The sequence below is a fragment of the Nicotiana sylvestris genome, chromosome 2 (genome assembly GCF_000393655.2).
Source record: "Nicotiana sylvestris chromosome 2, ASM39365v2, whole genome shotgun sequence".
NCBI lineage: Eukaryota > Viridiplantae > Streptophyta > Magnoliopsida > Solanales > Solanaceae > Nicotiana > Nicotiana sylvestris.
The window spans coordinates 56,426,313-56,498,401 of record NC_091058.1 but is presented as its reverse complement, the minus strand read 5'-3'; the positions used below and the strand labels follow the sequence as shown (position 1 = coordinate 56,498,401).

General features: G+C 39.3%; 1 protein-coding gene and 1 long non-coding RNA gene across 2 annotated transcripts in view; one reads left to right on the top strand and one right to left on the bottom strand.

Annotated features, from left to right (window-relative positions):
* Positions 1-4,455, top strand: part of LOC138886328 (uncharacterized) — an 8,412-nt gene extending 3,957 nt beyond the window's left edge. Inside the window, exon 2 of the long non-coding RNA XR_011404998.1 lies at positions 4,164-4,455. This is a non-coding gene — a long non-coding RNA (uncharacterized lncRNA). The remainder of the gene's footprint in view (positions 1-4,163) is intronic.
* A 7,473-nt stretch (positions 4,456-11,928) lies between these two features.
* LOC104244639 (carboxylesterase 15-like) lies at positions 11,929-28,668 on the bottom strand. Its single transcript, XM_070165813.1, has 4 exons — positions 27,414-28,668; positions 18,243-18,478; positions 13,070-13,141; positions 11,929-12,042 (listed from the first exon to the last, which is right to left on the bottom strand). The coding sequence occupies exons 1-4, from the start codon at positions 28,465-28,467 to the stop codon at positions 11,929-11,931; spliced, it is 1,476 nt and encodes a 491-aa protein (XP_070021914.1). The 5' UTR covers positions 28,468-28,668.
* Between the last annotated feature and the right edge of the window lie 43,421 nt (positions 28,669-72,089).

The window sequence follows — 72,089 nt, the reverse complement described above, 5'->3', positions numbered from 1 at the left end:
TGAAAAATGCTAAGTTTTGATGTTAAAAAGAATAAATTTGACTACGGTCAATATTTTGGGTAAACGGACCCGGACCTGGATCCGTAATTTGACGGTACCGGAGGATCCATAGGAAAATATGGGACTCGGGCGTATGCCCAGAATTGGAATCCGAGGTCTCTAGCCCGAGAAGTGATTTTCTTTAAGGAAATTGGTTTTCTGAAAATGTCTAAGGAAATTGAAATGAAATTTGATTAGAATGAGTTGGTATCAGGCCCGTATTTTGGTTCCGTCGCCCGGTATAGGTCTTATATATACTTGAGTCATTCCTGTGAAATTTGCTTAAAGACGGACATCGTTTGACGCGATCCGTACCTTAATTGAGAAATGTGATGTTTAAAAGAGTTTTGAGAAATTTCATTGATCTCGAGGTTTAATTCGATGCTCGTGATGTTATTTTGGTAATTTGATTACACGAATATGTCTGTAGGACGTTTTTGAGGTTGTGTGTATACTTGGGTTAGAGTTTCGAGGGCTTGGGTGAGTTCGAGTATGTTCCGGGATGCCTTAGGCTTAGAAAGTCAGATGTTGCAGGTTCAGGAAGTTGCAGGCCTCTGAACCCTTTAGTGCGGTTCGCGAGAAATCGCGTGCGTCCGAGGAGGGGCTAGCGCGGCCGCGGTCGCCTTTGTGCGGGGCGCGGTGGAGGCTGTGCGGCCGCAGTCGCCTTTGTGCGGTCCGCACAGGGTGCTGAACTGTAGGTCTTCAGGGAGGCCTGTGCGGCCGCAGTCCGTTTAATGCGGTCCGCGGTGGAGCTCCGCGGCCGCGGTCCTTTTTATGCGGTCCGCGGTGAGGGTCTGAGAGGGGTATAAATAGACAGGATTTTCAGCTATTTTTCACTTTTTAAAACCCTAAAAACATAAGAGGTGATTTTTCAAACAATCTTTCTTCTCCAAATCAATTGTAAGCCATTTTTAACTAGTTTTCTTCAATCATTAACATCTTTTAACATGGTTTCAACTTAAAATCAAAGATTTTCATGGGGTAAATTGGGTGTTTTGGGTAGAACCTAGATTTTTCCAAAAATTAGGGATTTGGACCTCAATTTGAGGTCCGATTTCAAAATAAATTATAGATTCGTGGGGGAATGGGTAATCGGGTTTTGGTCCGAACCTCAGGTTTCAACCACGTGGGCCGAGGGTGATTTTGACTTTTTGGGTAAAACTTTGGGAAAACTCATTTTCATGCATTGGGGTTGATTCATTTAGCACTTATTGATGTAATTAAGTAACTTGTGACTAGATTCGAATGGATTGGTGGTGAAATCAAGGGGGTTAAGCTATAATTGAGGCTTGAGTGGTATTCAAAGCTTCGAGGTAAGTGTTTGGCCTAACCTTAGCTTGAGGGATTAGGAGTTGAGTCTTATTTACTACGTGCTTATTATCAAGTACGATGTATAGGCATGGTGACGAGTGTGAGCACGTGATTTTTGTTTACACGACAATTACTCCAAAAGAAATCGAAAAAAATAATAAATTGTCTTTGTGTATAATTTTGTGAATTTGCGTGGCATTTTGATAGTTATTTGTAGCTTTTATCTGTGATTGTTTAGTTTTATCAATTAAAAAATACAAAAATATATGTCGCGTGTAAATTTAGGATTTTGTTCTATTATTAGGAATTAATTAAATCGTATTTGGTTTTGAATGAATAAAAAATCACAAAAATATTATCTTTGGTAATTTTGTCATTCATCGTTTAAAGTTTGATTTTTGTTTAATTAATATATGATATTGTGTGTTAATTATTACTAAAGAATCAATTAATGTCTTGTGATATAATTTTAATTTTATATTTTTATATTTTTATTTTTAGGATTTTTTGTAAATTCGGATTTTAATTAGAAATAAAAAAAGAAGAAAAGAAATGAGTTTGAAATTGGAATTGGGCCGTTCAAATTGGACCCAAATCGAGCCCAAAGCATTTGTATTGCCCGGTCCAGATCAGCTGACCTCAGGGACGTCCAGACGATGTCGTTTTGATCATGCTTGATCTGGGCCATTGATCTCAGATTGATCAACGACCAAGATCACGTCTCCATACCCACGTTTTAACCCGACCCGTCTCACCCAGAGACCCATTGGTCTCATTTAACCCATACGGCGTCGTTTCCACTGAGCTGATCAATCCAGGCCATTTATTTTTGATGATCTAACGGCCTAGATCAAGTTTCCCCTTAACTATATAAACCCAATCCCTTACCCCCACGCCCCTAAGCCAGACCCCCTCCCCCACCATCGTCTCTTTCCCCAAACACCCTCAAGAACCCTAACGCCGCCCTTCCGTTCCCTCACCATAAACCCGACGGCAACAATGCCGGTGACCACCAGATTAACACCTCTAGTGCACCTCGACCCCCTGGACACGGATCTACAAACCTTGGTCTCGGATCTTCCCCCATCGTCTCGAATCTTTATTTGAAGATTCGAGTCGAACCCCAACCTATGCCAAACCACCCCAAATCCATACCAGTTACTCCCCTGACCTCCTCGTGACCAAACCAAGCTTGGTTTGGTTCGAATCTAACCAGAAAACTCCAAGTCCCAAATCAAACCCAAGAACCCTAGAAATCCAGAATCTGAGGGTTTTGTCCAATTAAACGAAAGGGTTGGGGTCTAATAGACCTTAATCGAGGTGTTCTCAGTTGAGAACACTTCGATTAAAGTCCGTTCAACCCCAAAAGAAGTCCGAGTCAGAATCCAAGACGGGTTCGTCTGATCTTCAAACTCTTAAGGTATTTTTTCTTTTCCTTGTCAGTTCCGTGTTGTTTTCTATTGATGTTGTTTATGTGTTTAAATGTCAGTTGAGTTGTTTTCATTTTGTGTCGACTATTCTGTCCACCTTGCCCGAACCTTTTATTTGGTCGATTTTTTTTCTCTATTCATTGATGAGTGTATGTGTTTAACTATATAATCGATTGAAATGAGTTTTGATCGATTAATTAGTTTCCAGGGCAACTCTTTGTTTTGGGAAGTACATTTTGAACCACATGTTAATACTGTTCGATTTTGATCATTTGCTACTGATTGTATATGTTGTAATTCGCGTAGTCAATTCGATATATGTCGTTGATTAGTTTCAGTTTGGAATGGTATTAATCTGACTCAAACTGTTTAATTTTTACTAAGACATTGTTTGAATCAGCTGAGAATTGATTTTAACTGCTTGTAGTCTATTAGTTAAATCAGAAATTATTTAAGGATTGGTTTATAGCTGCAGTTTAATATAGATTTCAGAGTTTAGTTTGAATTGATGACATGTTTACTCATTTTTTGGACAGCATGTGCATTGTAGTTCTTTAATGAATTAAAGCAAACTTTACAGCATGTGCTGTCAGGACATACTCATGCTGTCCATACTCGTTTAGTTTAATAAAAGGATAAACCATTACAATAATGGAAGGAGGGTTGTCAAGAGGAATCTCATGAGGAATACTTTGCTTTTGAGTTTTTGAGTGGAAAAACAGAAGGTTCACATGGGAGGGGATCAGTATTTTATTGGACTAGTTGCTCTAAAAGCTGGGGGAAGGTCTGTGTGCAGATATAAAGGGGGAAGGGTTTTCAGAACTAAAAAAAATAGGGAAGGAGAGAGTTTTGAGATAATTTTTTCGGGGCAGACAGAGAGAGTTTAAGAACCAGAAAAGAGGTGAGACACCAAGAGGTTAAAGGACAGAACCAAAGAACTAAGGAAAGGGAACCAAAAACTAGAAAGAGAGACCAAGAGTTTAGAACCAGAAGAGAGGGAAAGGGGTTTGGAACTAAAAGAAACTTGAGAGCAAAGAAGAAGCTGAAAATTCTGCTTTTCTTCACCTTCCTTTTGTTTTGAAATCAGCATTAACTGTCTTGTTCTATTCGAAACTTGGGCTTCTTTCTCTGAGTGTCCAAAAACCAGAAAACTGTTGTTCCACTGTCATTGCGGATCAACCTATTTCTGCTTGGCCTCAACTGAGTCTCCGGAGTTTGTTTTGGTTTGGATTTTGAGCACTGTTTCTATCAGTTGTAGCTGAATTCTTTCACTGGGATTTATTCTGCTTATTTTACTGCTTGAAACTGCTGCTGTTGCTGTCTGCTTTTTATCACTGCTGCTGCATTGATCACTCCTCTTTTCCTCTTGTGTCCAACATCCAGGTACACACTAGAATTTCACACTGATGTAACAGTAAAGTTGAGCATGAAATGAAAGATGCGAAGGAGTTTAATTATTTGGTGTTGTATTTGTAGTTTTATAAAATGTTAGTGGATTTGTATAGTTTTTTTTTGGTTTATAACTCAATGAAAAATGCATTAGGTAGTTTGTACTTAATTGAAACTTAGTTCGTTTAATAGTGTGATCTATAGTTGTTTAGTTGTATACATGATATAGTTATGTAATTTGTGGAATGCACAAGTAGTTAGTATATCGATAACTAGACTTCATCTCTAGTCATATTCTGTACACATAGGGCAGACTGCTTCTAACCTTGCCAAATGCAACATAGCTTTAATCATTTGAGTTTAAACTCTATCAAAATCGGATTCCATTAGGTAGTCTATAGGATAATGTTTGAACCCCATTAATAACATCCTCTAGTAGTTAATTCCATTAATCTCATTAAAAACGAGTTAGTTTAAGTCCAACTTGGAGAACGTTTAGCGTGAGTTTAGCATGTTATCAATCTTGTATGCATATTTTTGAAAGGCATGTTCGCTCATGGAATAAGGTACGAAATAATTCTCCGCCTTACAAATTCGAGTGTAATTTTCCAAATTAACATCTTTTGTAATCTAATAATTAATAAGAGGCCGGAACTGGCCAAGCATGTAATTTAATTAGCATATATTTTCTTCTTTCATTTTTAGAAACAAACATAATAGGAAAAAAAATGTAGTCACTGTAGGTTTACCCTTTCAAAAAAAAAATAAGACGAGCCTCGCCAAATACAAATGCAAATTGCGGGGCCCTCAATAATTGGTCGTAATAAATATTTAGATTTCTCGGGATGGACTGTTTAGTGAACTTCATTGCCTTCCCCAAAGATAATAATGCGTTAGACTCTTTAGGCGCGATTTAATTAAATTACCTTCTTAAATCCGGGTGCACATTTATGTGACCCAAATCCAAATCTCAACGGAGTTGGAATGTATTAACAACTACGGGCGTATTGATTGTGACGTGGTTCGAAATGCATTTTCACGACGTTGCAATTCCATAAAAAATAAATAATAATAAAAGCGGTTTAAACCTAATAAAAGCACACAAGTCATAACATGTATTAAAATCAGATATTTAGCCATTGTAACAATTTAAGCGACCGTGCTAGAACCACGGGATTCGGGGGTGCCTAACACCTTCCCTCGGGTCAACAGAATTCCTTACTTAGAATTTCTGGTTCGCAGACTTCATTTGGAAAGTCGAATATTTTCCTCGAATTGGGATTCAAGATAAACCGGTGACTTGGGACACCAAAAGCCAAACCTTTCCCAAGTGGCGACTCTGAATTAAATAAATAATCCCATTTCGAATATTGTCATTTAAATTGGAAAAACTCCCTCGCGCTTTCACCCTTCGGGACGGGCGCACAAAAAGGAGGTGTGACAGCTCTGGCGACTCTGCTGGGGAACAAGAACCCAGAACGTTTGTTCAGGGTTCAGAATTCGAGCTTAGAATAATTGTTATATTTGGCTTTATTATCTGATCTTTACTACATGTTTGGGCATAACGTGCTAAATGTTGTCTTTTACCGCTTTGATATTATCTGAACTGTATATAAACTGTACCGAAACCCTTCTCTTCTTACCTCCGGGGAAGAGCTTGCTGGTCAAGACTCCCTATTCTGTTAGTGTCATACCCTGAAATAAGAAAGAGGCCGGACAAGTTACAAAGTCGGACGATCTCGCGGGTCCCCGGTACGTAGCCCCCTCCTCGACTCGAGTTGTCCGCTCGGGTACACAGTCTAAAACATATACCCAGGATGAACCTAGTATAACAAAACCTCATGCCGGATCCCTAGTAGGAACGCTTATTTGCATCATGTTGCATTTGACATAGGGGACTCAACACAGGGGTTAGGTCCGTCTAGGACAAGCAACCCGAAATGAAAAGACCATCCTGCTGCATCCCGTTTGTTTTGCGCATTTATTTGCTTCAGATCTGCATTGTGACCAGTTTCTGAAATCAAAAAAAAAAAAATTAAAGAAGAAAAGAAAAATAGCAGTGTAGGGAGATAACTACTTGTTTTTAGAAAATATAACCAATGTCAAAATAGTGTCGAAACCTCGCCGAAATTTTCTTTAAAAAAAATGAAAACAAAATTTGTCTTTTAGTTTGATTTATTAAAAATAAACATATATAATAAAAAAAATATTTCCTTTATATCACTCTCAAAATCCAAAAATATTTGTTTAAAAATAAAAAAAAGGAAAATTCAAAATTCAAAAAAAAATATTTTTTCTTTTGTAGTATCTCTTTCATAAATTCAGACTAATAGTCCAAATACTTCCTTAGAAAATTTTTCGAAATTTCAAAAAAAAAAGCGTGAAAAGAAGTTAAAATTCAAAGAAAAAATATTTCTTTAGTCGTCGTCTCTTTTCAAAAATAATAATAAAAAAAACAAATAAATCGAAATTCAAAAATATTTCCTCCTTTTCTTTGTAAATATTTTAGTCACAAAAGGGGGTTAGTTTATTTTCTCTACGCCTGATCGCCCTGAACTACGCCGATTTGATTCTCACAGGGTATGAGATACGTAGGCAATCCTCATCGGGTCCAACCTCCCCTTTTTCAGAAATAGCCAAAATGTTAGAATTTTAATTTCATCATAAATGAGTTGGGTGATGCCGTTTTGTCAAGAATAGCTGAATGTTCCCGAAAGGAACGCCGGAAGGCTGACTTTGCATAAACAGCCATTGTTGGTCATTTTTTTAAAATTTTGGTCAAATTGCCCAATGGCCTTAGGATCCTCGTCCCCGAGGCTCTGTGAGGCTGTGTTCCCCATGTCGGGCCACTCCTCTAAAAAAAGAGAGTCATAAATAAATCAAGTGACTATTTTTGTTAAAAACAGCCAAATGTTCCCGAAAGGGACGGCGGAAAGCTTACTTTGCATAAACGGTCACTTTCGATCATCCTTTAGAGTTTGGGTCGATTAGCCCGCATAGCCTTAAAATCCTCATCCCCGAAGTACTGAAAGGCCGTGTTCGAAGATCGGATCTCTCTTTCCCAAAAAAATAGTCAAATCATTTTTCGAGTCAAATCATTTTTTGTTTAAATCACCTTAATAAATGTGCAGGATGAGCACAATGCAAAATGAACGCTTTTCGATAATGACTAAAATCCCTGTCAAGTTGCGCCTATGGTGGAATGATCTAGGTGGTGAAGGGCAAGATGAGGTCAAGAAATATCTGAAAGGTCTCACGGGTTTATTGGAAATCCAGCCTCCGGGAGATATCATAAGAGCCTTGGTCACCTACTGGGACCCAACACACAATGTCTTCCACTTCTCCGATTTTGAACTCACCCCGACTCTGGAGGAAATAGCCGGGTACATCGGAAATGTTGAAGTTCCATTAAGGCAAAAATATTTGGTTGCCCCAAGAGCTGTCACTGTGCATCGGTTTCTAGATTCATTGAAGATACCCAGGACAGTCCATAACCCAGATTTGGTCGCAGGTTTCTATAATCCGCGCTTCATATACGACAGATATGGTCATATAGGAGGATTCAACAATCCGGTTAACAACCTATACAGCAAAGGTAACCGTCAAAAGTGGGATGAGCACAGACGAGTGGCTTTCATGATAACATTTTTGGGCCTTTTGGTATTTCCGAGGAAAGACGGAAACATTGATCTGAAAATATCCGGGGTCATCAGTACTTTGCTCACTCAGAATGAAAGTACTCTCGCGCATATGGTGGTATCTGATATCTTTCGAGCTCTCACAACCTGCAAAGCCAGGGGGAATTTCTTCGAAGGGTGTAATTTACTGCTACAAATATGGATGACTGAACATCTCTGCCATCGTTCCGAGCTTTTGAGTCATGGTTCCTCGAAGAAAACTTACATAGAAGAGTTTTACACGAGAACCAAGGAGGTCAGTCTGCCCGAAGGAGTTACGTAATGGACGTTATTCTTTCAGACTCTCACTGCCAGCCAAATACAGTGGACATTGGGATGGTTGCCTGTTGATGAGATTATGTATATGCCGGCGGCTAGAACCCACTTTCTATTGATGGGACTTAAGAGCATTCAGCCTTACGCGCCCTATAGAGTTTTGAGACAACTCGGGAGATGCCAGATAGTGCCACACGAGGAAGATCTTAGTGCTCAAGCAATTGAGATTAGCCCTGACAGACAATTTCCTAAAACAAAAGTCCGCCAGATCTGGAATGAATGTCAATATTTGAAAGTAGATACTTGTGTGTAGGATCGGGCCAAAAGTGAAATGGTGCCAGGTTACCTTGCGTGGTACAGAAGAGAACTTGAACACGAAAGGCCGGCTAAAAGACCCCACATCCTGAATTTTGCCGAGTCATCACAAAAGCAATGGGATTGGTTTGCAAAAGAAAGAGGCTATCGTGTCGAAATCAGCAAGTTAAAGCGGCAAGTCGAAGGTCTAGAATATGAGCTCAACGAGCAAGTTGCTACTGATATGGGAGAAAAGAACAGGTTGACCCAGGAAAACGAGATGCTCAGGGCCCAGATCCAGCAAATAAGGATAGCCGCGGATAACCAACAAAAGAGCCGGTCGGATGAACGATTGATAAAAGGTTTAAAAATGTAAATTGGTGAGTGCCGGAGTGAGTCGGTAAATCTTGAGAATACCATAGCAGGACTCGAAGCACACTGGGCAAAAAGAACAGAAAAGCGTAACCGGTACTTGCAGCAGTTGAAAAGGGATCACCAAGCAGACCATCTATCATCAGAAGGTGTCTACGATGCGAAGATATGACCAGCATTACCTTTTTCTCGGCAGTGATGATTTATGTCAAGCAGACCATGTATGAGCTGGAACAACTTGAAAGGGACCTCACACCTAAGACCGCGGCAAGGCCGAACGATGCCCCGCAGGCGCCAATTTTTGAAACTTTAATGTACTTATAGGTCGAGTCTGTATTTTCAGTCTTAGCATCTTCTGTCTGTCTTTTCGTATCAGGGTGTATCAGTAGTTGTTTGAGTTTGTATTTATTTCTAGTCTGTTATTTTCCCTTTTTCAAAAATGTTAGTTTGTAATAGATTGTTTCAGTAATAAAAAAATGCTTCTTTTTGCATTCGTTTGTTTTGAACTACATAATGATCTGATTCACGCGGCATCGTGATACGTAGGCAATCCTCATCGGATCCGGTCACATTTTAACTGCAAATAATGAAAATAATAATAAATAAAATAATAAATAAAAGGGGAGCATAAAGAGAAGCCGGAATGACTCATGTCATCGATGCAAACATGTAGAAATTCACTTAACTGTATAGGTGCATCACACCCCAACATGAGATTACCTATCTTTTATTTGTTTCAAACTAACCGTTTGCTTGCTGCTAAGATCCAGGTTTTTAGAAAAGGTGGTTTGGTTTGGTGAGAGGTCTGGCCTCACATTCATACTTTACGAGGTCGAAAGGAAGTGTTCAGTTGCCTGTGACTAAGTCAAGAGGAAGTGTTCACACTTACTTCACGAGATCGAAGGGAAGTGTAGAGATGTCTTCAGAAATTCCTTTCCCGACAATTCCTGTCTCCGAGGAGAGTTCAATCTCGGCCATCCCAACTTACGAGTCAGCAACTGCTGAAGAAAATAGAATCTTGCGGCTTCACATGTTAGAAATGTTGGATGACTGGAACAACGGAAAAGAGCCGCCGAGTGTAATCCCTGGATTCCCCGAGTTGTTCTCTAGGACAAGTGGGACTTCCAATGTCCCCATAAGTTATCCAACTACCCCATTCGGGTACCCGAACATTTCAAACAACTCCGCTGGGTCACCTTCTAATTCTTATCCTCGGATGTCAATGACAGATGTGGCTACAAACACATTCACCGCACCGCCCTGTCCAATCACGGCACAACCCACTACACACAGGCCTAATTTTGACTCTTCCTCATTCACATTTCAAGCACCATCCTTCTCACTGGAACCAACTCGGTTTGCCACCAGCACTCACCCTCAACAATCTCAATACGAGTTTACGCCTAGGCAAGACCAAAATCCCAAAGCTTTTGAACAAGATGAAATGGCAAAAAGAATGAGCAGCCTCGAGCAGAGTTTGAAAAATATGCAAGGTTTAAGCGGGCAGAAAAGTGTTTCCTATACTGATCTATGCATGTTCCCTCGCGTGCACCTGCCCGTGGGGTTCAAAACACCGAAGTTTAAGAAATATGATGGGCATGGAGATCCCATTGCTCACCTCAAGAAGTATTGCAACCAATTGCATGGAGCTGGCGGCAAAGAAGAATTGTTGATGGCATACTTCGGAGAAAGCTTGGTAGGAATAGCCTCAGAATGGTATATGGACCAAGACATATCTCGATGGTATATTTGGGATGATCTCGCCAGAGACTTTGTAAGACAGTTTTAGTATAATATTGACATCGCATCAGACAGGAATTCTTTTTCAAACTTGAAGAAGAAACCCTCGGAAAGCTTCAGAGAATATGCTATTAATGACACGAGCAAGCATCGAGGGTAAAACCTCCCATGGATGAAATAGAAATGGTCACTACTTTCCTCCAGGCTCAAGAATCAGATTACTTCCAAAACATGATGTCAGCCATGGGAAAGCCTTTCGCAGAAGCAATTAAGATCGGGGAAATGGTCGAGAATGGTTTGGAAACGGGTAGAATCTTGAGTCAGGCAGCCATAAGGGCAACCTCCCAAGCCGTCCAAAGCGGGTCTGGAGGAATGGCAAGAGGGAAGAAAAAGGAAGAAACGTCCATGGCGGCATTAGAAGCAAGAGAATACCGTAATCTCAGCCCCGTTTTCCAGAAAAAACCCACAACATTACTACCCCCACCAAAACGTGACCTATGCTCCTCAACCCTACATGGTCATGAATACTCAGCCTTATGTCCAGCCACCGCAACAAGCCAATCGGAGCCAAGCTCCACCTCCCAGAAATCAGCCTCCTCGCCAAAACTACTATAATCCTCGACCTTCCCAGAATAACTTCCGTCCTCGGGAACCACCCAGGAGACCCAACTATACCCAATCGGTGAACCCTACTCCACCCTGTTCCCTAAGCTTGTCCAGATGAATTTGTTGCAGCCCATACCCCCAAACGGGCAAAACCCGGAATCACCATCATATCAGTGGGGTGTCAGGTGTGCATACCATTCAGGGGTAAAAGGGCACGATACAAACAACTATTGGACATTGAAACAAGCGGTAGAGAACTTGTTAGAGCAAGGGAAAATTGTGTTGAAAGATGAGGACGTCCCAAATGTGACCAATAATCCGCTGCTCGCTCACAACAACGGGCCGATAATCGGTATGATTTGTGAAGACAAAGAATTTGATCCGGCGCTTAAGGCCATAATTGCTATTGCTAATGCAGAAAGGAAGCCCATGGCAACCCCGAAGCAAGAGAAAGGGGAAAAGAAGAGTAAAATTACCGAGACTGAACCGGAAAAGAAAATTGATGTATCCAAGCAGGCCTATGTGGTATGGGGGACGATCAAACCACCTCGGCTGAATGAGCCAGTGGTTATTGGACGCATACCACAGAAGCCAAAGTAAAATAAAGAGGAAGATGATGAGGTTTTCACGGCTGAAGAGAGTGAGGGAATACATGAGGCAATGAGGAAAATGCTATGCGAAACACACATGGTCCAGCCAGGAGAGGGTACTAGCACCGCTGAGGTATCATACATGGGACCAAGTGCCAAGCTTCAAAACTGGAAGGCTACGCCATTCCTGATCGGGCGGGAGTCCTAGTAGACCTGTCCTGCCACTTTTTCTGCATCGCGAGCTATCCCAGGGTGTAACTCAGATGTTTTCTTTAGTTTCCTGTTTTTAATTTCCTGAATGTCAACCCTGTTATCTTCCTAATTCCAAGAAATGAAATCATATTTCATCATTCACTTTCTTTATTTTTCAGAATTTTGCTATGTTTTCTTTTTAGTTCTCTTCAATTCTAATAATGCAGCTTTAAATAACATGACATGCTTGCGGACTTCATGCCCAGATCCCAAGAACTCTGTCAGACTTCGAAATAATGAATCAAAATTGAAATATAGAGAAGTTAAGAAAATTAAAAGAAAAGAATAGGAACAACTGAAGAAAATTGGTTCATGGTTTGGGAAATGTCTGTCACTAAAGCAGAGTTTGAGGACAGTGAGTGGGTCTAGACTCGTATGGAACGTTGACCTTAATTGAAACGGATGACTGCAGTTTGTCACGGGAAATTGTACCAACAAAGAATGGCTCGCGCCTATAAATTTTGAAGTAGGGCAACTGGTGTTAAGGCATATTCTTCCTCATCACCAGGAAGCAAAAGGAAAGTTTGCTCCTAATCGGAAGGGTCCATACATCATTGGAAAATATTGCCAAGAGGAGCATTGTATCTGGGTGACATCGAAAGAAATGACCCCGACACAGCTATGAATGCAGATGCAGTACTATGTCTAAATCGCTCCGGCGATGTCTTTGCACAGTTGAGATGACGAAGGCTTTCATTCCCGCTATCCAAACACCATCAATCCTTCGCAAACCCTTTGAGCCGATTACCTTTCTTTAATTACCCTCTTTGGAACCCGGAAGCACAAAAAGAAAAAGAAAAAAAAGAAAAGAAAAAGAAAAAGAAATAAAAAAGAAAGGAGAAGAAAAGAAAAAGAAAAGAAAAAAGAAAAGAAAAACAAAACGGAAACAAAAACAAAACAAAAATTATTGCCTGAACTACGTTTGACTTGATTCCGAAAGGATACCTAGGCAGCCTCTCTCTGAGGTTCAGTCACACCAAAAGAAAAATCCCAATTCCTCCAAAGATTGAAACTGGACCAGATGATATAATGGTTCGGCCATGAGACCGCCGAAAAGGTTCCAAAGTTGTAGTTCCGCCCAAAATCATTTTACCCCAAAGACCTTGTCCAAGTCCTTCTGATCAATTGGCAAAGACAGGAAAGTGGAAAATGTCATTGTTGGAATCTGATACAAGTCAAATTGAGAGAAATAAAATGAGAAAGTCTTATCGGTGAAAACCTTCGGGCACCATGAGGCGACAGGAGTAGAGAAATCAAAAATGAGAGAGTCTGCTTGGTGAAAACTCGTAAAGAGCACTATCGGGCGACGGTAAGAAGAGAAATGAGAGAGGTCGATTAGCGAAAACCCGCAAAGGGAGTTGTCGCCCGAAAAAAGGATACTTCATCACTAAAAGTCCTGGCAAGGTTCTCTAGTTTGGAAACATGGATCAATAGGTTCATGAGAAGCTGGAGTTTGGTGCGGGTCGGACATCCAATCCAAGAAGCATGTCATGTCAGTTTGAAGCCAGCATACACCCTAGATAAGTCCTTCTTTTCCCCCGAAAGGGACGCTTCTCTTTAAACTCATATGCTTGCCTTTTGCATAGTTTTCTTTGAATCCCTTTCGGTTTAACTCTGATTCTGTAACAATTACAAAGAAAAGGTGGCAGGACCGGTTTCACAGGGCCCCGCCTGGCAAGAGTCAAAGAAAATACCCAGCCTCAGTGGTGCGTCAGTCCAATCCTGACTGACCATGGTGGTTGATTGCTTCCAAAGTAAAGACGTTTGAAAGGAAAGAAAGTCAAAGGCAAAGTTCCTAAGGGAAGAATAAAGCAAAAGGACAGAGCCCACACGGGCGAGTCATCATGTAATCCTAAGGCTGAACTCGGTCAGTGTGAAAGAGATTCACCCTCAAGGCCAACAAGCAGCACAATTCTCAATGGAAATGGGGACGAGATCAAGCGATGGAGATGATCAAGGCCACAAAACCAACCACCGTTTCAACTAATAAATTGTTCTTTGTTGAAAACAGGTCTTACTCAAAGCAACCGTGCAAGAAGCAGGTGTAGCCCAAAAAGAAATGAAATGTGCGAGCGTTGAAACAGCTTTGCAGCAGGAAAACGACCAAAAAGGAAATTTCCCCAGAATTCTTTCATGCATTTTGATAAATAAAGGAAATATAAAAGGAAAACCAAAGAAAAAAAGGAAGACAAGAAATAAAAATAAAAATCCCAAAAGAAAAACAAATCATGGTAGCATAGGACCTTATTCCTCAACTATCCCGGTATAAACCGTGGATCTCCCTTTCATAACCCAAGGAGCTTTTCTATCCAAATCCCGGCCAAAAAACTACAGAGCTTTTTTCTATCAAAATCCCGGCCAAAACCGTGGACTTTCCCCGGCATAACCCGTGGACCTTTTCCGGCATAACCCGATGATATTTTCCGGCATAACCCGTGGACCTTTTCCGGCATAACCCGATGATCTCCCCAGCATAACCTGATGATCTCCCCGTCATAACCCGTGGACCTTTTTCGGCATAACCCGATGATATTTCCCGGCATAATCCGTGGACCTTTTCCGGCATAACCCGTTGACCTTTTCCGGCATAACCCGATGATCTCCCCGGCATAACCCATGGACGTTTTCCGGCATAACCCAATGACTTTACCGGCATAACCCAATGACTTTCCCGGCATAACCCGAGGACTCTTTCCCTTTTTTCGGCATAACCCGTGAACCTCCCTGGCATAACCCATGAGCCCTTTTTCCTTTTCTCCCGGCATAACCCGGTCAGTTTTCCGGCATAACCTGGCAATCCTCCCAATTTAGGGCTCCAATCCCTAAGTTGAGCGAGTTTCCTTTAGCCGACATTAAGGCTCCAATCCCTGAGTTGAGCAATTTTCTTTTAGCCGACATTAGGGCTCCAATCCCTGAGTTGAGCAATTTTCTTTTAGCCAACATTAGGGCTCCAATCACTGAGTTGAGCAATTTTCTTTTAGCCGACATTAGGGCTCCAATTCCTGAGTTGAGCGGTTTTTCTTTTAGCCAACATTAGGGCTCCAATCCCTGAGTTGAGCGAATTTTCTTTTAGCCGACATTAGGGCTCCAATCCCTGAGTTGAGCAATTTTCTTTTAGCCGACATTAGGGCTCCAATCCCTGAGTTGAGCGATTTTCCTTTAGCCGACATTAGGGCTCCAATCCCCGAGTCAAGCTGTTTTCCCTTTTAGCCAATATTAGGGCTCCAACCCCTGAATTGAGCATTTTTTACCTTTTGCAAACATTAGGGCTCCAATCCCTGAGTTGCGCCTTTTAGACCTGAGGTTTCTAATCCCCTCATCAATTCTGTAGATTTTATGGCAATTAACTCACGAAATTTTCCTAGTGAAACTGGGGCAAAAAATTTCGTTCGTTTGTTTTGTTTATCTCAGCAGGTCTGACCTCGAGGCGCATGGATCAAGTTGACCTACGGAGTGAGTCTCAATCCAGAATAAAGAAAAGAAGAAAAGAACAAAAAGAAGATTGTTCCCAAATATGAGAACAAACAAAGTGCAGGTTGCTCAAAATTTGATTAAATTCCCGAGCTCCACCAATCCCGTTTCACTCAATGCTGCGGAAATAAACAAGCGCCTACAACTTGCGAGCATCAAGATTCGGATCGAAGTCTACAAGCAGAATCAGCTAAGACCCAAGATCAAGTTACGAAGGAATTATAGATAGGAATCTTGTAACTAGTGGTTGACGGGCATAAGTAGTTAGTTCAGTTTCAATTTTCTTTGGTTGTAATAAGGAGGTCGGTAAAGCAGTTAGCGGCAACAGCAACAGCAGTAACAGCAAGCATTACAATCCCATGGTAGTCCCAGCTACCAAAACTTTCCGAACTACATTGACCTGATTCCTGTTTAGCCCATGATATGTAGGAAATCTTTGAAGCAAAGATTCGGTCAAATCTTTCAAAATGTGCTTCACACGGAGTATTCCAACGGGCAAAAATCGCTCATATCCGCTCACTTTATCTTTGCACAAAAACACTTCGTGTTTTCGAATAAAGAGGGGCAGCTGTGAGCACGTGATTTTTGTTTACACGACAATTACTCCAAAAGAAATCGAAAAAAATAATAAATTGTATTTGTGTATAATTTTGTGAATTTGTGTGGCATTTTGATAGTTATTTGTAGTTTTTATCTGTGATTGTTTAGTTTTATCAATTAAAAAATACAAAAATATATGTCGCGTGTAAATTTAGGATATTGTTCTACTATTAGGAATTAATTAAATCGTATTTGGTTTTGAATGAATAAAAAATCACAAAAATATTATCTTTGGTAATTTTGTCATTCTATCGTTTAAAGGTTGATTTTTGTTTAATTAATATATGATATTGTGTGTTAATTATTACTAAAGAATCAATTAATGTCTTGTGATATAATTTTAATTTTATATTTTTATATTTTTATTTTTATGATTTTTTGTAAATTCGGATTTTAATTAGAAATAAAAAAAAGAAGAAAAGAAATGAGTTTGAAATTGGAATTGGGCCGTTCAAATTGGACCCAAATCGGGCCCAAAGCATTTGTATTGCCCGGTCCAGATCAGCTGACCTCAGGGACGTCCAGACACGTCGTTTTGATCATGCTTGATCTGGGCCATTGATCTCAGATTGATCAACGGCCAAGATCACATCTCCATACCCACGTTTTAACCCAACCCGTCTCACCCAGAGACCCATCGGTTTCATTTAACCCATACGGCGTCATTTCCACTGAGCTGATCAATCCAGGCCATTGATTTTTGATGATCTAACGGCCTAGATCAAGTTTCCCCTAATTAGTAAACCCAATCCCTTACCCCCATGCCCCCTAAGCCAGACCCCCTCCCCCACCATCGTCTCTTTCCCCAAACACCCTTAAGAACCCTAACGCCGCCCTTCCGTTCCCTCACCATAAACCCGGCGGCAACAATGCCGGTGACCACCAGATTAACACCTCTAGTGCACCTCGACCCCCTGGACACGGATCTGCAAATCGTTGGTCTCGAATCTTCCCCCATTGTCTCGAATCTTCATTTGAAGATTCGAGCCGAACCCCAACCTATGCCAAACCACCCCAAATCCATACCAGTTACTCCCCTGACCTCCCTCGTGACCAAACCAAGCTTGTTTTGGTTCGAATCTAACCAGAAAACTCCAAGTCCCAAATCAAACCCAAGAACCCTAGAAATCCAGAATCTGAGGGTTTTGTCCAATTAAACGAACGGGTTGGGGTCTAATAGACCTTAATCAAGGTGTTCTCAGTTGAGAATACTTCGATTAAAGTCCGTTCAACCCCAAAAAAAGTCCGAGTCGGAATCCAAGACGGGTTCGTCTGATCTTCAAACTCTTAAGGTATTTTTTCTTTTCCTTGTCAGTTCTGTGTTGTTTTCTGTTGATGTTGTTTATGTGTTTAAATGTCAGTTGAGTTGTTTTCATTTTGTGTCGACTATTCTGTCCACCTTGCTCGGACCTTTTATTTGGTCAAATTTTTTTTTTCTCTATTCATTGATGAGTGTATGTGTTTAACTATATAATCGATTGAAATGAGTTTTGATCGATTAATTAGTTTCCAGGGCAACTCTTTGTTTTGGGCAGTACATTTTGAACCACCTGTTAATACTCTTCGATTTTGATCATTTGCTACTGATTGTATGTGTTGTAATTCGCTTAGTCGATTCGATATATGTCGTCGATTAGTTTCAATTTGGAATGGTATTAATCTGACTCATGCTGTTTAATTTTTACTAAGGCATTGTTTGAATCAGCTGAGAATTGATTTTAACTGCTTGTAGTCTGTTAGTTAAATCAGAAATCATTTAAGGATTGGTTTATAGCTGCAGTTTAATATAGATTTCAGAGTTTAGTTTGAATTGATGGCATGTTTATTCATTTTTTGGACAGCATGTGCATTGTAGTTCTTTAATGAATTAAAGCAAACTTGACAGCATGTGCTGTCAGGACATACTCATGCTGCCCATACTCATTTAGTTTAATAAAAGGATAAACCATTACAATAATGGAAGGAGGGCTGTCAGGAGGAATCTCATGGGGAATACTTTTCTTTTGAGTTTTGAGTGGAAAAACAGAAGATTCACATGGGAAGGATCAGTATTTTATTGGACTAGTTGTTCTAACAGCTGGGGGGAAGGTCTGTGTGTAGCTATAAAGGGGGAAGGGTTTTGAGAACTAAAAAAAACAGGGAAGGAGAGAGTTATGAGATAATTGTTTCGGGGCAGAGAGAGAGAGTTTAAGAACCAGAAAAGAGGTGAGACACCAAGAGGTTAAAGACAGAACCAAAGAACAGAGGAAAGGGAACCAAAAACCAGAAAGAGAGACCAAGAGTTTAGAACCAGAAGAGAGGGAAAGGGGTTTGGAACTAAAAGAAACTTGAGAGCAAAGAAGAAGCTGAAAATTCTGCTTTTCTTCACCTTCCTTTTGTTTTGAAATCAGCATTAACTGTCTTGTTCTATTCGAAACTTGGGCTTCTTTCTCTGAGTGTCCAAAAACCAGAAAACTGTTGTTCCACTGTCATTGTGGATCCACATATTTCTGCTTGGCCTCAACTAAGTCTCCGGAGTTTGTTTTGGTTTTGATTTTGAGCACTGTTTCTATCGGTTGTAGCTGAATTCTTTCACTGGGATTTATTCTGCTTATTTTACTGCTTGAAACTGCTGCTGTTGTTGTCTGCTTTTTATCACTGCTGTTGCATTGATCACTCCTCTTTTCCTCTTATGTCCAACATCCAGGTAGACACTAGAATTTCACACTGATGTAACAGTAAAGTTGAGCATGAAATGAAAGATGCGAAGGAGTTTAATCATTTGGTGTTGTATTTGTAGTTTTATAAAATGTTAGTGGATTTGTATAGTTTTTTTTGGTTTATAACTCAATGAAAAATGCATTAGGTAGTTTGTACTTAATTGAAACTTAGTTCGTTTAATACTGTGATCTATAGTTGTTTAGTTGTATACATGATATAGTTATGTAATTTGTGGAATGCATAAGTAGTTAGTATATCGATAACTAGACTTCATCTCTAGTCATATTCTGTACACATAGGGCAGACTGCTTCTAACCTTGCCAAATGCAACATAGCTTTAATCATTTGAGTTTAAACTCTATCAAAATCGGATTCCATTAGGCAGTCTATAGGATAATGTTTGAACCCCATTAATAACATCCTCTAGTAGTTAATTCCATTAATCTCATTAAAAACGAGTTAGTTTAAGTCCAACTTGGAGAATGTTTAGCGTGAGTTTAGCATTTTATCAATCTTGTATGCATATATTTAAAAGGCAGTTCGCTCATGGAATAAGGTACGAAATAATTCCCCACCTTACAAATTCGAGTGCAATTTTCCATTAACATCTTTTGTAATCTAATAATTAATAAGAGGTCGGAACTGGCCAAGCATGTAATTTAATTAGCGTATATTTTCTTCTTTCATTTTTAGAGACAAGCATAATAGGAAAAAAAATGTAGTCACTGTAGGTTTACCCTTTCAGAAAAAATGAGACGAGCCTCGCCAAATACAAATGAAAATTACGGGGCCCTCAATAATTGGTCGTAATAAATATTTAGATTTCTCGGGATGGACTGTTTAGTGAACTTCATTGCCTTCCCCAAAGATAATAACGCGTTAGACTCTTTAGGCGCGATTTAATTAAATTACCTTCTTAAATTCGGGTGCGCATTTATGTGACCCAAATCCAAATCTCAACGGAGTTGGAATGTATTAACAACCACAGGCGCATTGATTGTGACGTGGTTCGAAATGCATTTTCACGACGTTGCAATTCCATAAAAAATAAATAATAATAAAAGCGGTTTAAACCTAATAAAAGCACACAAGTCATAACATGTATTAAAATCAGATATTTAGCCATTGTAACCATTTAAGCGACCATGCTAGAACCACGGGATTCGGGGGTGCCTAACACCTTCCCTCGGGTCAATAGAATTCCTTACTTAGAATTTTTGGTTCGCAAACTTCATTTGGAAAGTCGAATATTTTCCTCGAATTGGGATTCAAGATAAACCGGTGACTTCGGACACCAAAAACCTTTCCCAAGTGGCGACTCTAAATTAAATAAATAATCCCATTTCGAATATTGTCATTTAAATTGGAAAACTCCCTCGCGCATTCACCCTTCGGGGCGGGCGCGCAAAAATGAGGTGTGACAACGAGTATCTATACGTTGGTATCTAGCATGACCGTGAGTCTTTATATTGCGGATATTCTGATCTTGTTGTATCTTTCATGCCTTAATGATGATTTCTATATGTTGTAAAAAGCATGTGAAAGAAATTGTGATATTTGAACTTCGAGAAGCATTGGCTCGAGTGGTAATACTAATTGTAAAAGTATATGAGATAAATGGAACCCTTTGGAGCATTGGCTCAAGTGGTAAAGTGAGTTATAAAGTAAGAAGTGAAAGAAGAGAAAGAGTCATTGAATTATTCCCTTGCCGGGATGCTTGTTGCTTTGTTGATTATCTCCCTTGTCGGGATATTGAGATTTATTGATATTGTTCCCTTGCCGGGACTTAGCTGTTTAATTGTATTCCCTTGCTGGGATTTCTATTATTATTATTTGTTTAATTCCTTGCCCCTTGTTTGTGATTGTTGTTTGGGTGAGGAAGAGCGATAAAGCACGAAGGGCGATGTCGTGCATTGTTTGCTATTGTGAGGAAAGAGTGTAAAGCACGAAGGGTGATGTTGTGCCATACGATGTACCATTCTGTACCGATATTCATTGACTATATTGTAAGGAAAGAGAGTAAAAGCACGAAAGGTGATGCCGTGCACATTATTAAGATACAATTGATTTGGTGAGGATGAGAGTAAAAGCACGAAGGGTGATGCCGTGCATTTGTTGATTTCTGATTTCCTTGTTGATATCCGAGTTATGTTGTTTCTTTCATTACTTATTGTTATTTGATTTACTTTGAGGTATTAGATTTCCTTACCCTATTTTCCTTGTGATTATTGTTTGGGTAAGGAAGAGCGTAAAGCACGAAGGGTGATGTCGTGTATTATTTTGGTGAGGATGAGAGTAAAAGCACGAAGGGTGATGCCATGCAAATTGTTGATTTCTGCTTCCTTGTTGATATTCTAGTGATGTTGTTTCCTTCCCTACTTGATGCCTTTCTATTCGGAACTATATTCACCCCCACAACATGTTTCCCCTTCCTACATTGACTAGTTATTTCTGTATCTCTTTTCCGCTGTATATATATACGAATTGCACAGGTTTATTTGGAGTCTGGTCCTAGCCTCGTCACTACTTCGCCGAGGTTAGGCTAGGCACTTACCAGCACATAGGGTCGGTTGTGCTGATACTACACTCTGTGCTCTTTTGCACAGATCCAGGTCTTGGACAGCAATAGTAGCGCGAGAGCCAGCCTTCATTCCAGTGAGACACCGAGGTAGCCTTGCAGGCGTACGCAGGCCCGACGTCTCCTCTATCTTTCAGTCTGTTATCTCATGTTTTCGAGACAAACAATTTATATTTTTCTTTCAAACAGTTGTATTTAGTACTCTTAGAAGTTAGTGAGTGATGTGACACCAGTTCTTGGGTAGAGGCATATGTTGACTTTCGCATTATTGTTCAGCTTATTTAATTTAGGTCTTCCGCTTATTTATTTAATTCCGTTGTTTTCATGCTATCACTAATAATTGTTAAAAGAAGTAATTTGTTAATGAAGTAAGCAGTTAAGGATTGGCTTGCCTAGCTCACATTAGTAGGCACCATCACGACTCCTGAGGGTGGGAAATCCGGGTCGTGACAAGTTGGTATTAGAGCTCTAGGTTACATAGGTCTCACAACTCACGGACAAGCTCAGTAGAGTCTGAGGGATCGGTACAGAGACGTCTGTATTTATCCCCCAGAGGCTACAGAGTTAGGAAAATTTCCCATTTGTTCTTTCTTTTCGTGCGAATTTGTTCCTCAAATGCTAATTGGATTTCTACTCTACTCTTTCATAGATGGCGAGAACACTCGCTTCCTCATCTACAGCTCAACAACCCGAGCCCTAGCAGTAGCTCCCACTAGGGGCAGAGGGCGAGTCCGAGGCCATGCTAAAGGCCGAGGTAGGGTCAGAGCTCATCCCCGAGCAGCAGCACCAGTGGCGGAACCTCAGGTTGATTTTGAGGAGGAGGTTTCGGTGAGCCCAGCTCAGGTCCCAGAGGGGTTCATTTCCACCCCAGTTCTTCAGGACGCTCTAGTCCAGTTAGTGGGCCTCATGGAGAGTGTCACCCGAGCGAGTTTGCTTCCCGTAGCACCAGCCACTTCTCAGGCTGGAGGAGGGGCTTAGACTCCTGCTATGCGCACTCCAGAGTAGGTAGCTCCCCAGGTTCGGGTTCCTGCAGTTCAACCAGCTGTGGCAGTTCAGACGAGTGTAGTGGCTCAGACCGGCGATGGAGCGGCTATGTCCGCCGATGCTTTGTGGAGGCTGGATAGGTTCACCAAGCTCTTCACTTCTACATTCAGCGGTGCATCTACTAAGGATCCCCAGGATTATCTAGATGGTTGTCACGAGGTTCTTCGGAACATGGGGATCGTTGAGACCAATGGAGTTGATTTTTCTACCTTTCGTCTGTCTTGACCCGCCAAGACTTGGTGGAGGGATTATTGCTTAGCTAGACCAGACGGTTCGCCACCTTTGACTTGGGAGTAGTTCACAGCATTGTTTTTGGAGAAGTTTCTCCCAGTGACTCAGAGAAAGGCCTTTCGGAGGCAGTTTGAGCGCCTCTAGCAGGGTTCCATGATGGTCACCCAATATGAGACCAGGTTTATCGATCTAGCTCGCCATGCTCTTGTCATACTTCCCACCTAGAGAGAGAGAGGGTGAGAAGGTTTATTGATAGTCTTATTCAGCCGATTTATCTTCAGATGGCCAAGGAGGCCGGGAGTGAGATCACTTTCCAGGAGGCGGCCAATGCGGCCCGTAGAGTTGAAATGGTTCTGTCATAGGGAGGTGGTCATGGGACGGATAAGAGGCCCTGTCATTCAGAAAGATTCAGTGGTGCCTCGTCTGAAGGTAGAGATTCATGTGGTAGAGGCCATCCTCCTACGCCCTTTCAGTCAGCTCTCCAGGTCTCTCATGGTACTTAAGGTGGTCGTGGTTCTCAGACGCACTATTTTAATCAGCAGTCTTACCGTGCACCACCAGCTCCCATCAGTGCACCGCCGCTTCAGAGTTTTCGAGGTGGTCATTTAGGTCGATAAGGGCAGCAGTTTCAGCAGCCGAGGGCTTGTTACACTTGTGGTGATCTCGGTCACATTGCCAGGTTTTGCCCTCGAGCACCAGGTAGCTGTCAGCATCAGGGTTCTCGTGCTATGGTATAAGCACCAGGCATTCCACAGCCCGCCCAGCCAGTTAGAGGTGGGGGTAGAGGTGCTATAGGTGGAGGTAGAGGTCCTAGAGGTGGAGCTCAGGCCGCCAGAGGTGGAGGCCAACCAACAGTAGGCCGTCCCAAAGAGGTAGTTCAGGGTGGTGGGGCCCAGCCCCGATGTTACGCCCTTCCAGCTAGGCCCAAGGCTGAGGCTTCAGATGCAGTCATTACAGGTACCATTCTGGTTTGTGATAAAGATGCTTCAGTGCTATTTGATTTAGGGTCTACGTATTCGTATGTGTCATCTTATTTTGCATCGTACCTGGTCATGCCTAGTGATTCATTGATTATTTCTGTTTATGTGTCTACACCGATGGGTGATTATATTGTGGTCGATCGAGTTCATCGTTCTTGTATTGTGGTGATTGGGGGTCTTGAGACCCGTGTTGATTTATTGCTGTTAGACATGGTCAACTTCGATGTTATATTGGAGATGGACTGGTTGTCCCCGTACCACGCCATCTTGGACTGTCATGCCAAGACTGTGACCTTAGCCTTACCGGACTTTCCCCGTTTAGAGTAGAGAGGGACTCCTGGTCATTCTACTCGCACTGTTATCTCGTACGTGAAGGCTCGGCGTATGGTCGAGAAGGGGTGTTTGGCCTATTTGGCTTATGTTCGCGATTCCAGTGCTGAGGTTCCCTCTATTGATTTGGTGCCCGTGGTTCGTGAGTTTCCTAATGTTTTCCCTTAAGACCTGCCGGGTATGCCACCCGATAGGGATATTGATTTCTGCATCGATTTGGTTCCTAGCACTTAGCCCATTTCTATTCCACCATATCGCATGGCCTCGCCAGAGTTGAAAGAGTTGAAGGAGTAGTTGCAATACTTGCTTGAGAAGGATTTCATTAGACCTAGCGTTTCGCCTTGGGGTGCGCCGGTGTTATTTGTCAAGAAAAAGGATGGTTCAATGAGAATGTGCATTGATTACCGGCAGTTGAACAAGGTCACCATCAAGAATACATATCCACTACCGAGGATTGATGATTTGTTCGATCAGCTTCAAGGTGCCAAGGTATTTTCAAAGATTGACTTGAGATCTGTCTACCATCAGTTGAGGATTAGGGCATCCGATGTCCCTAAGACAGCTTTCCGCACTCGGTACGAGCATTATGAGTTCTTGGTTATGTCATTCGGGTTGAAAAATGCCCCAACAGCTTTTATGGATTTGATGAACCGAGTGTTCAGGACTTATTTGGACTCATTCGTGATAGTCTTCATTGATGATATTCTGATATATTCCCGCAGCCGGGAGGAGCACGAGCAGCATCTTAGAGTGGTTCTTTAGACCTTGAGGGATAGTCAGTTATATGCTAAATTCTTGAAGTGTGAGTTCTGTTTGAGTACAGTTGCATTCCTGGGTCATATTGTGTCAGCAGAGGGTATTCAGGTTGATCCGAAGAAGATTGAAGCAGTCAAGAACTGGCCTAGACCAGCATCAGCTATAGAGATTCGGAGTTTCTTGGGATTGGCAGGCTACTATCTTCGATTCGTGGAGGGGTTCCCATTTATCGCAGCCCCGATGACCAGGTTGACCCAGAAGGGTGCCCAGTTTAGATGGTCGGATGAATGTGAGGCGAGCTTTCAGAGGCTCAAGACGACTCTGACTACGGCACCGATATTAGTATTGCCCACGGGTTCAGGGCCTTACATAGTCTATTGTGATGCTTCCCGTATTAGGCTTGGTGCAATATTGATGCAGGATGGCAAGGTCATTGCCTATGCTTCGAGGCAGTTAAAGGTTCATGAGAAGAACTATCCGGTTCATGATTTGGAGTTGGCAGCCATTGTTCACGTATTGAAGATCTGGAGGAATTATCTGTATGGCATGGTATGTGAGGTGTTCACTGATCACAAGAGTCTTCAGTATTTGTTCAAGTAAAAGGAGTTGAATTTGAGGCAGAGGAGGTGGTTGGAGTTGTTGAAGGATTATGACATCACTATCTTATATTACCCAGGAAAGGCCAATGTGGTGACCGATGCTTTGAGTAGAAAGTCAGCCAGTATGGGCAGTCTTGCTTATATTCCAGTCAGTGAGAGGCCGCTTGCTTTGGATGTTCAGGACTTAGCCAATCGATTCGTGAGGTTGGATATTTCTGAGCCTAGTCGGGTATTAGCTTGCACGGTCGCTCGTTCTTCGTTATTAGAGCGTATCCGTGATCGACAGTTTGATGATCCCCATTTGTGTGTTCTTAGAGACACAGTGCAGTGTGAAGGTGCCAAGCATGTAACCTTAGATGCTGATGGAGTTTTGAGATTGCAGGGTCGAGTTTGTGTGCCTAATGTGGATGGGCTTCGAGAGTTGATTTTAGAGGAGGCCCATAGTTCCTGGTACTCTTTTCATCCGGGAACCACAAAGATTTATCAGGATTTGTGGCAGTATTATTGGTGGCATAGAATGAAGAAGGATATTGTGGCATATGTGGCACGGTGTTTGAATTGTCAGCAGGTTAAGTACGAGCATCAGAGGCCTGATGGATTGTTTCTAAGGACTGAGCTTCTCGAGTGAAAGTGGGAGCGGATCACTATGGACTTCGTTACTGGACTTCCGCTGACTCAGAAGAAGTTTGACACAGTTTGGGTCATTGTTGATATGCTGACCAAGTCAGCGCATTTCATTCTTGTAGGAGTCTCCTATTCATCCGAGAGGTTAGCTGAGATCTATATCCGGGAGATTGTTCGCCTTCATGGTATGCCAGTATCTATCATTTCGAACCGAGGTATGCAGTTTACTTCGCATTTCCGGAGAGCAGTTCAGCGAGAGTTGGCCACCCATGTTGAGTTGAGTATAGCATTCCATCCTCAGAAGGACGGGCAGTCCTAACGGACTATTCAGATATTGGAGGATATGCTCCGAGCTTGTGTTATTGACTTTGGAGGTTCGTGGGATCAGGTTTTTCCTTTAGCAGAGTTAGCCTACAACAACAGTTACCAGTCGAGTATCCAGATGGCTACTTATGAGGCCTTATATGGTAGGAGGTGTCGATATCCGGTTGGATGGTTTGAACCGGGAGAAGCTCGTTTGTTGGGTACGAATCTGGTTCAAGAGGCCTTGGACAAGGTCAGGATCATTCAGGATAGACTGCATACAGCCCAGTCCAGGCAAAAGAGTTATGCTGATTGCAAGGTTCGAGATGTGGCTTTTATGGTTGGTGGCTTTTATCCGGAATCCACAAAAAATCTCTAAGAGTTTCATCATCTTCGATGTTAAACTCAGAATAATAAGCAAACTCCTACGGAGTCACTGAATACGGAAATCTACCGGTTACTTTATGGTTAACCGAACACTTCCTCCCACTCATTTTTTTACGTACCAACGATACCAATTTATCGTACTCCATTGTAAGCGGCAATTTAACATGACATTGTGGAGGTGAGCTATACCTCACAGAGTTATTCTCCAGCACAACCTCACCCCCCCCCCCAATATAATGAAACCCTTATTTTTGGCTCTTCAGACATTATAAAAAAATGATTGATAAGAAGAAAAAAGAAGTATGAACGGAAGTTTGAAGAAAGTATTGAATGAATTTTCATAAAATTGAAACGCCTTTAAATAAGGCAGGTCCGAACTTGGGATGCAGAATTTTTTTATGTAAAATGCAGTACAATACCACATTTTATGCATTTGAATTATTGTTATGTCAGTTATTCGCAGAACATTTATTGGTGAGCCCAAAAATTAGAGTAAAATGCAGTATAATAATACGTTTCAGTGTAAAACGCAGTATAATACTGCGTTTTACACTAAAAAATAAATATTCTCTGCAGTCCTATAGAAGTGGGCACAAATATTATAGGGAAACGCAGTACAATACTGTGTTTAAGTTAAACACAATATTATAATGCGTTTTCCTAAAAAAATTAATTTTTTAATAAAATACAGTATAGTACTACGTTTTATGTATTTATGTAATTTTTTTTTTAACAATAGAAACATATTTTGTGCCATTTTTGGCACTATTTCATTTTCGGACTCAAACAAATATTCATGCAATATATATTCTCTAAATTCCATGCTTATTTGACCCAAACAAATCGACAAAGTTGACCAAAAAGAAAAAAAAAAACAATTCGACAAATATTCTCCTTTAATGCTTCCTGATTCTAAAAGCTTTTCAGTTTCAGAACCAGTTACAGGGTCCATTTTAACAGCAATTTTGTTCAGATAAAAGCTATGTCCCACTCCATTGTTTATAAACAGCTCTACGTCCTTTTCTCCCTTTTTCATAGCTTCGTAAAACTCCATTTCAGTGTCCTTTATCAGATCTTTCTCCGCTACACAGTACAAATAAGGCGGCAAATTAAGCTCCTTCACCGCCGGCGCCGCATCTCCCATCGGACATGTTATTGGATGATCCTTATTGCTCCCTACAGGTAAAGCTAACCCTAGAAATTCATCCACCATATCTAAATTTAAAAACGGCGTTTGCTCTTGTTCTAGCTCCGATTTGCTCCGATAGGACCGCACGAAACCTGGATGGATCGGAAGTGCGCCGGCCAGTCGCATTGGAGATAAGTTTACCTCGCCGGATTTGACGGCGACTTGGTGGACTATGTTCCCGCCGGAGCTGTCTCCGATGAGGAATACTCGGTTGAAATCTGCGTGATCGTTGAGCCAGGGCTCGTGTCCTTGCTTCCGGGAAAGGTCCCTGAGCCAGAGGAGGGCATCGAAACCGGCATCACAGGCCGCGGGGAGGCGGTGCTCCGGCGCGAGGGGGATGAAGACGGAGACAATGATTGCGTTGGCCACGCGCACTAGGCGCGTGTAGACAGTGTAGTACATGAACCAATCGGCTTGGCTGATACAAAAGCCGCCGCCGTGGAAGTGAAAAATGACGGGAAGCTTGTTGACGGAATTGTCGTTTCGTTCAGGTAAGTAGATGCGGAGACGGCTGCCGGATTTTTCGTCGGCGACTACATCTTTGACGGCAACGCCGTCGATGAAGTCGTCATGTGGCGGGACTGGCTCGGCCATGAATTTGACTTCGAGTGGACCGGTCCAAGTCCGGTCTACTGAACCGTCTTCGAAAACTCTAAGCCAGCCGGATACTTCCTCTATCACTTGCTTTTCATGAACCATTTTGGCAAAGTTTGAAGTGTTATCAAAAGTTTGAAGAATGAAGTGTTGGTTGCTATTTCTTACTTGTTGTATTTATAAATAATAATTTTTGAGAAAAAATGTTAGCGTATAAAGGTAAATATAAATGAAACAGTAATTAATTCGAGTTCACTGAATTCATAGTGTTTCCTTAAATAATTTAATCCTTTCCTAATACCTAAAGTTATGAATTGTTTCCTCTCAGGATAGAACGAATTACACACTGGTGTAGCGGTACTTTAAACCCAAGTGTTTCAGCGAACACAAAGTTCGACAGCAAATCACACTTACAGTTGCTTTGTTTGTAGTTTAAAACAATGCAGAACAAAGGAGGAGAACTCAGAAGTCGAATGGAAATTCTGAGAGGAAGGATTGTAATGTATAGCCAAACTTTGAGTGTAAATTGGAGAGGAAATCAGTAGCTGTATAAATTGAAGAGGAAATCAGTAGTTTCACTTTCGATTTTTGTCTGTGTGTCTTCAACAAGCTGCTTGCACCATCTATTTATAGTGCAGTCAGCTGCTAAACACGGACCCGCTGCCACTCATTTAGTGGAGCACTTGGTCATGGTGGGCAGAGCACCAGGCTGCTAATTAATGGACAATCACTTGCTATTATGGAGCAAACATTTGGCCATGGTGGGAGACGCCCTAGGCTGCTGGAACAAATCCACGGGTTGGAACATATCTGTTACAAACACGGATAATATTACGTTAATATTTACTATTAACAAATAAATTTGGTCCAAAATTAATTAATTAATCGATCATTTGACCAAATCCAAATCCAAATTCAAATTCGAATCCGAATTCGAAATCGAAGTCGTAGCCGAGTGAGCGAGCGACGACGACGGCGCGAGGCTTGCCTTCTTCTTAACTCTATAAGAACTACAAGAAGAGCAATTGTGTATATACCCACTAAAATCATTTTCCTCTTCCAATATGAGACAATGTTTCAAGAGAGGGAAACTTAAAATTTTACTCAAAAATTTCATTTTTCCTCCATTTCCTATTCACCCTCTTTTTAAGACTTTTCCATCTTAAAATCCTCAACAATCCCCCGCATGAATGAGGAATGACTATATCACAGAAGTATGCATGAAAAACTTGTGCGATTTGCATGCAAGGATTAATTGCATCTGGATAAGTAGGTTTCCCTTTGAACGTTCCGTAGTGAACTTATGTCGGATATACTCGGTCAATCGGTAGATTTGATATCTTTGAACTGTCGAACTTTAGTGTATACCTAGACAACCATAAGTCACACAATCAACCCTTAACCGTTTTTGGTTCTCATTGTTGTGTTCGTTTCAGCCATGAACAACGCCTGGTTTTATAAGTGCGTAGAGAATTGGCCTTGCAAAATTCTCCTTGAAGCGGCTAACACTTCACACTTACATAGGTGATTCCTAATCGTGTCATCCCGTAGATACACTATTTGATATACCCCGTATCAAATTAGAAATCATTAAAAAGCCTTAATGCTTTATCCTTGTACTGAACATTGTCTCATCACGAGAATGAACCAAAATTTTTGTTGACAATGTTGAACCGTCATTAATGACTTTGTTTGATCTCCTTGAACCTAGATCTTGGGATCTCCAGTCTTCTAGGTAGAGTTACCGCCACAATGACTTGTTCTCGGTTATAGTCCCATTCCCCTCGATGACTTCTCAACTACCTCTCTAGTTAGGCTTTTTGTAAGTGGATCCGACACATTATCACTTGACTTTACATAGTCAATCGTGATAATTTCTCTAGAGAGTAGTTGCCTAACGGTTTTATGTCTTCGTCGTATATGACGAGATTTACCGTTATACAAAACGCTCCCAGCCCTTCCAATTGTCGCTTGGCTATCACAATGTATGCATATTAGTGCCAACGGTTTGGGCCAAAATGGAATATCTTCCAAGAAATTCCGGAGCCATTCAACTTCTTCACCGGCTTTATCTAAGGCTATAAACTCAGCCTCCATTGTAGAGCGGTCAATACAAGTTTGTTTGGACGACTTCCAAGATACCGCTCCTCCACCAATAGCGAATACATAACCACTTGTGGACTTTGAATTAGTTGAACCGGTGATCCAATTTGCATCACAATATCCTTCAATCACTGCAGGATATTTACTGTAGTGCAAATCAAAATTTTGGGTATGTTCTAAATATCCCAAAACTCCTTTCATTGTCATTCAATGAGATTGACCTGGATTGCTCGTGTAGCGACTCAGTTTACTTATAGCACAAGCTATATCTGGTCGTGTACAATTCATGATGTACATTAAGCATCCCAACACACGAGCATAATCCAATTGTGATATGCTTTGGTCTTTGTTCTTTGCTAATGCAAGATTCATGTCAATTGGTGTGACGACTCGGCCAGTCGTCTCATGAGTTACTGCTCCATTGCCCCCATTTCAGCTTATTTACGCTTCGTTATCCGTATTTTATGTGATCGAGTTGATTAGTTCGAGTTCGGAGAGGATTTGGTAAGAAATGAGACATTTAGTCTCTTTTAAGAAGGCTTAAGTTGGAAAAGTCAACCGGGTGTTGACATATGTGTTAGAGGGCTCGGAAGTGAGTTCCGATGATTCGGTTAGCTTCGGGAGGTGATTTGTGACTTAGGAGCGCGATCAGAATGAGTTTTGGAGTTGTAGAGAAAATTTAGGCTTGAATTGGCGAAATTGATATTTCGGCAAACTCCGGTTGATAGGCGAGATTTTGATATATGGGTCGGAATGGAATTCCGAGAGTTGCAGTAGCTTCATTGTGTCATTTGGGATGTGTGTGCAAAATTTCAGGTCATTCGGACAAGATTTGATAGACCTTTTGATCGAAATCATAATTTAAGAGTTCTTGGAGTTCTTAGGCTTGAATCCTATGTTAAATTGGTGATTTGAAGTTGTTGTGAGCGTTCCGAAGTTTTGAGCAAGCTTGAACGATGTCATGGGATGTGTTGGTACAATTAGTTTGAAGTTCCGGGAGTTCCGGGTAGGTTCCGGGATGTTTTAGGGCAAAAATCATAGTTGTAGCAGGTCTACAGGGGTTGCAGGCCCCGGAACTCACTCACGCGGTCCGCACAAAAATAAGTGCGCCCGCATTGAGTGTTGTGCGGACCATACAAAAATGGGCGCGGCCGCGGTAGGTGTCGCGCGGACCGCACGAAAGTGGCCGCGGCCGCGGTAAAGAACCCTCCCGCTGGTCCAACTTCGGAAGCTCATATCTTTTGATTTACAAGGAATGTTGAGGTGAGTTAAAAACGGAAGTTGTAGCCCTTCGTGTCTAGTTTCCGGAAAGGTAAAGATATCGCAATTTGGACATCTGTAGCAAAGGTTATGAGCAAAATACTAAAACTTGTCACTGTAGAGGAAGGCCTATGCAGCTGCGGTTGCGTTTGCGCGGACAGCACTGGCTTGCGCGGACCGCAGTCGTTTTGGTGCGGCCCGCGGTAGCTAAAATCTGAGGGGTACCTATAAATACGAGATTTTGGGTTTTATTTAATATTTTGACCTAGAGAGCTCGGATTTTGGCGATTTTTCAAAGATTTTTCAAGAAATTTATCGGGGTGAGTGATTTTAACTCAGATTTGGCTAGAATACATGAATCTATCACTGAATTCATCATTTAATTTATGATTTGGGGTGGAATTTGGGAAGAAAATTGTGAAACCTTTCAAGAATATAAAATGATGATTTGAAGGACCAAATGGTATCGGAATTGGATAATTTTGGTATGGTTAGACTCGTGAGGGTATGAGGACTCGGAAAATGCAAATTTTACCCGATTCCGAGACGTGGTCCCGGGGCTCAGGTTTTGCTAATTTCAGGATTTTTGATATTTTTCGAATATTTTCGCTTGGGCTTTGTTCCCTTAGCATATTGTGACGTATTCGTTCTGATTTTGGATTGATTCGACGCGCGTGGAGGCCAATTCGAGGGGCAAAGGTGTCGCGAGCTAGAGAATTAGCCAGTTCGAGGTGAGCAATGGCTGTAAATGATGTCCCGAGGCTTTGAAACCCCGGATTGCACATCGTAGTGCTATATTGAGACAAGATACGCACTGGATGATAAGCGTGGGGTCTTTCACTACTGGGGTTTGTGACTTGGTCCATCCCGATTGATGATTTTACCGAATATTTGACTGAAATTCAATTGTTATCATCATGATTTGGGCTGATTGCCATATTTGGGCTTCGTGCCAACTATTTGAACCCTTCGGGGATTTTTATCACTGTTTTCTCACTGCTTGACTTATTATTTGAACTCAGTCCTGTTGATATCTACTATTTTACAAACTCATCCACTTTTACTCAGATTTGAAACTTAAATGATATTTCTGCATCATGTTTTGGGCTAAGAACTAGTGTTTTACTAATGCCCAAGGGGCTTATGATGATTTCCGGACTGAGTGAGGCCGAGGGCCATATGTGAGAATATGTTGAGTGATATGAGGCCGATGGCCTGAGTTACTATTTATGCCACGCGGTGGCTTGAGTGATGTGAGGCCGAGGGCTTGAGATACTTTATATGCCACGCGGTGGCTTGAGTGATGTGAGGATATGTTGAGTGATGATGCCACGGGGTGGCTTTATATAGCGCTTGGGCCGTAAGGGGCCCCTCCGGAGTCTGCACACCAACAGTGAGCGCGGGTACCCATTGTTCTAAGTGATTGATGCTATGCCTGAGGGGCTGATATGAGTGATTGTGAGGTAGCCCGAGGGGCTGATACTATTCTGAGTGATTGATACTGAGCCCGAGGGGCTTATACTATGCTGAGCGATTGATACTTTGCCCGAGGGGCAAATTTCTACTTGTTATTTACCTGTTAAATTACCACTTTTACTTGTTTTAAAAGGAATATCATTTGATTTCTTCACTGATTTACTGCTTTAAGTGATTTTTACTGCTTGATATGGAATTGCTTTGTGTCTTTACATGTTTTCATACTTTCATCCATTGTTTATAGTTATTACTCACTGAGTCGGATTACTCACATTACTCTCTGCACCGTGTGTGCAGATTCAGGCATAGCAGAGTTCGCACCTAAGCGCTGATTCTGTCCAGGCTAGGCGGTGATTTGGAGTTCCGAGGTAGCTGTTGACGTCCGCAGCCCCTTGTCTCCCTTATCCTCTATCATTTATGTTTTCTTCAGACTGTTGTATCAGATTCCGTACTTTGTAGACCTATAGCAGATTTTATAGTAGCTCATGACTTGTGACACCCCGGTTTGGGCTGTGTCGGGATGGTTCCTACTGTTGTTAACGTTAAAATTCCGCAATTTATGAGTATTATATCATATGTTATTACTATATATGATGATTAACTGTTTAAAAGAGGTGTTCCGTTTTGGTCTGGCTAGCCTTGTCTTCACGAGAGGCACCATCACGACCGGGTTCGGGGATTGGGTCATGACAATTGGAGTCTTTGTAGCTTTAAAACCTAAGTGCTTGAAATTTTTGAAGTACTGTCTTAATATAATGAAATTGTGACAATGTCAGACCTTGAGGAGTCTTTTGGATCTTAATCCCCAGAATTAAATCCGCAACTCCCAAGTCCTTCATATCAAACTTGCTAGTTAGCATACGCTTAGTCGCATTTATGTTGGCAATGTCATTACTCATTATCAGCATATCATCCACATATAGGCAAATAATGACTATGTGATTTGGAACATTTTTAATGTACACACATTTATCACATTCATTTATCTTAAAACCATTTGATAACATTGTTTGGTCAAATTTCGCATGCTATTGTTTGGGGTGCTTGTTTTAGTCCATAGAGGGACTTAACAAGTCTACATACCTTCTATTCTTTACCTGGAACCACAAACCCTTCAAGTTGTTCCATGTAGATTTTTTCCTCCAATTATCCATTTAAGAAGGTTGTCTTTACGTCCATTTGATGAATTTCAAGATAATAAACTGCAGGTATAGCTACTAGCATCCGTATGGACGTAATTCTCGTAACTGGGGAGTATGTATCAAAGTAGTCAAGACCTTCTCGTTGTCTATACCCTTTGACAACAAGTCTTGCCTTAAATTTATCAATAGTGCCATCATCTTTCATTTTTCTCTTAAAAATCCATTTAGAACCCAAAGGTTTATTTCCAGGAGGAAGATCAACCAATTCCCATGTATGGTTGTTCAATATGGATTCTATTTCACTATTGACTGCCTCTTTCCAGAACAATGATTCCGAAGAAGACATAGCTTCTTTAAATGTTCGAGGCTCATTTTCCAATAAGAAAGTCACAAAATCTGGTCCAAACGAAGTAGACGTTCTTTGACGTTTACTACGTCTTGGATCCCCCTGATTAAATGTACTTTCTTTTGTTTCTTCCCGAGGTCATTTAGATCCTTTACCAATCGACTCGCATTCCTTTTTATACGGATATATATTTTCAAAGAACTCAACATTATCTGATTCTATAACCGTATTATTATGAATGTCGAGATTTTCTGATTTATGAACCAGAAATCGATATGCTTTACTATTGGTCGCACATCCTGTAAAAACACAATCAACTATTTTTGGTCCTATTTTTACCCTTTTGGGTTTAGGAACTTGCACTTTTGCCAAACACCCCCACACTTTCAAATAATTCAAGTTGGGCTTCCTTCCTTTCCATTTTTCATATGGAATGGATTGTGTTTTGCTATGGGGTACTCGATTTAGTATCCGGTTAGTCGTAAGAACGGATTCCCCCCACAAGTTCGGTGGCAAACCAGAACTTATCAACAATGCGTTCATCATCTCCTTTAATGAACGATTCATTCTTTTCACAATCCTATTAGATTGGGGCGTGTAAGGGGCTGTTGTTTGATGAATAATTTCATATTCTAGACATATTTCTCCAAAATTTGATTCATATTTACCACCCCTATCACTTCTTATCATTTTGACTTTCTTGTTAAGTTGTGTTTCAACTTCATTTTTTTATTGTCTGAATGCGTCTATTGCTTCATCTTTACTATTAAGTAAGTAAACATAGCAATATCGAGTACTGTCGTCAATAAAAGTTATGAAATACTTCTTTCCACCACGAGATGGTATTGACTTCATGTCACAAATATCTGTGTCAATTAAGTCTAAAGGATTTGAATTCCTTTCAACCGACTTATAAGGATGTTTAACATACTTATATTCCACACATATTTGACATTTTGATTTTTCGTATTCAAATTTAGGCAATACTTCCAAGTTGATCATTTTTCGCATGGTTTTATAATTGACATGACCCAAACGTACATGCCATAAATTATTTGACTCAAGTAAGTAAGAAGAAGCTGAAGTTTTATTATTAGTTTCGACAACTATTACATTCATCTTGAAAAGGCCCTCAGTAAGGTAACCTTTTCCTACAAACATTTCATTCTTACTTATCACCACCTTGTCGGATACAAAAATGCACTTGAAACCGTGTTTTACAAGAAGTCCAGTAGAGACTAAGTTCTTCCTAATTTCGGGAACATGAAGGACGTTGTTCAAAGTCATGACCTTGCCAGAAGTCATCTTGAGAAATATCTTCCCATATCCTTCAATTTTTGTTGTAGTAGCATTTCCCATAGAAAACGTCTCTTTGGGTCCAGCAGAAGCATATGTAGAAAATGCTTCCCTCACAGCACAAACATAGCGAGTGGCTCCAGAATCAATTCACCACTCCTTAGGATTTCCTACCAGGTTGCATTCAGAGAGCATAGCACACAAGTCATCAATATCTTCGTGCTTTTCAACCATGTTTGCTTGATGCTTCTTCTTGTCTTTCTTTGGAGCACAACACTCTACAGATATGTGTCCAACTTTTCCATAGTTGTAGCAATTTCCATTGAACTGCTTCTTGCTTGGGTTATTTCTTGGCCCAGAAGCTTGCTTCCTTTTTCTCTTAATTTGAGAAGTTGCCTCAAAAATATTTGCTCCCATTATTGTTGAGTTTCCACGGCCTTTTTTCAGCTGTTTTGTTGTCCTCTTTGATTCTCAACCGAACAATGAGATCTTCAAGGGACATCTCCTTTCGTTTGTGTTTCAAGTAGTTCTTGAAATCCTTCCACAAAGGAGGCAGCTTCTCAATAATTGCTGCAACTTGGAATGCTTCATTGATGACAAGACCTTCAATGAAAATTCTGTTAGTAAAAATACTAAAATTTTTACTTTCAACATCAGTATTCATTTTATATATACCTTCAGTAAGTAGATCATGAATAATCACGTACAATGCTTGGACTTGGGTAATAAAAGACCTGCTATCTACCATTTTGTAGGCCAAAAAATTTGCGGCAACGAATTTCTTCATCCCGGCATCTTCAGTTTTGTATTTTCTTTCAAGCGCAGTCCACAGTTCTTTTGACGTCTCCACATTACTGTAGACGTTATACAGATTATCCTCCAGTCCGCTAAGAATATAATTCTTGCACAAAAAGTCAGAATGCTTCCACGCCTCAATCATGAGAAAGCGTTCATTCTCTGGAGTTTCATCGGGCAGATCAGGAACATCTTCTTTTATGAACTTCTGTAGACATAACGTAGTCAAGTAGAAGAACATCTTCTGCTGCCAGCACTTGAAATCAATCCCGGAAAATTTTTTCGGTTTTTCTGCCGGTGCCAACGTCGGTGTTCGGCTTGTCATTGCGTTGGCAGTCATCATCGGAACAGCTCGGTTTTCATTGTCATTTGCCATTTTTTCTGTGAAAGAATGACACAAACAAAACATTTAATAAACGTTTAAACTTGGAATAAAAAAATCACGTAGATTTTTAATCTCCAACAAACCGCCACGAAGGCTTTAATCTCCAAAACGGGAGTAGACGAAACCACAAAGGTTTAGTCTTCAGAACTGTAAGTTCTCCAATAAAACGCCACGAAGGCTTCACTCTCCAAAAACGGGAGTAGACAAAACCACAAAGGTTTTAGTCTCCAGAGCAGTAAGTATACCACAAATACAGAAAAAAAATTAAATTCCTTAAGCTTGTTGGTTGCTATCTTCTTACTTGCTGTATTTGTAAATAATAATTCTGGAGAAAAGAACGTTAGCGTATAAATATAAATATAAATAAAATAGTAATTAATTAGAGCCCACTGAATTCACAGTTTTTCCTTAAGGAATTTAATCCCCTCCTAGTACCCAAGGTTATGGATTATTTCCTCCCAGGATAGAACGAATTATACACTGGTGTAGCGATACTTCAAACCCCAGTGTTTCAGCGAACACAAAGTTCGCCAGCAAATCGCACTTACGGTTACTTTGTTTGTAGTTTAAAACGATGTAGAACAAAGGAGGAGAACTCAGAAGTCGAATGAAAATTCTGAGAGGAAGGACTGTAATGTATAGTCAAACTTTGAGTGTAAACTAAAGAGGAAATCAGTAGCTTCACTTTCGATTTCTGTCTGTGTGTCTTCAACAAGCTGCTTGCACCATCTATTTATAGTGCAGTCAGCTGCTAAACACAGACCCACTGCCACTTATTTAGTGGAGCACTTGGCCATGGTGGGCAGAGCACCAGGCTGCTAATTAATGGAGCAATCACTTGCTATTATGGAGCAAACATTTGGCCATGGTGGGAGACGCACTAGGCTACTGGAACAAATCCACGGATTGGAACATATCTGTTACAAACATGGATAATATTACGTTAATATTTACTATTAACAAATAAATTTGGTCCAAAAAATTAATCAATCAATCATTTGACCGAATCCGAAGCCGAAGCCGAGCGAGCGACGACGACGACGGTGCGAGGCTTGCCTTCTTCTTAACTCTTTAAGAGCTACAAGAAGAGAAATTATATATATACCCACCAAAATCATTTTCCTCTTCCAATATGGGGAAATGTTTCAAGAGAGGAAAACTTAAAATTTTACTCAAAAATTTTATTTTCACTCCATTTCCCATTCACCCTCTTTTAAAGATTTTTCCATCTTAAAATCCTCAACATAAAGTTTGTTTATTGTGTACCTTTAGTTTGCATGTGCATGGCTATTTATAATGGTGAGATAGGAAATTAAAGGATAAGAAAATTTGTGATAGTTTAAAGGAACTATGTTGTAAGTGTAAGCAATGTCTGGGCGATAATTGGTCAGGTAGAAAAGAGTCCCAACAAGTCTCCTTGCAAGTAGATGGGTCATCCAATAGCTCTCCTGCATCTGAGGCTAATTTTAGATCTTATTCCGGTTTGCATGCAGAAAGACCAGCTTTTGACAATAAATCCAATGAATACTTGCACTGGGTTCCAAAACTCTTTGCGACCTCATCACTTTAATCTCCAGAAGAGACTTTGAGTCTCCTAAATCTTTCATATCAAACTGGGTTCTTAATCTTCTCTTAAGCTCATTTATCGAAGCTAAGTCATTACTAGAGAAAGCAATGTCATCCACATAAAGCAGAAGAAGGACAATACCTGTTTAAAAAAAAAATTGGAGTTTAGATAGTGGGAAAAGCAGTAGCATTTGGCAAGTATTTTCCCGACAAATTCATAATGAGTGAATCCACATTTAGAAAGTAGATTTGGTGGAAGTCAATCTCAGTACCAATGGTCGTTACTTTAGGGTCAGTAATTTATATAATTAACTATGGTGGTTACAGCATCGTTTAGTCTACAAGAGAGGAATTAGAATATTGTTCTACGAACAAACATTAGAAATTATATACTACTACTAACTTATTTCAAATTACGCAGTCAAACATTATTCTTTAAAATATTTCTGTGGGTAAAGGTTATAATCCAGTGAAAGCATATTGAGGCAGGAAAAAGTTATTTGGAGACAGCTTGTTCCAACATGTGAAGAAAATCAATTGAATAATCTGGATTTGTGAGTGTTTTTAGGTCCCTTGTTAGTTTAATAAATACGGGGCAAGAACAACATTAGCATATATGTCAATAACGTAGCGAAAGAATTGTTGAATTCACTATCGAAATAATTGCTCCAAATCGAATTTTGAATCACTAAAGTTAATCTTCCACCAATTAGATGCCCTAATTTATATGTGCTTTTCGTGTAGAAGGATTAATCAGAGAAAATTCTTATACTTGAAAGTTCTGTGTTTTCTCCTTAACATAAATAGGCAGAGTAATAGCGGTTAAGGAAGATAACCCACCACTCCCCCCCTTTTTGCACGTCCAGTTTAGTGGAGTTTGTGGTCTAGTGGTAACTTTCCTTAAACTCTCTCACTTATCTCTCCTAACCGGGTCGGGTCAGCCCACATGGAGCGACCCACAACCCATAATCCAACATCTCCCACTTCGCTCATAGTGGGTTAGATCGATATCTTTGACACACAGTTCATACTGGCAAATAGTTGGTGCAACCTGCGAGCACAAAGAGCTGTAACATTCCAAAACCAATTAAAGGTTGTACTAAAGCTCTATGTAGAAATCATATATGGAAAGGATGCATAGCATGAGCTGTAACATACCCTTAATAGGATGTTGGAAAATTGAAATTAACTTAGAATCACCATTAGAACTTACCTTGGGTGGTGAAGGGACCCTTGAGGAGTTAGGTTTTTGAGAGCTCCCCTCTCTAGATCAAGTTTTTATGTTTTGGGGCTATGGGGGACGAAGTAGGGCTTTATAAAGACCCGCATGAGTGCGCCCGTGCACCTGAAGGCCTGGCCGTGCTACTGACCGCGCAAAATGGCAGTAACACTGCCTCAAAAGAAGCGCAGCCGCGCTCGGGGCGCGCATATCGCATATTGTTCTGTAAAACACGCATAACGTTTTGCACAAAGATCCGTTCGGGATCCATAATATATCGTTGGAAAGCTATTTCAAAGGTCTACAATTTAATGCTTTGAGTTTTCCCAAATTCCTTACATGTTTACTAAACCTTGCTGGAAGACAGACCTTTTGCAAACTTAGTCGATTGTCGAATCTTATGCACCTCACTTTCCATCTTGATCCTCACTATTTTCACCAATAATCATCCCTCAAGGACTTCATATGTCTAAAATATCAAATTAATACCCATTTAACATATCCACGCCTAGTCCGAATGTACGAGGTGTTACATTATCTCCCCCTTGGGATCATTCGTCCTCGAATGATTGTCCTGACTGTAACTTCCGCTAACTCCGAACCTTAAACGGGTCTGGTGGAAACATGAACTTTCATCAACACTTGCATACTAACTGAATGAATACATGATTACTGAAATGTTGAGATACTGAACTGAATGACTACTGCATTGAGTGAATATTGGTCTTCCATGGATACGTGAATACTGAACTAACATGGATATCTGAATATTGAACTGGCACGAATAATTGAGTATTTAACTAACATCAATATCTGAGTACTAAGTTGGCATGGATATCTAAGTATTGGACTAACATGAGTAGCTGAGTATTGAACTGACATGAGTATCTGAGTACTGAACTGACATGAGTATCTGAGTACTGAACTGACATGAGTATCTAAGTACTGAAAACTTGAATATTATAACATGACACGTGAAATACTGGCTGTACCACCACTAATTCTGGTGGAAACTACCACTCATAAACTAATTGACCTATCCTTCACAAGATTCTATATGGCCCAATATAGTAGGGACTATGCTTCCCCTTCTTCCCAAATCTCATAACGCCTTGCATAAGCGAAACTTTCAGAAACACCCAATCATCAACTTGAAACTCTAGGTCTCTATGCCGCACGCTCGAATGGGACTTTTGGCGGCTCTGAGTTTTCTTCAAACGCTCTTGAATTAACTTAACTTTCTCTATAGTCTGATAGACCAAATCGGGTCCTAACAACGCCACTTCTCCAACTTCGAACCAACCAATTGGTGATCTACACATTCGCCCATACAGAGCTTCATACGGTGCCATCTTGATACTAGAATGGTAGGTTATTATTATCAAGGTCAATAAGAGGTATGTGATCATCCCAATTACTTTTAACATCAAGGACATATCCTCAACTATTTGAACAATGCGCTCTGCCTGGTCATCTTTTTGAGGATGAAAAATGTGTGCCTAATCATTTATGAAAGAACTTCTAAAAGTTCATTTTAAACTGAGCACCACAATTCGAAATGACGGACAATGGAGTCCCATACATCAGACGATTTCCTGAATGTACAACTTGGTATAATCTTCTACTAAATCTGTAGTTTTTACTAGCAAGAAGCGTGCTGACTTGGTAAGCCGATTTACAATCATCCAATCAAATCATGCTTTCAAGATGAGCAAGATAATCCTGTTATAAACTCCATATTTACCATCTCCACTCAAAATATTTGTATTCTGTGATAAAACACTAGGCTTTTTACTGCTCGATTTTCACTTGCTGACAATTCAAATAATTGGCCGCAAAGTCTACGACGTTATTTTTCATATCGTTCAACTCCTTGGTCATGATGCATATTTGGGGAACCTGGATGGAAAGAATACCTGAAATTATGGGCTTATAACATAATATTCCCTCTTTAAGTCTATCTATGTCTGGAACACACAATCTGTCTTGGTACCTCAAAGTACCATCATCTCCCCTTATTCAAAAGCCATCATCTTATACTTGTGAATCTCCTCTTTCAACTGTAACACATAGGGATCATCAAATTGTTTCTCCTTCTCTTCGGCTACTAAGGGGAACAAGTCCTATTATAGACAACAACTCCGTCATCTTCGGAGTCCGAAGTCGAACTCCTATCTTGGCTGGTGAACTTCTTTTACTAGAGTTATCTTATCTACCTCAATTATGAGTTATACTTCCCATATTTTATCTTCTTAAACACTTCCTGAAAACACTTATAGTATTATTGTGAGCTAAGTATTTGATCAGTAGTCCGAAGACTAGAGTTTCGTGCAACAGAACTGCCCTCGTGATACATAACTAGGCATGATTTTATAGCTTTTCTGTGACCACTTTATTATCAATAACTAAGCTTGGTGATCATTCTACTCACTTTGTGTTTCTTACACATGCTAGACATAATCCCTTTGGTAATTATACAAATTTTCCCTCATTATCGAACTGATTTTTCTTTTTCATATCCCATGCTAACTATTCGGGTTTCAAATCTCTAATTGGACTTACTGAAAATTTTCACATTACCTCTTAGACCAAAGGTCTTATACTTGCGAATCCTTCTCTTTTTGTTGGGATCCAAATAACTTTCCTTATTTTCTGCAATTCTTTGCACTGTATGTCAATAACGACTCATCTTCCAACTTACTTCTAAGCTAGGAAAAACTAAATTATTCACATAACGGAAAGCTAATGTATTCACAACTATCATACACAATCTTAATAATTTAACTCTGCTCTCACTATCACTCTTGGGAAGACTCATTTTCGATAATTCTTAAAGGCTATTATTCTGTAGTTGGCTCTCTTACTGCCTAGCTGATTATTTTTCCCACTATCGCTGTACTTCGGGTATAACTTAAACTCTTTCGGTTCTAACACGTGTTTGGTATTTCAAGATGTCATCCACTCACTAGAGTTAACTTGGCTATGTGAATCAAATTGTACCTCTACTAGCTCTGCTGAAATTGCTAATTTGTTGTATCTACTCAAAACTTACTTATATCCTTTTACTAACCACCTGCTAGCATCATATTTTCTTCTCCTGCTTAGAATAACTAAAATGAAGCATAAGGTTACTCCTAACTTCCCTCATCATCTGACCATATTCTTTTGCCGGACACTATTATTCTTTTTGAACTATGTACATGGATCACACTTAGGGAAATTTCATCTTTCATAAACAAAATTGGAATATCTAACCTCCTACTTTCTATATACTTCAAAATCATATCAGATTATAAACATTCGGGGTAAATACTTAGTCAAATAACTTAAGGGGAATTGTCATATCCTTGTATCTCAAAATAATAGATGCTTCTTATAGCAACTTACTAATGTGGTACTTTTTAGTTCTAATACGAATAAATCTAAACAACTTAAAATTATTCCTTGAAATTCACTATTGACTGCTCTTGGTTCTCACTACATACATATTATCTTCTAGTCATTTGCATGAATTTTACGAAATCACATCTTTGGTAGTAACAAATGTTTTTGACTCCTAGGTATTTTACCCTTAGGCCCTTTTCTGTCCAAAACTATAGTGACTAATGTTAGGGTCTGACATCTGAACTATCATCATCCAACTTGTGGCTCCATTTCCAAGAATTAAAAATGAATTTGTTTCATGAGGTAAATTACATATGAATACACTACCATACACGAACTTCTCCTTCAAAGTATATCATTATCTAATAAATCACTTCTTGCGCTATCCGGTGAGTCTTCGGTCTTAATCCAGACCTAAAATATGCGAAGGTTTCTCTATAATCATTGATACTTATATTTTCTTTGAGAACCTATATGCATCACTGTATACTCACCAGTCACCAGAATTTTAATACACTAAAAATTAGAGATCTGGTAACTGAATAACTGATAATTGGCATACCGAATAACCATACACTTGCTAGCTGAAAGGCCACTAACTAGTAACTGCTTTTGTACTTTTTGATAAAGTTGTGCTCTAATTTGTACTACTATCCATTGCATCCCATTTCCATCATACTCTCAAGTCTCATTTGTTACTAACTTGTACTCCATAATTATATCCCAATGGAAAATCATCCTCTCTAGAACCTCGGGTTTTTCTTGCCCGTCGCTTGGGCATTCAATACGTCAGGAATTCGATAGAAAGAGAAGGTTACCTATTACTCTAAGCTTCATGGCACGATCTAGAGCAGAAAGAAATAAGACAATCCTAGATGTCTTGGTAGTTAAGCGTTTATATGAGTGACCGGCACACACATATAAAGGAAACTCCACTGGACACGGCTTCATAGACTCCCTAAGACTCTTGAACCTAGTGCTCTGATACCAAGCTTTGTCACGCCTCGAACCTGGGCCTGGACGTAACACAACACTCGGTGCCTGACTACATGTGACCGAGCGAACCATCTGGCTCGCTGAATCAAATGTGATATTATAACATACTAAATGCTAAAGATAAACTAACACATGTTGATATGTTGAAATTCTGAATGATAAAAATTAAAGTGCGGAAATACTAATACAATTTTGAAACATATTTGTAGTCAACATAGCTTAATGTGAAAAGCCTGCGACTCTGTCTAGCTGTTACTCTAGTCTATGAAGCCTCTAATGAAGTACTGAAAACATTGACTATCTGAAAATACTGAAGACTGTAAGGTAATGATAATGCCCCGAAAGAACTGGGGATCACCAAGTAGCTAGTACGAGAATCCTAGCGCTCTGAATCATCAACTTGTAAATCATTACCTGCATCGTGAGATGTAGGCCCCAGGAAAAAGGGACGTCAGTACATTTGAATTGCACTGGTATATAAAGCAATTGAAAGAAAGAATTATAAATGCTGAAACTGAAACCAAGCTGATAACTGAGAATTTATAATTGATAACTGAAGTGATAACTATTGAAACTGAAACTGAAATGATAACTGATAACTGGTAACTAAACTGATAACTGAAATGACAACTGATAACCGAAATGATAGTTGATAACTGAACTGAACAAAGGAAGTAAGTATATGAACACTCCCTCTTCTGAATGATGAACAACTTGTTTATCTGAATAAATAAACTACGGCCTTAGGCCCAATATATATATATATATATAAAGAACTGCGGCCTCGGGCCCAAGTATACGTATACATAACTGCGGCCTCAGGCCCAAAGATGCATAAAGCATAAACTGCGGCCTCAGGCCCACATACAGGTGTTCAACATTCAGGAACTGAGAATCACACTGCAATACATGATAGTGAAATACTGAATTACACTGAGTTACATGGTACTGGAATACTGGATCACCCTGAGTTACATAATACTGGAATACTGAATAGGACTAGACTGAGACATGTATTCTTAAAGTGATTATGAACACTGAAACTTCAACTGTTTATGGCATACTGAGTAAGCTATATTAAGACTTGGGGGCATCAAACCCAAGTCTATATTGAATACGCATTGAGCTCACAACGTTTAGAATGAAAGTGGTGAATGAGTTATGAAGCTAGAGAACAGAAGTTCTATAACTATTCAAGGAACTAGGCTTAACTATATTTCTGAGGCAATTGGTAACATCGTAAAAGAAACGTAGTGTAGGGAGAATCATTAAAATTTCCAAACATAGAGAGTTAGCCTCACATACCTTAACTTCCTGCTCTTGAGCGTAATACAACATTCGCCAACCCTTTCAACTTTAATCTATATCAATACAAGTCAAAGGGATTCCATATTAGCATAAATTCTCATGTTTTAGTCACTTAAACATTTCCTCCAACACTTGGTGACATCAAGCTTCATAGTCCTTATTAATGGCGTTTCTATACCCAACAAGCCATTCTCTTTATCCTAGATAAATTCTAAAGTCTCAAATTGTTATAATCAACATATTCTTTATCACCCATAAGGTAAACAACACCCTTAACCAATAATCAACAATCAACACCCCAAACCTATAATCGTTCATGCTTTTCTATCAAATCCATCAACTCATATCTCATGAACTAGAGTCTATAATCATTAATCCAATAGTATAATCAATTAGAGGTTGAAGACATTACTTTTTTGAAGTTCAATCCTCTTGAATTCGAGTTCTAAGGTTTCATCTCTCAACAATAATGTCCCAATTGAATATCTAATGATATGGAGGATTTACCCATGTTAATAGGATATTGGAAAATTGAAATTAATTTAGAATCACCATTAGAACTTACCTTGGGTGGTGGAGGGACCCTTGAGGAGTTAGGTTTTTGAAAGCTCCCCTCTCTAGAGCAAGTTTTTATATTTTGGGGATGTGGGGGATGAAATAGGGCTTTAAAACGACCCCCCATGAGCGCTCCCGCGCACCTGAAGGCCTGACCGCGCTACTGACTGCACAAAATGGTAGTAACACTGCCTCAAAAGAAGCGCGGGCATGCTCGGGGCGCGCATATCACATATTGTTCTGTAAAACGTGCATAATGTTTTGCATAGAGATCCGTTCGGGCTTCATAATATATCGTTGGAAAGATATTTCAAAGGTCTACAACTTTAATGCTATGAGTTATCCCAAATTTATTACACATTTTCACCAAACCTTGATGAAAGATAGACCTTCTGCAAACTTAGTCGATTTTGTCGAATCTTATGCAGCTCACTTTCCATCTTGATTCTAAAACAACTATTTTCACCAATAATCATCACTCAAGGACTTCATATGTCTAAAATATCAAATTAACACCCATTTAATATATCCACGCCTAGTTCGAATGTACGGGGTGTTACAACACAATTTTGGGTAAGGGAAAAATTTGAGCCCAGAATGATTGCACAACAGTTAGTATACTTTTGATTAGATGTAATCTCCCTGCATATGACAGAAATTTGGTAGTCCAACTGGTTAACCTTCCTATCATCTTGTCTATCAAAGGTATCAAAGGTTGGCATTGCCCAACTGTAAGCTTTTTAGTGCTTAAAGGGACTCCAAGGTACCTAAAGGGTAAGGAACCAATAGAGAATCCAAGGCTTGGATGATTTCATGTTGGGTTTCTAGTGATACTTCTCCAAAGTAAATGCTGCTTTTAGATTGATTTGCAATGTGTCTGAATACCTCAGAGAATTGTTGAAAGCATCTATATAGAATATTTACTGAAATTACATCACCTCTACAAAAAATAAGCAAGTCATCTGCAAAGCTTAGTTGCACTATGTGTAGCCTTTCACATCTAGGGTTAAAGTTAAAATCTGGCTTCTCCTTCAAGATTTTCAATAATCTAGTCAAGTACTCTTACAAATAGATATGGGGACATTGGATCTACTTGTCTCACTTCTCTCTTGGCTGCAAATTGAAGGGGGGGGGGGGTAGGACTTCCATTAATGATTATAGAATATGATACTATTTTTACACATCCCATGATCTATCTACAAACTTCTCGGGGAACCCCAGTCCTGTTAGCATATGTTCAAGAAATACCCATTCTATAGAGTCATATGCCTTTTACATGTCTATTTTCAACATGCATCTGGGTGATACTCCTTTCTTGCCATATCCTTTAACCAATTCATGACTGAGCAGCACATTGTCAGCCAACATTCTACCAGGCACAAAAATAGCCTGGCTATGATCAACTATAATCTCCATCACAAGTTGCAATCTACTAGTAATCATTTTTTACACAATTTTGTACAGAGTAGTGCAACAGGAAATGGGCTTGTATTCTTTAATTGAGGAAGGGTTTTTCACTTTCCAGATCAAGGTAACCGAGGTAGTATTTATAGGCTGGTACATAGTACCAGTTTCAAAATAGTCCAAAACTGCCTTAGTTACATCATCTCCTATAGTAGGCCATGCCTTCTTAAAAAAGTATGAGTTAAATCCATCTCCTCCAGTTTCCTTCATGTCATCTATTCCTTTCAGGGCTTGCAATACATATTCCTTAGTGAATGGTTTTATGAGCTGGAGTTGTTGCCTCCTGTTAAGTCTGGTTCCATGTTGTAGAATACCAGGGTGTATTGCTGACATATTTTTAGAAGTTGAACCCAACAATTGTTTATAGAAGCCCATTATTTCCTTCTGAACCTCCTCAGTATTGTTGATCATTTCTCCATTCTTTGCTATTAGCATTCTGATTTAATTCTGCGCTTTCCTCCCTTTCATACTGGCAAAGAAATATGCAGTTTGAATCCCCTAATTTGATGTTCTGCACCCTTGATTTCTACTTATATATGCTTTCTTCAATGAGGCTCCATTTTTCAAGTTGCACTTTGAGACTTTTTTCCTTGTCAAATTGCTCTGTACTCCCATTAGTATCCCTCATTTGGCTCTGCAGGTCTTTCAGTTCAACTCTGAGCTTGTGTATCATCTTAGTAACATTTGTTCTATCATTTTGCTTTATTGCTTTCCTGATTGCCCATATACTAGCTATCTTCCCATCAGTCGGGGCCCAATTCTCCTATACTATATTTATAAAGTCTAGATGTTCAGCTAAGTAGTTAAGGAACTTGAATGGCTTTTTCCTAGTTTCAAGTGATGCTTCTATTTGTATGCTCAATGAAGAATGGTCTGAGAAATGGGGGTTCATTATCTGAACCTGTAGTGGAGGCATATTGACCATCCAAGCACCATCTACAATAGCTCGATCAATCCTACTATACACATGGTTATTAGTACATGTATATGTACCTCCAACAGTTGGCAATTCATTCAATCCTGCAATCTTCTATGAATTCTTTGAAGTCCTTGGTTTCATGTTCCTACACTTCACTACCATGGCTTTTATCTTTAGTATATAATATAGAATTGAAATACCCCATTATCAACCATTGACTTGTCATTTGTGCATCCAAACTTCTTGGTTTAAACCACAACTAACCCCTAACATGAATCGTACGTGTGCAACCCGTAGATAGCTGAGAAGTGAAATTCCATTGTCTTTGTCTTCACTAGGCTATGAATCTTGTGATGATGTATCCAGAACAATGAACTGAATATCATCCGGATTCCAGACAACCCATATTCTACATCTTAACACATGGCCTGTATTGATACACCACTTCCAATTTGGCATGAACTTATTAAAGATTATATTTGTTTTATTTTCTTGAACTATATTCTCACTAATTGCTATTAAACTAACTTTATACTTTTTTAAAAACACCTTCATCTCCTTTTGCTTGAACACCTTATTGAACCCCCTCACATTCCAGGCAACTATTAATATGTTTGAGGAGTATGAGAGTCCCTGTCCCCTGCAATCTCTCTATTTGCATCTAGTCTGGGTTGAGTAGATTGACTTGAGCTCTGTCTATCAGACTTTCCTCCTTTAACCAGCATCTTAAATTCATTTATGACAGTTATATGACTGTCATGTTGAGGCACTTGTGGATTTTTTTGCTGCCGATCTGCCCCTCACTTCCTTCCAATCTCCAGCATCATCAGGCATAGTTTGCTTTGTTGGCATTTCATCTTGTTGAGTTGGCTTTATATCTTCAGATGTCTCCTGATTTTTGATTTTATTAGTATCTCTAATCACCTTCCATTCTGTTTTCTATTGCTGTGACTTTGTCTTCTGTTATAGCCCTGGTTTATTGTTATTCTGATTTTTCCTCTATGTTTGACACTTATGTCCTAATTGCAAGCACCCATGACAGTATATTGGTTTTCATTCATAGCACCATGCTTGTTCAAACATCCTCCCTTTTAACCTTGATATTATTAGGTAATTCTCTAGTGGCATCCACTTCTACAAGGATTCTAGCAAAATATATTCTAGCAGAGTTTATAGTACAATCATCAGCATATAATGGTTGTCCCAAACCACTCCCAATTTTGCTAAGAGCAGTAGGACTCCAACAGCTTAATGGGAGTTGGTAACTTCACAAGAGTTGGAATTGTTCTCAATTCTTCATCATCAAAATTAAACTTAGGGGTCCTAGGGGTCCATGGTTTTAGGATTAAAGGTATGTTGTTCAACATATGAGGCCTACATATAGTAATTTATTTATATCTTATTCACAAGTAAAGTTGATCACAAAATAGCCTGCATTGTGATAGAATACGTTTGGTTTATCCTCAAATCTGCCTTGTGCTGCTACGTATCACTCCATTGATCCAATCTTGGTTGTGCCTCCAATTATGTAGCCAATTAGGGCAAATTTCCATTTCTCATTTTCGCTAGTTACGACTGTCTGGTTTAATTCAACGACCTTTTCACCATTGACAATTATTGGTGGAATAAATTTGAGTTTCATTCCTTTAGCTGCCAGTTTGTTCCCCTCAATCAAATTTGCCCATGTTCTCTCTCCAGGATCCTTTTGCTCCAGTTGCAACCTCTTCTGTGTACTACCATTTACAGGTCCTATTTTCGGTGGCCACTCAGTTGGCACTATGATCTCTCCCATTGGTTTATCTATTCCTCCCCCATTTGGTTGGCTTGAGGTTTGCCCAATTTGAGCAGTTGGAGCTCACATGGTAGCCGGTGTGTTCATAATACTCGTTGGTGTTTTAGTTCCTTCAACCCTAACAGGTAGCGCATGCTAAATTTCTAGGTTTGGGCTCATCTGCTCCTTCCTTTGCTCACCATCTTTTGCACAATGTGTGATCCTTCATTAGTGTTCTCTAATTCCTTAATTCCACTTGATTCAATTGGCGTTGTGGCTTTGATTATCACTGCTTCCATTAACACGGTTGGTACTATAAGCAGCGTCTCCCCTTTTTTGGATTAGCAAGCTTTTGGGAGTGATATTCACCTCCATTGTGGCACTTCATCTCTCAGCAAGTTTGATTTCCTCCTTCTGAACTTTCTTCGCATTTTTGGCCGGACGTCCCCTCCCCATTTTTCGGTGGGCGTACGTTAGTGTCACGCCAATTGTGCGCCGAGAGAAAGCAAGAGAGAGAAAGCTTTTCTTGTTCAATTAATCTGATTTGTGCGATAATGATAGACATTAATATTACCAAACGTCCATTCCTTGTACATTGTTTAACCAATTTTCAGGTAATTTCCCTTCACCCCTTTTTGACATAACAAAAACTAAAGTATTTACGACTACGAAGAAATTCACTTGTTGGAGAAATTCCTCAAGAAATCAGTAGACTTTGTTGCCTGGCTTCCACAGACTTGCAAGATAATATGCTTATAAGCCAATTCCACCAATTATATTTAACCAGCCATCACTTAAACAGATTGGTCTAACAAATAAAAATCTTTATGGAAAACTTCCTGGAAATATATGTGACAATTTTCCAAATTTAATTATTCTTTTTAGCAACAAAGGAATTCATCACTACATTCTGTGAATGTCAAGAAAAATTTCACAGAAAATACTAACTTATGCTTTCTATGATATAAAATGGTGCTAAGCAACTTCTTTAAAATTATTTTAAAGCACCATAAGAGACAAAGAAGGTTAAAGTAAATATAAGTACTAAAAGACAAAAAAGAAGTATGAAGAAAACTTCTAGTATGAACAATAGATTGGCATTAGCCAAAAACCAATTGTTTGACGCTAACAAACTAATTGTTAATTAGTTATACTACAAAACAAACTTTGTTCCCTTTCCAGTAAGGATTCACAGTTCGAGAATTGTTATCAAACAATTGTGACGTTTTTTTTCTTTTACTGTGAAAGTGTCAAAGAAAATTACAGTAGCAGTCTTAAAAAATATAGCATCGACTGGGAAGATGTAAACCAGAAAACAGTATCACTGGCTCTGATACCATTGCTAGTTTAATAAACACGGGGCAAGAACAACATTAGCATACTTGTCAATTTCCCCAAATCGAACTTTGAATCACTAGGAAACAAAGTTAATCTTCCACCAATTAGATGCCCTAACTTATCTGTATTTTTTGTGCAGAAAGGATTAATCAGATACAAATTTTATGCTTGAAATTTCTGTGTTTTCTCCTTAACATAAATAGACAAAGTAATAACGATTAAGGAAGATAACCCACCACTCCCCCCTGCACGTTCAGTTTAGTAGAGTTTGTGGTCTAGTGATAACTTCCCTTAACCTCTTTCACTTATCTCTCTTAACCGGATTGGATCAGCCCACATGGAGCGACCCACGATCTATAATCCAACATCTCTAAATTTTAAAATAATCATTTGATTCTTAACTATTGGGAGCTTGGTCATTGTGGGGCGTATAGCTCTTAAGCATAAAAGAAAACAAATTTGGAGTTGTTGGAAGGCTGAAGTTATGGAGTGCTTATAAAAACGGACAACTGCAGTCAGCCGAGATCCTGAGTAACTACTTAGTTTTACTTTAAGGAAAATAGACGGATTGGAATAGAAAAGGTTAAAATATCAGATTTGATGAGCTTTGGCTTATGGGGGAGCAGTGGATTAGGCGTGATTAAAATTATAAACGAAGCAGAGTTGAAAATTTGAAAAAAAGTAAAGGCTATAAAGAAATTTTAAAGGTTGTAAATCAGGAAACTTTTTCTTGTTATTATGTTAATTAAAGAGTTGTAGGTCACGAATTTGGCGGAAAACATGACATTTACATACATGAATTTAAAAAATATCAAAAGGACTTTGGTCAAGTCTATATTTTTTCCATCCAAAGCTTTTCGTCCACATTTGAAATTCTTATAAAAAAAGACTTTGGTCAAAGCCATTTTAAAGGTAAAGATAAAATATCACATTGAGAAAAACACGGGGAATTTTAAAGTTATCAAAATTACATAAATTCAAATGAGGTACATTTACCCGCAAGAGATTACTCAGGAACACAAGCTGGCTTATCATTTGAGTTTTAGAGCATGTTTGATCAAGCTGCGAACTTCTTATTTTGAAGAATACTTTTATTGAAAAGTGCTTTCTAAAAGTAATTTTGTTTTGCCAATTCGTTTGAGTAGTGCTTTTTGTAAGCTCATTGTGTTTGACCAATCTTTTAAAAAAGTATTTTTAAGTAGGGGTGAACAAAACCAAACAGCAAACCACACCAAACCGACAAACCGAAAAAAAACCAGATTAGTGGTTTGGTATTTAAAAAAAGCCCAATTTATAAATACTTTGGTTTGGTATTAACTAAAATAAGTCAACCCGCGATTAAATCAACCCGATATTATATATATAAAATTTTTAAAATAATTTTATACATAAATTTTTTTATTATAATATAATTTTCTTTAACTTAGTTTTTATTTTTGGGAATTTTTTAAAAAGCACCATCTTTTTTGTCTAATTAGCCATTTATAGATACCCTTTGCTATATTACGTGTTATAAATACCTTTTATGTTTTTATACAATGTATTTCATGTATTTAAGCTATTGTATTCATTAATACAACCAAAAATATAGGCGTAAAATCTGGAATTCCAACTAAGTTTGACATGTATTTAGCTGTATTCAAGCGACATTAACATTAAATACAGTAACGTATCTGCGCTAAAAACGGAAGAAAATAAAATCACATGATATTCTCCTAATTTAACTCAATGAACTAAAACGATCCCTCATTAATCTGTATTTGAAAGATACATAATAAAGAATATAGATGAATAAAGAGAAATACATATGAATAATACAGTTGAATACAACAAAATACACCTTAATTCATCTGAATAAAACACTTGAATACAACAAAAATACAATTGAATACAGCTGAATAAACTCTTGAATGCAACAAAATACAACTAACTTCTGCTGAATAAAATAGTTAAATACAATTGGTTAAACCTGAATACAAATGAATACAGCTGAAGAATACATTCGAATACAACTGAATACAAATAGGCGATCTAGATAGAGAAACCAGCCCTATGGCTTCGCCGGCCGGCGGCCAGCCATTAATTCCGGCTGGTCAGCCATGAGACAAATTCCTTATTTTTTTCCCTTTTCACATTACACTTACAAGTAAAAACTCAATCCTCAAGTTTGAACTCAACGAGAAAGTTGCTGCCAATTCCAGTCAAGAAGTGGAACAAAGCCAACGGAAGCTATGGTGACAAGAATAAATCAATAGCTACTCCAATTACAAATGGGGTTTTGGTTACGTTCTTTCTTGACTCCAGCAGTGAATTGGGCCTCTGCTCAAAACCTCCACAAATACGGTTAGTAATTTCAATCTGTATATCTTATCGAATAAGCACATAGATAACGTTGGTGACGCGGAGCAGAAAATTGAGAATTTGGGTGGGAGAAGAATTAAGAAACTAGGGTTTGTGGGAGAAGAGAGTCTGGTTGTATGCAAATAGAGAGAGATTGTATTAGGGTTTGCAGATACGCGGTAATTATGTGAGAGAAAATACAAAAAGGGTGAGAGAAAAATAATATTTAGCATATATGGTGCCTTAATTGTAGGATGTAACTATATTTAGATTTTTTGCAATAAAGGATAAAGGGTATTTATAGGATGTAATATTTTAAAATGGTATTTATTTAAAATAAATAGGGTACTAAGGTTTTCTATAGGGTGTAAAAATTCCTTTATTTTTTAACATCAGATTTGGGCTACAATTTTTATGCCCACTACCCATAGATCATTTAGGTAAAAAAAAGCCCACAAACCATTACACCCAACCCAAGTACTGATGTTTAGTTCACTTCCAAAGTCGGAGATAAGAAATTTCCAATTGTTTCAAAAATTACTAGGGATGTTCTTTCTATTCCTATTTCTACTGTTGCATTTGAGTCATCTTTTAGTACAGGTGGTCGAATCCTTGATACTTATCGGAGTTCTTTATCGCCAAAAACAGTAGAAACTCTTATTTGTACTCAACAATGTATACGATCACCTTCTAAAGAATGCAAGTTTGAAGACTTTTTGGAGGAAGTCCAGAAACTTGAGGAAATTGAAGAAGGTAATTTTCTTCAATTCTTAATCAAATATGGTTCTGTTTGTTAATTTGGTTTATTTTATGTAGTACTCAAATTGTTTCTTTTCTCTCAGAATATCCAGACTCACCTTTTAGGATTGATTAGCCAGCTCTGTTCCTGATGTTACAGTTCATGATGGAATAGAGGCTTGTTTGTTATTAATAGCTACTAGTTGTACGCGGTTTTTTAATTAACCAAGACTTCTTAAGTTTGCTTGAGACAGTTGTGAATTGTAATAGTCTAGATGATCTTAGAGTATTACTCTATCAACTCTAATGTAGTTATAGTTTTGCCATATTCTGTTTGTATCTAATGCTATTGGAAGGAGTTGGAGTACAGTAATGAATTTCTCTAGCAATTGTTTACTTGTTGAAGTTATTTTTTAGTAATTAACCTTGGATTTAAGTGTTGAAATTGGTGACAAGCAGAGGCCTATCAACTTGATGCCATGGGTTGCTTCTGTGCAGTGATATGAATATGCTTGTGTGTGTGCTAGTGTTAACAGGTATCTATCCAGTGGTATGAATATACTTTTGTGTGTTAGCTAATTTTAAAGGGAAAAGTACTTGTTGAATTAGCAAATTTAAATACTCATGGGAATTTGCTCTATGTGCTAAATATGTTTAATCTCAATTATCTTTTGACTTTTCTGTTGTGCCTCTTCATTTAAGTCCTAGTGCTGCCCATTGAAGTTGATTTGAAATTTATTGAACCTGTTGGCCATTCTAAATTGCCGAAGAATCTTGGACACCGAACTACAAAAACCCGAGAAACCCGAAAAAACCTGAGAAATCCGAGAAAATCGAAAACTGAAAAATCCGAGTGTTATTGGTTTGGTTTGGTTTGGTTTATAAATATAAAAACTCGACACTTTTGGTTTGGTTTGGTAAAGGGAAAAGCCGAACTAACTCGGCCTATGTACTCCCTTATTTTTAAGCATCAATTTAAGAAAAAAGACAGTAAAGGTTCTATTTGCGATTAATATTATTTATAAAAAAATATAAATATTTATTAAAAAGGAATTCAATTAAAATATAAAATTTAAAGTAAAAATATAAACTAAAAATTTCAACCAATATAAAATATAATTATTCCAAAGTAATAACATTAATTGTTTGGTATTACTTATTGTTTACATGATAATTTAAATATGTCAAAATATCATTTATTATAAATTAAAATCTACTCTTAGGAATAGGAGAAAGAGAATAAAAATATGATTAAATATAAAAGAGAAGAAATCTATAGTAGAAATAAAAAGGAAAAGAAAAAAAAAACCAATGATAGATAATTTGAAAAATATAAATTTATTGTAAGGTTATTTTTATTTTGAACAAATTAATTTTATACTTCTGCTTCTTGGAAGAAGCTAGAACTTGTAACTTTTCCCAAAAATAGTAAAACTTACGAAGTTATATGAGATGTCATTTACTTTAATCTTATGAATAACAATTTTTTTGTCCTAAAATTACTAAGTGAATTTTTATTATGTTGTCACCTTTATCATGTGTATATAATATATAATATATAGATATCTCCTTTAATATAATAAAGATAATAGAGATTTCTTACTTCGTCCAAAATATATGTTTTATTATTATTATTATTTATAAAATGTATCGCTATTTTGATTATTGTTTTCTACATTATATGGAATAAGCAATTAGACTTTTCTGCTATACTTAAATTCAAATTCAAAAAAAGTAACTAATTATTAATAATAATTAATACATAATTTAATATTTTTAAAATTCAAATTCAAAAAGAAATTAATTATTACCCGACTTAACTAAATTTGTCCTAAAATTGCCATGTAGATTTTTTTTTATGTTGCCACTTAGCTTACTATGGTGTCTTTGCCTCTTCTATGGAGTATATAGATAGATTAAGTAGATATATGTTTTTCTTAAAGTAGATATATGATTAATGACTTAATGTTGGATTTTGAATAAAAACAACTGGTTGTTATGATGTGGGAAGAAAGTCAAATCGCACCAATTTCCTATAGCTAACTGCTTACAACTTTCGAATTCACAGCAATACAGTGTTGTGCTGCACAAAAAGAATTGCATTCTATCATCAGATAATACTAATCTGTAATCTCTGTACTACTCTGTGTACCTCTTGTACACGAAACCAACAAAATGAGTCCCTGTGGAAAAGAAATGATGCCAATCCTCTTAGGTGAAACTTGACAACACTACAAGGACGAGAAAAAGAATAATCACAGCAAAGGTTAAAAAAAAAGACTAACAGGGTAAAAAGTGGATTAAACTTACGGTTAGTGAATGGACCAAGGGTTAGCTTGACTCAAACTTGCCTAGCTCATACAGGTCGTTAGGTTTGTGGACATGGAAGAAGTGGAGATAAGATTATTTTAGGAAGGATCCTAAGGAGCTGGAGGATTTGATTGCAATTTGAGAATTAAGGTGAATTATATTTGAATAATTTTGGATGGATTGAATATATTTTATCAATTGTTTAATAACTGGGTTATGCGTTTTATTAAGCTATTAAACAAAGCTGAAAGGTAAACAACCAAATTTAGTAAAAGGAATCATGTGGAATGAGGGGAAGATGCAACGAGGTGCAGTGCATGCTATGTGGTGGGGCAAGAGTGGTTGCAGTAAGGTCTGAGGTTGGAACTAAGAGCGCATTAGGTTACCCTACCCCCGGGGGATTGAATATTTCCCTTGTAATAGGGTTAATGACCGTTGCATTTCGTTGAGTGTATTCTATTTGTATACTATAATTTTGTTTCTACAACATGAATTTAAACGGGGAATATGGTTAATGAGGATTCATATAGCTGACCTCAAATTGTTTGGGATTGAGGTGCAGTTGTTGTAGGATATTCTTGTTTATGGGTAGCATAATATGTGTATTATTTCGTTCTTAAAGTAGTGATGTTCATATATATCTTTTATTCTTTAAGTCTAAATTCATTCTTATTTTTTCAAATATCTTTGGGTCAAATGTTAACCTCTGCCTATAACTCCCTTTTTCATCCTTATATTTGTCATAACTTTTTTGATCAGTAAGCAAGATATTTTATTAGTGGAAGAAAGATCTTGACACCAAGCTGGTGATCGAATGTCCAAAAGTTTCTAGTTGTGATTGTCTGACGATATTTGTGACTGGAGCTGTGTAATGCCATATGTGATTCAAATATCTTGTTGAGAAATTTCTCTTTGCTTAATTCAAAGAGAAGTTGAAACAAATACACCCTTGTATACGGTCAAGATCGTATGTCTTCGATCCATATACTCGAGAGGTCATCCGAAGTACGAGTCCAGGCAAGATCGAGTTCGAGCTCGAGGGTCCAGACCAGAGTTCGAAAGCAGAGCATCGATCTCGGAATAGTACCGTTATGGACTTGTAACAAGATGAGCTATATTCCTGCCACGTCCCCAAGATCCCGCACAAATCCCGGAATAGGATTGTACTATTCCGTACTAGGCGGTTAGACAGTTGTACTAAAAAAATTCCTTACTGTAAATAGAAATATGCTTTATTTAGGGATTCCCCTATTATATAAAGGGTACCCCAATCATTTGTAACATCATCTAATCATTGAGCAAAGAATATACTCTCTACTTTTTTGTCTACTGTTCATCAAAATTGTCCTTAGCTTTACTGCTCTTACTTTACTTTTCTTACTTAATTGTTCTTATTGTTCTAAGCCCACCTCCACGTCACTAAGCTCGAGGTCACTGCTGTTGAGTTACATTGATTTGATTCACTTGTCTTTTTCATTTCTACTTCATATTTATTGATTATTAATTGGTATTAAACTAAATCACATATCTTTAAAACCACAAATCAAATTTAATCGTTACTCGTATTTTCGAGGTAAATCACCATGCATCGGCTAAGCACCGATCCCAGGTTCAAATTAGTGAAGCAAAAAGGAGGCCTCAATCCAAGGTAAAGCATGCTTTCATAAAAGACGAGGTAGCCAAACTTCTTAAAATAGGATATATTCGGGAGGTAAAGTACCCCGAGTTGTTAGCCAACGTAGTTGTAGTTCCTAAAAAAGGAAACAAACTTAGAATGTGCATAGATTATAAGGACTTGAATAAATCATGTCCTAAAGATTCTTTCCCCTTGCCAAACATCGATCGTATGATCACTGCCACGGCTGGCCACGAGACCCTAATTCTTCTCGATGCCTACTCCGGATACAATCAGATTCATATGAACCTAGAGGACTAGGAAATGACTTCATTTATTACAAAATTTGGAACTTACTGTTACAACGTAATGCCCTCCGGGCTAAAGAATGCAGGAGCCACATACCAATGCCTAGTTAACAGAATGTTCAAAGAACAAATAGGCAAAATAATGGAAGTTTATATTGATGATATATTGGTTAAGTCCCTGCGCGCAGAGGACCATTTAGTTCATTTGCAGGAAACATTCAAAATTATAAGGCAATACAACATGAAGCTTAACCCGGAGAAATGTGCCTTCGGAGTTGGCTCGAGTAAGTTTTTTGGCTTCATGGTGTCAAATCGAGGTATCAAAATCAACCCCGATAAGATCAAGGCTATTGAGGATATCACGATCGTGGATAGTGTGAAGGCAGTGCAAAGGCTAACAAGGCGAATAGCTGCTTTGGGTCGATTCATTTCGAGGTCGTCGGATCGGAGTCACCGGTTCTTTTCCTTGCTAAAAAAAAAGGATTTCGCATGGACCCCGTAATGTCAGCGAGCCTTAGAAGAGTTGAAACGATACTTATCGAGCCCACCTTTGCTTCACACCCCGAAGGCAGATGAAAAACATTACCTATACTTAGCAGTGTCCAAGATAGTAGTAAGTAGGGTACTGTTCGAGAAGAGCAAGATACACAATTTTCTATTTATTACGTAAGCCGAACTTTAGGAGATGCTAAAACTAGGTACCCTCACTTAGAAAAATTAGCACTTGCATTGATATGCTCATCTCGAAAGTTAAAACCATATTTTTAGTGTCATCCTATATGTGTATTAACCACTTACCCCCTTCAAAATATTTTGCATAAACCCGAGCTATCGGGCCGATTGGCCAAATAGGTCGTCGAACTTAGCAGGTACGATATCGAATATCAACCCCGAATGACCATCAAGTCTCAAATCCTAGCTGACCTCATGTCGATTTTACGCCAACCATCATACCTGAAGTGGAGAAAGAACTCCTACTAAGCTCAGGTACAACATCAGGGGTATGGACCTTTTTCACAGACGGTACCTCGAATATGAAGGGGTTTGGGCTTGGCATTGTCTTAAAGCCACCCACGCACGATACTGCCTAATCTATCAAAACTCCAAGATTAACTAATAATGAGGCCAAGTATGAGGCCATGATTGCAGGTCTCGAGCTAGCTAAAAGTTTGGGAGAAGAAGTCATCGAGGCCAAGTGCAATTCTCTATTGGTGGTAAACCAAGTAAACAAAAGTTTCGAGAGGATAGAATGCAACGGTACTTTTATAAGCTACAGGTAACTTTACACCGCTTCAAGGAGTGGACTCTAGATCATGTGCCTCGAGAGCAAAATAGGGAGGCCGATGCACTTGCTAATCTGGGATCCTCGGTCGAAGAAGATGACATCGTCCCAAGGACTGTCTTCCAATTATTAAGGTCTGTGGTTGAAGAGGGTCATGCCAAGATAAATTCAACAAGTTTAATATGGGACTGGAGGAATAAGTATATCGACTATTTGAAGAGTGGAAAACTCCCATCAGACCACAAAGAATCAAGGGCCTTACGAGCCAAGGCTGCTAGGTTTGCATTAGATGAAGATGGAACATTGTACCGAAGAACATTCGATGGACCATTGGCGGTATGCTCAGGACCAGGGGGCGCCGATTATTTCGAGAAATCCACGAAGGTACTTGTGGGAATCACTCCGGCGCCGAGTCTTTGGTTCGCAAAATTATCCGAGCAGGTTACTACTGGGATAGCGTGGAAAAAAATAATAAGGAATCTGTCAAAAAATGTGATAAGTATCAATGATTTACACCGATGATCTATCAGCCCGGAGAACAACTCCATTTGGTCCTATCCCCATGGCCTTTCATGAAATACGTAATAGATATAGTCTGCCCTCTACCAACGACCCCATGTAAAGCTAAATTTATTTGTTTATGACTGATTATTTTTCTAAGTGGGTGAAAGCACATGCCTTCGAGAAAGTCCGAGAAAAAGAAGTTATTGACTTATGTGGGATCACATCATATGCCGATTTGGGATACCTGTCGAGATTGTATGTGACAATAGAAAGCAATTCATCGGCAACAAGATAAAGAGAATTTTATCGACACCATACCACTACACTGAAAATGGACAAGCCGAGTCAACAAATAAAACTATCAATCAAAACCTGAAGAAAAGGTTAGACGATTCAAAGGGAAAATGGAGAGAAGTTTTACCCGAGGTCCTTTGGGCATATCAGACAATATCGAAGTCTAGTACGGGGGCTACCCCATTTTCTCTAGTATATGGATCTGAGGCCCTCATCCCCGTCGAGGTCGGAGAACCCAGCGCCAGATTTCGACATGCATCAAATGAGTCAAAACACGAGGCCATGAATTCTATCCTCAAGTTATTAGATGAAAAGCGAGAAGCAGTACTTGTTTTGATGACCGCGCAGAAGCAAAGAATCAAAAGAGACTACAATAGAAGAACCAACATTCGACATTTTGGAATTGGGGATTTAGTTCTACGAAAGGTCACCCTCAATACTCGAGACCCAAATGAAGGGAAACTGGGCCCAAATTGGGAAGGACCGTACCGAGTCCTCGGAGCTATTGGTAAGGGATCTTACAAACTTAGCACAATGGAAGGTGAACAACTGCCAAACAATTGGAACATATCATTACTCAAACGATACTACTGCTAAGGTATGACTTTATCCTTTTGTACATTTGAGATTAAAACTAACTTATTACAGATTTTTGATTGAAGCTAACGAATGCGTTTTACGGGCGAGGTTTTTAATGAGGCAAAAATTATGTGCTACCTAAGGAGAACTCAATAGTATCAGAGGCTTCTTTTCAATTAACCTCAAATACTGGAGGGGGGGTGTCACGACTCAAAACCCGGACCCGGTCGTGATGGCGCCTCTCGTGAAGATAAGGTCAGCCGACACTTATCCATTTCAGTTTTAAGCAGTTAACAATGAGAATTAAGTCTAAAACATGATAAATGACACAACATTTAAGCAATCAACAATACTATATGCGGAAGAATAACCCAACACAGCCCGATACCGAGGTGTCACTAGTCATGAGCATCTAAAAATCAGGAATAAGATAAGAAAGTCTATAAAGTTCAATACAAATCCAAAACAAAGAGAAGTAAGGCAAGGGAAGAATCTCTGGGTTGCGAACACCGTCAACTACCTAGAGAATCTTCGGATCCGCCTAAGCTGGAATGATCAACACTCAGGAGTGGGACTAGATACGCCTGAATCTGCACACAGGGTGCAGGGTGTAAAATGAGTACTCCAACTCAGTGAGTAATAATCATAAATAAAGACTGAAAGCATGAAATCACGTAAGGAACATTATAGGCTATAATGAAGCAGTAAAATAGGTAAGAACAGTAATTCAGTAAAGATATATAAAATCATATAAGTTCAGTTTAAACTTCAAGAAATGCATATTCAAAAATTAAACAGGTAAATGACAGTCAAATAAGATAGATAAGCACATAAAGGATTGCCCATCGGGCACAATGTCAACAATACCAGCCCCTCGGGCTATATCTCACATCACAATGGGTACTCGCGCTCACTGGGAGTATGCAGACTCCTGGAGGGCCCCCTTACATCCCAAGCACAATATCAAGCCATCTCGTGGCATCATCACTAGGCTCTCGACCTCATATAAACAAGCCATCTCGTGGCCTATAAATCTCAGACCCTCGGCCTCATAATCATAGTCAGTGTTTCCTCACAACATAGGCCCTCGGCCTTATTCAGTCAAAAATCCTCACAAGCCACTCGGGCAATAGTAAAACAAGATTCTCAGTCCAAAATATCATTTAAGAGATCATTTAAGTGTTAAAACAGAGTAAACATGGCTGAGTTATGAAAACAGTGGAATATAGCATGACTGAGTTCAAGTATAATGTCAAAACAGTGAGGAAATATCAATAAAAATCCCCCAAGGGTTAAAATAATTGGCAAAAAGCCCAAATATGGTATTTAGCCCAAAACATGATGATAGCAAATAGTTTTCAGTCAAATACATGGTAAAATAGTCATTCGGAACGAACTAAGTCACAATCCCCAACAGTGCACGACCCCACGCTTGTTGTCTAGCATGTGTGTTAACTCAATATAGCACAACAATGTGCCATCCGAGGTTTCATACCCTCAGGACATCATTTACAATCATTACTCACCTCAATCCGATCAAATCTCTAGCCCGCAATGCCTTTGCCCCTCGAATCGGCCTCCACTCGCTTCAAAATATGCTAAGGGAACGAAGCCCAAGCGAAAATAATCAATATACAACACAAATCCCAAAAATTACCAAAACTCGACCCCGGGCCCACGTCTTGAAGTTCGATAATTTTTACATCAATAGATTCCTTATCTCCCTACGAGCTCATACATATCAAAAGTTCTGAAATCTGACCTCAAATGGTCCTTCAAATCCTTAATCAAAGGTTTAAGTTTCCAAGCCCTAGTTTCCCCAAACATTGATCCTTTAATTCCATTAATTACAAGCTTAATTCGTGAAATAATACCATAGAAATGTGTTTTTAGGTCCAAAATCCTTACCTCAAAGAAGTTCCCTTGAATTCTCTCCTCAAAATTGCCCAAATCTCCAGAAAATCACTTTTAAAATGATGAAACCCTCTGAAAATTGCGAAGGAAGAAATATATACATTCTGGCCCAGGAATTTTCGCATCTGCGGCCAATTTCCCGCTTCTGCGATCCTTACTTAAGTTCCCATTTTCCGCATCTGCGATACAATATCCGCACCTGCGCCATCGCAGGTGCGGTCCTCCTAACCGATTTGCAGTTTCTGCCTCCCTAGCTCCTTTCCTCTTCTGCGGCTCCCTTCCTCGCACTTGCCGCATTGCACCTGCGGTCCCCAATCCGCAGTGCAGAAATACCAGAAGCAAATACCCCTTCAATAAAATCTCAAACTCTCCATCAACCATCCGAAATCACCCCGAGGCCCCCGGGACCTCAACCAAAAGCTCAAACATAACCCAAAACATTATTCAAACTTATACCAATCTTCAAAATACCTCAAACAACACTGAATCAACCAAAACACATCGGATTTAAGCCTAAGATTTTAAAATCTTCCAAATTACGCTTTTTATCAAAAACCGCCAACCAAACCACGTTTGAATAACCTGAAATTTTGCACACACCTCCCAAATGACACCACAGAACTACTACAACTCTCGGAATTCCATTCCGACCCCTATATCAAAATCTCCATATCATTCGGAAATTGCCAAAATATCAACTTCGCCAATTCAAGCCTAAATCTACTTCAAACCTCCAAAACTCATTTCGATCATGCTCATAAGTCCCAAATCACCTCTCGAAGCTATCCGAACCATCGGAACTCACATCCGAGTCCTCTAACACATAAGTCAACATCCGGTTGACTTTTCCAACTTGAGCTTCCTCAAAAGAGACTAAGTGTCTCACACCTTACCAAATCTTTTTCGAACTCGAGCCAACCAAACCGATCATATATAAAACTGATCGATAAAGCAATAAGAAGCAGAAATGGGGGGAAATGGAGTGGTAACTTATGAGACGATAGGCCGGGTCATCACATCCTCCCCAACTTAAATAAATGTTCGTCCTCGAACGAGTCGAGAAATATACCTGAAGCCTTAAATAGGTGAGGATATCTGCTCCGCATCTCCGCTCGATCTCCTAGATAGCTTCCTCCACGGGTCGACCTCTTCACTGCACTTTCACTGAAGCTACATCCTTTGACCTTAACTTTCGAACCTGATGCTCCAAAATAGTTGCTGGCTCCACATCATCAGTCAAATCACCATCCAACTGGACCGTGCTGAAATCCAGAACATGAGACGGATCCCCAATATACTTCCGGAGCATGAAAACATAAAATACGGGTGCACACTTGACAAGCTGGGTGGAAAAGCAAGCTCATAAGCCACCTCCCCAATCCTCTAAAGCACCTCAAAAGGCCCAATAAACCGAACTCAATTTTCCTTTATTCTCAAATCTCATAACACCCTTCATGGGCGAAACTTTTAACAGAACCTTCTCGCCAACCATGTAGGACACATCTTGAACCTTCTTGTCTGCATAACACTTTTGTATCGATTACGCTGTACGAAGCCTCTCCTGAATCACCTTCACCTTTTCTAAGGCATCCTGCACCAAGTCTGTCCCCAATAGCCTAGCCTCACCCGACTCAAACCAACCAACTAGAGATCTACACTGTCTCTTATACAAAGCCTCATATGGAACCATCTGAATACTTGACTGGTAGCTGTTGTTATAATCAAACTCTGCAAGCGGTAGAAACCGATCCCATGACCCTCTAAAATCAATGACACAAGCAGGCAACATGTCCTCCAATATCTGAATAGTGCACTCGGACTGCCCGTCCATCTGAGGGTGAAAATTTGTGCTCAAATCAGCCTGAGTACCCAACTCTCGCTGCACAGACCTCCAAAACTGCGAAGTAAACTGAGTGCCCCTATCTAAGATGATGGAAACTGGGTCACGATGCAAACAAATAATCTTCTAGATATAGATCTTTGCCAACCGCTTTGAAGAATAGGTAGTACACACAAGAATGAAGTGCGGGGACTTGGTCAGCCGATCCACAATCACCCAAATAGAATCAAACTTCTTCAAAGTCCGTGGAAGTCCAACTACAAAGTCCATAGTGATCCTCTCCCACTTCCACTCTGGAATATCCATCCGCTGAAGCAAGCCACTCGGTCTCTGATGCTCATATTTCACCTGCTAGGAATTGAGACACCAAGCTACAAATCCCACAATGTCTTTCTTCATTCTCCTCCACCAATAATACTGCCTCAAATCCTAATACATCTTCGCGGCACCCGGATAAATGGAATACCACGAGCTATGGCCTCCTCCAGAATCAACTCCTGAAGCCCATCCACATTGGGCACACAAATCCGGCCTTGTATCCTCAACACCCCATCATTGCCAATAGTCACATCCCTGGCATCATCATGCTGAACTCTGTCCTTAAGGACAAGCAAATGCGGATCATCATACTAGCGCTCTCTGATGCGATCATATAAAGAAGAAACCACGCAAGACAATACCCGACTGGGCTCCAAAATATCTAACCTCACGAACTGATTGGCCAAGGCCTGAACATCAACTACAAGAGGTCTCTCCCCAACTGGATATATGCCAAACTCCCCATACTCACCGCCTTTCGGCACAAAGCATCGGCCACCACATTGGCCTTTCCCAGATGATACAATATAGTGATATCATAATCCTTAAGCAAATCCAACCGCCTCCGCTGCCTCAAATTAAGATCCTTCTGCTTGAACAAGTGTTGGAGACTACGATGATCAGTAAACACCTCACAAGACACAACATACAAGTAATGCCTCCAAATCTTCAACGCGTGAACTATGGCAGCTAACTCCAAATCATGAATGGTGTAGTTCTTCTCATGGGGATTCAACTGATGAGAAGCATAAGCAATAACTCTACCCTCCTGCATCAATTCACAACCAATACCAACTCTCGAAATATCACAGTACACGATATATGAACCTGAAGCTGATGGCAAAACTAACACTAGAGTTGTGGTCAAAGCTGTCTTGAGCTTCTAAAAGCTCTCCGCACACTCGTCCGACCATACAAACGAAGCACCCTTCTAAGTCAACTTGGTCAAGGGCGATGCGATGGATGAAAATCCCTGAACAAACCGATGATAATAGCTTGCTAGACCAAGAAAGCTACAAATCTCTGTGGCTGAGGACGGTCTGGACCAACTCTAAACTGCCTCTATCTTCTTCGGATCAACATGAATATCCTCACTGGACACCATGTGCCCAAGAAAGCCACTGAACTAATCCAAAACTCACACTTGGAGAATCTTGCGTAAAGATTCTACTCCCTCAATCTCTGCAATACAACTCTTAAATACTTTGCATGCTCCTCCCAACTACACGAATACACCAAAATATTGTCAATGAAGACTATGACAAACAAGTCGAGATAAGGCCGGAACACGCTGTTCATCAAATGCATAAACGATGCTGGGGCATTGGTCACCCCAAAAGACATCACCAAGAACTCATAATGACCATATCGGGTCCTGAAAGCCGTCTTAAGAATATTCGAGTCCCTGATCTTCAACTGGTGATAACCCGAATAGAGATATATCTTGGATAACACTCTCGCTCGCTAAAGCTGGTCGAATAAATCATCAATGCGAGGCAAATGATACTTGTTCTTAATTGTTACTTTGTTCAATTGCCTATGATCAATGCACATCCTCATAGTGCCATCCTTCTTCTTCACAAATAGAACCGACGCACCCCAAGGTGACACACTAGGCCGAATGTTCTTTATCAAGGAGTTCCTGAAGCTGCTCCTTTAACTCCTTCAACTCCGCTGGTGCCATACGATACGATAAAATAGAAATGGACTGAGTGCCCGGCGCTAGGTCAATACCAAAATCAATATCCTTGCCTGGTGGCATGCCTAGCAGGTCTGTAGGAAACACATCGGGAAAATCCCTCACAACTGGAACAGAATCAGTACTGGGAGTCTCTGGACCGACATCCCTCACAAAGGCTAGATGCGAAAGACAACCCTTCCAAACCATACACTGGGTTGCATGAATGATATCACTATACTGGGAACATAATCAGTCAAACCTCACCACTCAATCCGTGGCACACCCGGTATAGCTAATGTCACTATCTTAGCATGACAATCCAGAATAGCATGACACGGAGATAGCCAATCCATACCCAAAATGACATCGAAATCCACCATATATAATAATAAAAGATCCACTCGGGTCTTCAGACCCCCAATAATCACCACACACAATCGGTACACACAGTCTACAATAACAGTATCACCCACCAAGGTAGATACATAAACATGTGAAATAAGAGACTCACAGAGTGTATCCAAATAACAAGCAAAGTATGATGACACATAAGAAAAGGTGGAACAGGGATCAAATAATATAGAGGTATCTCTATGGCAGACTGAAACAATACCTGTAATAATAGGACAGCCTCTAGGACAGCCTCTAGCTGACTGACCTCTACCGTCAGCTGGGTGGGTGGGTGGTGATAAAGTAACTAGTGCTGAAGCCGATGACTGACCCTTCTATTGAGATGAACCTGCAAGACAACGAGGGCACTACCTCCACATATGATCCATCTCTCCACACTCATAACAACTCCCAGGTGCTGGAGAAGGGGACTGAAGGGAACTCCTCGCACTGGAATAACTAGCAGATGCACTCGACAAAGAAGAGCCCTGAACTGATAGAGCACGGGATGAACTCTGAGTTGAAAGGGCACTAAGTAATGACTGGCCCAGATGAGAACTGTGAGAACCATCATCTGATGATGCTTCATGTCACACCTCCTTTTTACCCCTCTCCGGAAAAGTATAAGGGAGTTTTGACCAATTTAAATGACAATCGAAATGGGATTATTTTATTTAAAATTCAGAGTCGCCACTTGAGATAGTTTATGGTGTCCCAAGTCACCGATTTAAATCCCGAATCCAGGAAAAGATTGACTCTGTATTACAGTCCGCGAATCAGAAATCCGGGTAAGGAATTCTGTTAACCCGGGAGAAGGTGTTAGGCATTCCCGAGTTCCGTGATTTTAGCACGGTCGCTCAACTGTTATATTCAGCTTAGTTATCTAATTTTAAACAATTATGAATCTATGTGCAAATTTTAACTTTTAACTGCTTTTATTCAATTTTTAAAGAGGATTGAACGTCGTTTAAAACATGTCTTTGGATCGCGCCACATGAAATGCTCCCGTAATCCTAAACATATTTTATTCAATGTTTTAAGATTTGATTAGGGTCACATGAAATGCACACCCGAGTTTAGGAGGGTAAATTTAAAAATAGCGCGCCCGAAGCAACTACGCACTTTCAACTTCGCAAGGGCCATGTAAATTTCTCCAGTGGCACGCCTCGATTTCTAAGGATAAAACAAGATTAATTATACGAGGGCCATGCCGTGGTCATTTTTGTTCGGTACAACATACCGAATTGAAATTGGGTCACATGAAATGCACACCCGAATTTGGGAATTATGTATCATGACTATGCCACGAGAACCGTACCTATAGCCACGATGATTTATTAATAATCATGCCTAAAGCAAACTACGGTGTTCGAAGTTGTTTAATTATCTGCTAAGTTTGAGATTATTGTAGTGCTCGAAGGTTACGGGGGTAGAATTTATGGAAAAGTAAGATTGATTATTAGGGACTGCCTGATGTATCAATTATACCGAGTATAGTTTTATAATGCTACAAGCAGATAAGTCCTAACTATTCATTCTATTTTATCTAGACTTAATTCTTGATGAAGAAAGTTAATGGAATAAAATGAAAGGTCATGCTAAAATCCAGCGTGATCTCTACCAAATCATACAGTGGCTCATTTAACCTTTCCATTTCGTGATTAAGCTCACACCCAACGTAAAGTCATAAGAACCTCCAAATCTTGATAAGAACAACTATTAATCAAAATATGAACTTGGGGAAAGATTGATTCAAAACATAGTAGCATCTGTCATTGATGAAACAGAGAGCAATAAATCACTCATACTTGCATATTAATTCAACAGTTTAACACACCATGAATCAGATAATTTAAACAAAGAGAATCGCCACTTTATATCAAATGAGCCTACCGTATATATAGCCAGATGAATCCTTATTTTTTGGTGGCTCTAATCTATGAGAGTCCAATGCAAATTTCATTCACTAGTAATAATTTCATTAATTCAAGCGGATGAACATCATTAAACTATTGAATCGAAATTAGCTTACAGTGAACCAATTTTTAAATCTCCCAAAGTTTGAAATTAAAGCAAGTTGAAGATTCTGCACATGCTAATAAACCAAAACACATAGCTAATTAGTGAACATACAAACAAACTGAACCTATGGAATGGTATTTGAGCACAACGAATGATTTCAAACTCAAATTTTCAGTTCAAAACAAATAGTCAAAGCTAGATGTCGGCAAACATAGCAGATGTAGACCAATCCAGTGATTAAATACAGTGAATGCACGAATTGGACATTAATATAACACAAACAAATCAGATTTATATTTATGAATTTGGTAGACAACTAAATAAAATCTGACATACCTAATTATGCAGGAATCAACTTAAAAATGCCACATAAAGGCAGAAGAAAAGGAGCACAAACCCAGCAACAACAAACAGAGAACATCAGTGAGCCCAAATAAAAACACTTCTAACAGCTTGAAGAACCGTTAAATTTCCAAAAGTACCAAATGAAGGAGCATGGCTTCAACATGCATTGAGACCGAAATCAACAATACGAAATCAACCACATCTATAGAAACTTAGGAGGAGCGTTTGAGCTTCAAAATTTCAGTAACCCAATGGACTTCAGATCTTCATAAAAAAATCATCTTCTCTTTTGTACTTCCCTCTTCTAGGTCTAGGATCTAATGATGATTCAGACTTTAATACATGGTGCTAATGGATCAATTAATGATGGATCTAGCTTATTGGATCTCTATTAATGAACATAAATCATTTAAACTTGTATGAAGCCAACAAGATGAACTGAAGGTTCACCATATAAATACTAACATCATATACTCTCTACTAGCAACTACCATATGCTTAACTGAACTGATTTGGACAAAATAATCACATTAAATAAACAAACAGATCAGAGAAGAACAAAATGGAATATTTTCTACGCTCCAATTCTTCATTTTTCATTTTTCATTCCTCAAATTCACTTCATAACTAAAGGAGTTACAGGGTCGTGTACCTGGAAATAAAAGAAGGAAGTAGAAAAGTGAGGTATCAGCAGTAACAACAGTGAAGTAGAATTTAGCAGCAACAGGTTACCAGCAAACCAATTTCAAACTCAGGAAATAATATACAGTAGCCCAGAAATCAGTTTTGATCGAATAACAAACCAGATTCAATCAACTTTCGATGAAATTGACTCAAAATCAGGGAGGCAGTGAATAAAAATGCAGAATATCTCTATGTATATGAATTCAGTCTCTATATCTCCCTCTCTTAGGTTGGTATCTCTCTCAGAACGTTTTCTTCCTAATCTCCTCAGCTCCTCCCCACTCTTCTCTTAGGTCTGTTCTCTTTAAAGCCCAATGTTAAACCCCTTTTATTCATTTTTTTTTCACTTTTCAGCCTGTTTATTCCCTCCCATGTGCGCCCCTTTAAACTTTTATTATTAGCCCATGTTGTTTCTGATTTCCCCACCTCTAAAGGTTTTTTTAAAAGGGTGTCAGCCTTACTGCCATCTTCAATTTTTTAAACCTACCCTATGTTCTTTTCTGAATTCCCACCTCTAAAGGTACTTAAAGGCTGTTACTTTCCACTACTGATCCTTCTTTTCAATTTTTAATTAAACCTCTAAAGGTGTTGACAAACTGTCATGTCCACTACCAATTCCTTTGTTTCTTAATTAACTCCAACTAACCACATTACCCTTATGAGGACTATTTACATGTTAAGGTTTCAAAATAGATCAAAAAGAGATGTAGAGATTTTGAAAATGAACTGAACCTGAGTCAAACAAACACACATTTATAGAATCATGTAAACCAAAATTCAAACAGAAATTGCAAACAAATTATCGTGTTTAACTAAGCAGTAATTTGACATGCAATGTTCACATTTGTTGTTCTCAACAAATTAAGACACAAACAGACTGAAACTTTATATAATAAAAGGACAAGAAAATGATAAGACCATGAACTTCAGCCAATGGGAAAGGGATGAGGAGGAAGATACATAAAAGAAAACATTGAAAAACACTAAAACACTTACCAGAATCAAACCCTTTATTCCACTCAAAAGATCTTCCTACTCTTTTGGTTGAGACGGGCTCTAATCGTTTGTTTTTGTTCGATTGAAAACACACGATTATAGGCTATTTCAACCTATAAATCTTGAAATCTTTACTAAGTAGTGTTTTTGGGGACTCAAGGTTCAACTTTTCGATCTGAAATTCGAAAGGCTCTACGGTGATTCGAGGAAAACTATCATGGGATTTGGGACGAGGGAAGCCTGG

Excerpts from the sequence above, each read along its gene's own strand:
- LOC104244639 (XM_070165813.1), bottom strand. The coding sequence starts at position 28,467 with ATGGTTCATGAAAAGCAAGTGATAGAGGAAGTATCCGGCTGGCTTAGA. Across the intron at positions 18,479-27,413 it reads AACTTTGTCGATTTGTTTGG|AGAAAGAAGCCCAAGTTTCG; the intron begins GTCAAATAAGCA and ends TTGGACACTCAG. Across the intron at positions 13,142-18,242 it reads GGTGTCTCACCTCTTTTCTG|ATTCCAACAATGACATTTTC; the intron begins GTTCTTAAACTC and ends GACTTGTATCAG.